General features: G+C 35.3%; 4 protein-coding genes across 6 annotated transcripts; 3 read left to right on the top strand and 1 right to left on the bottom strand.

Annotated features, from left to right (window-relative positions):
- The first annotated feature begins 45,235 nt into the window (after window positions 1-45,235).
- Window positions 45,236-48,053, top strand: LOC111782262 (actin). Of its 2 annotated transcripts, none has more exons than XM_023663101.2 (5): window positions 45,236-45,391; window positions 46,269-46,340; window positions 46,523-46,916; window positions 47,065-47,678; window positions 47,783-48,053. In XM_023663101.2, the coding sequence occupies exons 2-5, from the start codon at window positions 46,281-46,283 to the stop codon at window positions 47,846-47,848; spliced, it is 1,134 nt and encodes a 377-aa protein (XP_023518869.1). In that variant the 5' UTR covers window positions 45,236-45,391; window positions 46,269-46,280; the 3' UTR covers window positions 47,849-48,053. The 2 variants fall into 2 exon arrangements, with proteins under 2 accessions (XP_023518869.1, XP_086976253.1); XM_087120127.1 differs by lacking the exon at window positions 45,236-45,391 and adding an exon at window positions 45,436-45,563.
- Window positions 48,054-49,193: 1,140 nt separating this feature from the next.
- Window positions 49,194-52,786, top strand: ALG10 (DIE2/ALG10 family). Of its 2 annotated transcripts, XM_023663159.2 has the most exons (8): window positions 49,195-49,547; window positions 49,688-49,776; window positions 49,992-50,325; window positions 50,590-50,863; window positions 51,085-51,222; window positions 51,333-51,537; window positions 52,144-52,286; window positions 52,417-52,786. In XM_023663159.2, the coding sequence occupies exons 1-8, from the start codon at window positions 49,458-49,460 to the stop codon at window positions 52,674-52,676; spliced, it is 1,533 nt and encodes a 510-aa protein (XP_023518927.2). In that variant the 5' UTR covers window positions 49,195-49,457; the 3' UTR covers window positions 52,677-52,786. The 2 variants fall into 2 exon arrangements, with proteins under 2 accessions (XP_086976252.1, XP_023518927.2); XM_087120126.1 differs by lacking the exon at window positions 51,085-51,222 and having other exon boundaries at window positions 49,194-49,547.
- A 1,074-nt stretch (window positions 52,787-53,860) lies between these two features.
- Window positions 53,861-60,410, top strand: LOC111781578 (pectin acetylesterase 5). The gene is made up of 12 exons (XM_023662248.2): window positions 53,861-54,357; window positions 54,434-54,516; window positions 54,607-54,736; window positions 55,867-55,946; window positions 56,273-56,362; window positions 56,498-56,622; window positions 56,937-56,997; window positions 58,398-58,451; window positions 58,649-58,726; window positions 58,813-58,918; window positions 59,430-59,575; window positions 59,871-60,410. The coding sequence occupies exons 1-12, from the start codon at window positions 54,129-54,131 to the stop codon at window positions 59,976-59,978; spliced, it is 1,290 nt and encodes a 429-aa protein (XP_023518016.2). The 5' UTR covers window positions 53,861-54,128; the 3' UTR covers window positions 59,979-60,410.
- A 2,467-nt stretch (window positions 60,411-62,877) lies between these two features.
- LOC111781577 (putative protein phosphatase 2C 23) lies at window positions 62,878-65,732 on the bottom strand. The gene is made up of 4 exons (XM_023662247.2): window positions 63,887-65,732; window positions 63,669-63,782; window positions 63,261-63,525; window positions 62,878-63,146 (listed from the first exon to the last, which is right to left on the bottom strand). The coding sequence occupies exons 1-4, from the start codon at window positions 65,537-65,539 to the stop codon at window positions 63,031-63,033; spliced, it is 2,148 nt and encodes a 715-aa protein (XP_023518015.1). The 5' UTR covers window positions 65,540-65,732; the 3' UTR covers window positions 62,878-63,030.
- Window positions 65,733-72,089: the final 6,357 nt, after the last annotated feature.

Genomic DNA, 72,089 nt, shown 5'->3' with positions numbered 1-72,089 from the left:
CCAACTCTTGGTTGGAATCAATTCGTTAAGTTAGCTTTCTTGGTGAACGTTTGCAAGGATTCTAGAAGAACCTCTAGCTTTGCAAAATCCTGCATTGTTGGTGCTTATCAGTATAGATCCCGAATAAGGAAAGAAACCATTCAAACAAGACTCACCAAAAATTTTATAACCAAAACGACTCATAGAATACTGTTTATTATAAAAGTTGTGGTGGCAGATTACTTGTTATTACTAATAAGGATGTCATCAGACCTAAACTAACTGCCTGCAGCTCGGGGCCACTAGCATTAACTGTTATCTCAGTAAAAGGAAATTGATGCTCAAAGGCTGAGAGTACCAATGTTGAAACGTCGTTAGCTGTAACTAATCCAAAACCTTAAAAAATCGGGCTCTGTACCAGATCACATGGGTCTTTGGTGAACATGGGGTTCCCAATTGGAAGTTGATACTCGTTGCCTGGTATAACGCTATACCAGACAGAACAACCAAGACCAAAGATGGTCCCAACAAAGATACGAAAAAAATGATTGTTATAATGATTGATTACATCAATCACTTGACTAGGAAGAATTTCATTGAAAACTAATGACGGATGACCCAACACCGCAGTAGTTTGAAAATCTATGAAACCAACAAGTTATTTACTTTAAGAAGCAAACCTATCTAAGGTTAAAGGAGATAAGTAAAAATAATGGTCAAGATAATTCTCTTGATCTGGCAATCGATAATGAAATGCTAGTCGTTTGTTATACTCCAGGAATGAGGGTTCATGCAACATGTGAGGAATTTTGGGAATTTCACAAATTGGATTTTTAAACAAATAATTAGCAGTACTACAAACAAGACTTGTAATAGAACTTCGATAACTAGTAGAGCATGAACTGACTCATGGTTTGGTTTTCAAACCAATAGCGTTTCTTTGTCGAAGTTTTTATGAAATAAAGTTTTCACTCCTTCGATCATGGAACCAGTGATTTTCGGAACCTGACTGATCATCATTATCTTTGTCTTACTTAATTCCTTCATTTTGTGAAAAAATCATTTTATACTACTCTACCATGAGCGGTCTTTGTTCTAAAATTGTATCAACAAAGATACTCCAAAGACATACTGCAAGAGAACGAGCATAGATGAGAGGTCATCTTGGGATTTCCATTAAGTAATTTAATTTGAGTTGTGGAAAATCGTTACTTAATGTGTCACTATCCTAGTATAACTGATCAACTGTCACAAACTAAAATTTTCTTTCTACCCAAGGTTGGGTGGTTGGGTTTTACCCGACGGAAGACATGGGAAATCAGAGAACGAGGACGCAGAGCACAAGATGGAGACAAATATGATATGTGGGAATTTATATATAGACTAAAGAAATGAAATAAGGATTGATGGGGAGCGTTTATATATACTAATTTTTTTTTTCTATGTGTCAATATGGTTATACACTAAATTCTTGGGACATTATATTTAGTAGTATGGAAAATATATATCCACTAAAGAGGGAATATGGCAGGGGTACTTTTTTTCGCTGAATACTTGAGAGAGAGTGTAGGGGGGTCAATGCGTATAAGCTTGCGCTTGATTAACGTGGCTCATTTGACGACTCAGTACATGAATGTCATGAGTCTAATGGCATAGAATATAGAAACTTCTCCATGTAAGCTGGTTGTACAAAGTTTGTTTGTTCATACAGGCTGTGTAATTTAGGGATCTTTTATTTGCTTCGAAAGGTAGCCAGAGCCAGGCAGTTTTTCATTAAACAGGCAAGCATGAGAGTCTGAAACTGTGGAAAAGTAGTGTGGAAAACTAGTCAGAATTGTGCCTGCCATCCAATTTGTGACGCAGATGATCCGCCGAATCCATTGTTGACTTCATCATGATCGATTAGGTGAAATGCTTAAAGTTAGTTTGTTCTAATAAGCACATGCTTATAGTAGTCAGTATTGTGCCAGACATTAAATTCGGACTGCATGCCGAGATTACTCTACCACTCTATAAATTGAGGCTCAATAAGGTCACTTCATCAAATTAAAATCAAAGAAATTTAGTACTAGAAACGTATGGCTATGGATGCTGCAAACAGGTTTTCTGTAATTGATGCCGAAATGGTGCAGCTAAATAATGAAAGAAAAGAATGTCGTCGTAGGGTGCAAAACTTTCTTTTAAGGAGTTTGTGGGGAGGCTGCAAGCGCTTCGGAAAGAAAAGAACAATCGGTTCCACTCGGAAAGAAAAGAAGTGCCCATTCGCGCTTTCAGACCACGCATCGAGGATTTTGTGGGGAGACTACAAGCGCTTCGGGCAAAGCTGCAAGCCCTCATGGTGATATGAACCAAGAGATCATCAATCATACAATATACTTCAATGAAGATGTGAAGAAAATATTGTTAAAATTATCAAAAGATATTTCAATTCATGCCACACACTGAACAAGAATGAAGTTTCCTGTTATAAATTTTGGGTGGATTACAATTTAGAGTAATTTATAGTTATTGTATTTCATTAAAGTATTTTAAGATTTTTTAGTTACTTTAGGTTACATAATGGCTAATTATGGTCATTAAGTATGAATGTTACCCCTCCTGGAAGGCCTTTAATAGTTTCATTTTGAGACTATATAAAGCCATGTATGTTATATTTGTGAGTAGACTTGGAAAACATAGTAAAAGGAGCATTCATGCTTTCTTTAGTCAATGGCTAAGTTTATTTGCAATTCTATGTAGTTTAGGTTGCATGTAGAATCATTCAATCTCGACATGATCAATCTTGCTTGTGGAGTGATTCGAATCTCAAACAAGTGTTCTTGCATTGAGATATTTGATCAACAAGAATCATTCAAGCTAGACATGATCAATCTTGCTTGTGGAGTGATTCGAATCTCAAACAATGTTCTTGCCTTTGAGATATTCGATCAAGTAATCTGAATCTTACTCCCCTTGTAGTGATTTTCACATATCATTTGGTATTAGAGCTTCAGCCTCAAGATCGGATAGATGTTTTCTTTGCATTTTTTTTCTCAATTTGATTTTTATTTATTTTTATCTTTTTAGTTTTTAATCGACCCAGAGTTTAAAATTCAATCTTTGCTCTATTTAATATTTTGAGAAGTGAGAATGTGAGCTTCATTTTTGTAAATGAGTGCAAATAGAGTGACCTAAAATTTCTTGAGCGTATACACGTGAGAGTGTTGTGAGGTTCTTTGTATTTCCATAACTTACTTTTACTGCAAAGTTTCACAAATAGATTCGAGGACGAATCCTCTTGAAGAAGTGGAGAATGATATGAACCAAGAAACATCAATCATACAATATATTTCAATATAGATATGAAGAAAATGCGGTTGAAATTATCAAAAGATATTTAAATTCATGCCACATTGAAGAAGAATGAAGTTTCATTGTTATAAATTTTGGGTGGATTACAATTTGGAGTAATTTAGATTTATTTTATTTCATTAATATATTTTAAGACTTTTTATTTACTTTATGAATTTACATAATGATCAATTATGGCCATAAAGTATGAACGTTATCTCTCTTGAAATGCCTTTAATAGTTTCATTTTGAGACTATATAAAGCCATGTATGTTGTATTTGTAAGTGGACTTGTAAAGATATAGTAAAAAGAGCATTTGTGCTTTCTTTAGCCAATGGCTAAGTTTCTTTGCAATTCTATGTAGTTTAGGTTGCATTTAGAATCATTCAAGCTCGACATGATCAATCTTACTTATGGAGTGATTCGAATCTCAAACAAGTGTTCTTGCATTGAGATATTTGATCAACAAGAATCATTTAGGCTAGACATGATCGATCTTGCTTTCTTGCCTTGAGATATTCGATCAACAAGGTAATTCGAATCTTACTCCCCTTGTAATGATTTTCACTTATCAAGGTATTTTCGGTCTAGTCTAGAATCAGGACCAAACAAAGCTTCACCTTAATAACTACGTACAAGGTACCTGTGAAAGCTCTGACTGTGGTGGACGCATGCACTCGCAACCTTTTGCGAAACATGCCCCTTTCTTCTTTTTAGTTGAATCAGATTATCCGCTATGCTATATTAAGTTGAATTGTTTAAGATTCCGGATTAGGAACTACAGCCTTAGCCCGGGAGGAGACTGAAGATTTTGGATTTGAACAAGAAACTACGTCCCTGCTTTAGGAAGGGGCTTAGCCTTAGCTTCAAGATCTCAGTTTGCACCAACAAGGATTTCAATTCTCACCAGGAGCCGATTGCTCCCAAGGAGAAAGCGATGGAACAAGATAGTCGTTTATTTTTCTCTCCCGATCAGGTTTCGGTTAAGTAATCTGTCTATCCATCTAGTTAGGTTTCAACCAAAGTATGGTTGGGGTTCCGCAGTTGAGGATGAGGATTTTGGGGAAAAAGATTAACAGAATTCGGGTTCCATTTTGACTAATCCAATCCAAAATTGCAAAGTGAATAATCGATATAGAAAGAAGCCAAAAGCCTGCAACAGGGAGGAGTATACCATTGAGGCTGAGGGTTATTTACATACGAAAGGTTAAATTGCTGTAAATATTGGTTAACTATATGATCAATCGTCTTTCCTGTAAACAATTATGAGTTCCAGCTTGAGGACGAAGAAAAGAGATAGGATGAACATTTTCTTTTTTCTATCACCTTCAGTGCCTCTCTAACAACTATTCATCTGCAACTATCTCATCCAAATAGAGAACTGAATCTAAAGGCCCAAGAGTGATCTTTTAACGCTACTGCACATCCTTAAAAAGAGTCTCGTGTAAGGTAGATTTGGGTATAACAGGACTTGAACCTATACCCAATAGGTTAAAAGACCAATACTCTACCAACTGAGCTATACACCCAAAAAAAAGAAAATTAGGTGGGAGGATTGATGCAAAAAAGAAAAGAGGACGGCCCCTCTTATTCTCATCATATTAAAGGGGCGCGACTTTGTATGAGGCTCGTACTATAGAGCAAGCGAAGAAAACGTAAAGGTGCGCATTAACACTCCTGCAAGAAAACGGCCTCGTACTCTTATTTATTTCAAAATCAAGGAAAGCCTTTTCCCATATGAGGAAGATGCATTCAAGCACCCAACCTATACAAACAAGGGGCTTGGGTTCGAAAGCTGGCCTTACTCGACAAGCACCTTTATTAGTCAGGTTGCTTCTTTCTACTCATTGAAGATTCTATCCATAAAAGAAGGTCAACGGGGGATACTAAAGTGGCTCTCACTGACACCATCTACGATATGGTGAGGTCTTCTTTCTTTCCAGCCGCCATACGGTTCTGCCTTAAAGCCTTAAATCAGGGAAGGGAAGGGGAGGAGCTATTATCTGGGAAGGGGAGGAGCTATTATCTATGTAATTACGGTCTTTGTTGATCGTTGTTCCAGTCAACTCTCTTTTCTTTGTCAAATTCCATCTTACCAAAGAAGACTGACTTCTGACCAACCCGCGAAGGCTTGTGAAGTTGGACCAGGTACGAAGAATGAATCTATCTCTGTGTACGAAAGTTGCTGACCGGCGGCCGCTCAACTGTTCGAGCATTTTCCTTTCTCCTATTATTCGAGTGGGGTGGTTGGTTCCGATTCAACAAGGGTAAATACTTGGTCAAAGGTCCAGTATAGTAGGTAGTAGGCATTTTCGCTTTGGCTCCGGAGCGAGAATGAGAAATAGGCGATGCACCATCCTTGCTGCTACGTACGTTGACCTTGACTTGACAGATTCATCCAATTGAACCCACACTAAAAGGAGGGCTAAGAGCAAGATAACACCTATTTAAAAGCACATTCTAGAAGAACTTCCTAATATTAAGCCACACCAGAAGGATTGACTTTTTCTTTGTAGGGATCTGCTTCCGCTGCTTCCTCCATACCCATACTATGAACACTCTACCAATCTCTCGCATTTGATATCACATCAACTACTTGATACCTTGCTATTCTGAGTCGTGCCGTAACAAACCATACCGTGTAGGGTGGAGTCCTCTCTCATTGAAGAAGGAGATGATGGGCTCTTACTCAACTCCTAAAGATGTTCAAACATCCATTATTAGTGATACAGCTTCTACTCTGATAAGCAGCATGTGATCAGTAAATCGGTAAGAGGTAGTAGAATCGGCTCTATCAAGGAAGAGAAAGCTCTTATCTTTTGTTCGATTGACCTTTTTTGGGGTGGACTAGGACGATGTCGACAAAAGCCAAACTTACTCGATGTGAGGTTAGTAAAGTAAGGCTCATTTATCCATTTTCCAAGGCTGATGTCACTGATAGCTCTGGGTTCATTCTGATTGGCTACCAGAAGGATAAGAACTATGCTTTGACAAGCAGGCACCTCCGCCTTTCTTCTCCTATTCTCAAACCGCTGAAAGAGAAATCGAGGATCAAGAAAGATATAAAGGTCTCAACTCCACTACAAGAAGATTGGTTGCTCTCTACTTCCTCATTCTCATCCTCTTCTTCTTCCTATACCATTACTTTCGATATTGAGGTTGAACTCTGTTTTCCCGTGAAAATGAATCGAACTTGAAGATTGATCACAGTTGAGTCTAAGCCCAGCACTTCTTCATTTTACTAAGATATCCAGTCTCAAATTCCAAGATGTGGACTAGGAAATACTCCCTGAATCAAAAAAGAAGTTTGGGACCCATGCAGTGAATGATGGTAGGTCTGGTTATTCCGGATAGATTTCTGGTACGGCTATTGGCCTTGACGCTAAGTCATAGTCTTATCCCTTATTCTCTTTCTTCAAAACCAGGCCTGAAGGAAAGAATGAATCAAAAGATAACCGAGAAATAGGTAGCACTTGAGGTCCCTAAAGGAAGAAGGAAAGACAGAATCTTACTAGAAGGAAGAAGCAAGAGGGAAGCAAGTCGTCCTAAGACAATTCGCTCTTCAAGGCTTACTGAGAGGTTCGCTTCCAGTTGTTGTATCCGATGCTACTGACAGAGCATAAAGTAGAATGTTGGGTGATGATGGGACTAAGACTGCTATATCGTCTCCTAGAAGGCAAGAAGGCTAGAGGGCTAGTCCTTATAAGACATCACCTTCCCCATAGAAAGCTATTCGTGCTCTCCTATATCTTCACTATCTCCATTTCCATCATCTGCATCTCCTAGGATGGATAAGGCTTAGAGGAATACTGCTAGAAGGAATACGGCAGAAGGCTCTTCACTCTCCTCAGCCGTAAGTGGAACCGATCTACACATCAAGACTACTAATTTTCATATCCAGAGGAAGGGACATAGCCATGTTTTTGTCCAATAAGAGAGATTGCTAAACCCAGCGGATGTGACGAAATTTTTTCCTTGTGCGGTATCACTTTGTAAGAAGACGGAGCTCTCTCTGACACTGATGTAGATGGTGACTTAAACGTAGCTGGATTTTTGAATGAGATGGTTGTTGGCACTTAAACAAGAACTATTGGAGACAGAGCTGGTCTAGTAGCTGGGCAGGAGGATTTTTTAGCTTTGACGGATGTTAGGTGTCTGGTAAGTCAGACGAGATTCTAGGTTCACTTTTCTTTGTACCTTTCACATCCCACTTCCCTCCACAAGGGGAAGTGGATATTACGTCCAACCTTACTAGAAAGATAGATCCTGAAACTTCCAAGGCCAAGAAGGAAGACTTGGATGATCCGCTCAAACTCGTTTCAGTATTTGCCCATCCTTTAAAGGCCTGAGTGAGTATCCAAAGTAAGTAGAAGTAGATGTCAACTCTTTTGTTGAGGAGTTCGCCCCTCCATCTGTGGAAATTGGGGATGAGTCCAATCCTAGGGCATTAACCTTTCTGGAAAGCCAGTCTCTTTACATAACCTAAATAGGCTGTTTTTTCAAAGTAGCTGCAATTTCATCGGCTAGTTTAGAATCAGCTACGTTAGAATAGGCCACTAGGAGTACGAATTTGCTAACCGTTCAATTAACTAGTGTTCTATTGACAATTGAATGCGTATCAGCTGTGATTAAATCAGTAAGTGCAGCAATATGGGATTCTTAAAATAAGCGCAGCTAGTAAGTGTTTTATCCTATTAGTATGATATTAACATTACCAATCACAGCTTTTTTTCTTAACTACTCCTACAGAAATGCACAGTTCGGACTCCCTTTCCATTTTTCGGTACTTACCTAAAGAGAAACCTGCTACCAATGTTGATGACAAGTCTAACTTTTCCTTAGGCCGAGCAGCAGAGTCAGGCTGCGAGTAGAGAAGAGAACACTTACATAATAAAAAGACTAGATAATCAGATTGACGGCACCTGATGGCTTGGAAAAGACTGAGATTCTGACTTACGCCCTGGATTCATTCATATAATGCTTGTTTATGGCTTATTAGCCCCCCATCCCTACTTGACTAAGCTAAGGAACTACTGAAAATGGCACGAATAACAGACAGAAGTAAGAAAGAACGCTACTCATACGGGAAAATGAAAGCTACTAGGCCAACTTAGGCCTGTTGATGGCGGACGGAAGTATGGAGGTGCATTTGGATCAGAAGAATATACTGCTGAACCTAGTGACTGACTACTTTATGCAACTACTCGCTAGTTAGCCTTAAAATTAGCTCTCACTAACAAAGCCAGTGAAATCTCCATAAGCTTTGTGTTTCAGGGTATACCTCCGCCTTTTCTAAGGTGCCATTACTTGCCCACGGTTGTGATATGAAGATGTGAAGAAAATATTGTTGAAATTATCAAAAGATATTTCAATTCATGCCACATTGAAGAAGAATGAAATTTCATGTTATAAATTTTGGGTGGATTACAATTTAGAGTAATTTAGAGTTATTGTATTTCATTAATGTATTTTAAGACTTTTTATTTACTTTAGGTTACCATTACATAATGGTTAATTATGGCCATTAAGTATGAATGTTACAACTCTTGAAATGCCTTTAATAGTTTCATTTTGAGACTATATAAAGCCATGTATGTTACATTTGTGAGTAGACTTGGAAAACATAGTAAAATGAGCATTTATGTTTTCTTTAGTCAATGGCTAAGTTTATTTGCAATTCTATGTAGTTTAGGTTGCATGTAGAATCATTCAATCTCGACATGATCAATCTTGCTTGTGGAGTGATTCGAATCTCAAACAAGTGTTCTTGCGTTGAGATATTTGATCAACAAGAATCATTCAAGCTAGACATGATCGATCTTGCTTGTGGAGTGATTCGAATCTCAAACAATGTTCTTGCCTTGAGATATTCGATCAACAAGGTAATCCGAATCTTACTCCCCTTGTAGTGATTTCCACATATCATTTGGTATAAGAGCTAGGTTGTCTTAAACTTGTCTTATTGCTGCTTTGTCTTAGTGCTTTACTTCTTCAATCTTTGTATTAGTTCGAATGCAAGTATCTTCTCTTTCAATGGTAGAACGTCAGTTAAATGCCATAAGGGTAAATACCAGTTAAATGTCACAAGGGTAAATACTAGTCTTAGTTGTTTGAAATGCTTAACATCAACTAGTTGCTCGAGTGCCTTTATTGAGAGTGATTCTAGGAGCTTTAGCTCGAATACCAACATCATCTCTCTTGCAGACTTGAAAATCGAGAGAAAACAGATTAGTTAGAGCTAGCAGAGGCTAGAGCTGCATATGATCCATCGGTGGTAGAGCCAGATGCAGTAGTTCCTATGGTTTACCCTAAACAAGTAGTTTCAGCAATAGTAGACCCAACATTTAGAGAGTGATACCACCCGGCAAAGGGGGAAAGCTATAGGCATCAGCAGAAAGGCAAGCAAAGGTGTAGGTAGCAGATCTACCAGCATCATTATTGGTCAACTTCAAGTGCTTAATTAACTGCTCCATCAACAGAAACGACTGAAGCGGTTGCTGGAAGGTATGCAGCTTACTTAGATGCTACTGGTGGATCATATGTTCCCACCTATGTCTCTAGTGATGCTTCAACCTTCGTTTTTGCTGCTCCTGCTGGGTATAGAACTCATAAGGGTACTGATCTTGGATCTACTACTAGCCTTGCTCGCTTTGTTTATGCTCCTGTGGGGACTGACTTTTGAACTGACTCGACATCCGCTGAAGAAATTTCTCCCTAGGTGAATTCGGATACCAAGCAAGTATATCCCTGACTAATGGGAAGACCCCCTCTATGATCCAAAGAACCGGCACACTGACCCTATATCAATCACTGCACGCATTATCAATGGAATGATTATCTAACCTTGGTTTGTGAAGGCTTTCCCCCGGCTCTTCGATCCTAGTATACGAAAGGTCATGTCCATTCATTCCCGAGGTAGTCCTCCACCAAGCAAGAGGAATCTCTTTCTCTCAGCTTATCACCGCCTTAAAGCCTTAAATCAAGAAAGGTAAGGGACTGCTTTCCATTTATGCTTCCCTACGTGGAAAATGAATCAAACCAGTTTTTCGTTTTCTAGGCCCCTGCTGGTATTCTAAAAAAAATGTTATTGTTTATGCTCGTGATATGAACCAAGAGACAACAATCATACAATATGCTGAAGATGTGAAGACAATATTGTTGAAATTATCAAAAGATATTTCAATTCATGCCACATTGAAGAAGAATGAAGTTTCATGTTATAAATTTTGGGTGGATGACAATTTGAAGTAATTTAGAGTTATTGTATTTCATTAATGTATTTTAAGACTTTTTATTTACTTTAGGTTACAATTACATAATGATTAATTATGACCATTAAGTATGAATGTTACAACTCTTGCAATGCCTTTAATAGTTTCATTTTGAGACTATATAAAGCCACGTATGTTGTATTTTTAAGTAGACTTGGAAAATGTAGTAAAAAATATATATATTCATGCTTTCTTTAGTCAATGGCTAATTTCTTTGCAATTCTATGTAGTTTAGGTTGCATGCAACTCTTGCAATGCCTTTAATAGTTTCATTTTGAGACTATATAAAGCCACGTATGTTGTATTTTTAAGTAGACTTGGAAAATGTAGTAAAAAAAATATATATTCATGCTTTCTTTAGTCAATGGCTAATTTCTTTGCAATTCTATGTAGTTTAGGTTGCATGTAGAATCATTCAAGCTCGACATGATCAATCTTACTTGTGGAGTGATTCGAATCTCAAACAAGTATTCTTGCATTGAGATATTTGATCAACAAGAGTCATTCAAGCTAGACATGATCGATCTTGCTTGTGAAGTGATTCGAATCTCAAACAATGTTCTTGCCTTGAGCTTAACACATGCAAGTCGAATGTTAAGAGCTAGGTAGAAGGAAAACAGGCTCCTAGCTAAAGGTAGCTTGTCTCGCCTTTCAAAAGGGGTGGGAACAGTTGAGAACAAAGTGGCGAACAGGTGCGTAATGCGTGGGAATCTACCGAACAGTTCAGGCCAAATCTTGAATCAAGATAAAAAACACTGTTTGATGAATCTGCGTAGTATTAGGTCGTTGGTCAAGTAAAGGCAGACCAAGCCAATGATGCTTAGCTGGTCTTTTCGGATGAATAGCCACACTGGGACTAAGACACTGCCCGACTTCCCACAGGGGGCAGCAATGGGGAATCTTCGACAATGAGCGAAAGCCTGATCCAGCAATATCGCGTGAGTAAAGAAGGGCAGTGCCGCTTTTAAAGCTCTTTCGTCGAGTGCGGGATCATGACAGGACTTGAGGAAGAAGCCTCGGCTAACTTCGTGCCAGCAGCCGCAGTAAGACTGGGGGGCATGTGTTCTTCGTAATGACTAGGCGTAAAGGGCACGTAGGCAGTGAATCGGGTTGAAAGTGAAAGTTGCCAAAAACTAATGGAATGCTCTCGAAACCCATTCACTTGAATAGAATACCTGGTCTTTCTTGTGGAGCATTCCATCAATGATTGGGCCCTTCTCTGGTTGAACCTTGATTCTCTAATGATTTAAGCTATTTTCTTTTTCTTATCAAAGTCTCAGTCTCGTCAATCAACTAATACACTCGCGGAGTTCCTGTGGTATAGTAGTAGTGGTAGTTTAGACTCCGCCCCTCTCTCTTAAAGCTACGACATCCCACCGATCCTCGCATCGGCTAGTTGCCTTTGCTATCAAGGCATAGCATTCTATGGACTCTTTCACCACGTCCAGAAATGGTATATCAACACGTTTTCTCCTTACCCAACCAAAATCTGATGATGGCAATAACCGCGTTGGCTGTTAAAAGTCAACTAGTCTTCTCCCTACGCAGGTAACACCCTACTTGGATTACCATGGACTTCTAAGTAAGATATGTAATACATCCGACGTCACACCAGACGTCCGACTTTCACTTCCCTAGCTCCAGGGGCACCTTCTCACCCTTGACTCACCTCTTCAACATCTATAAAAAAGCCTACAGCTCATAACCTTTTTGGTCTGATTCGATAGCGCTCTTCTAGAGTCAAAGCCCCCTGACTTAAAAGCTTAAAAGGGTAGCTGTCGTAACTGATCCACCATCCCCGTGGATGCTATATTATCCGAACTCCTAGCATCAATGATCGTCTTTGCACAGGCCAATTCCGACATAGATTTGGAATACTGCCTTCCATCTCCTCATCCTTTTTGCTAACGTTGGCTCACATTGCCACAAATCTAACGACAGCGAAACTTTCTTCTCTCCTAAGCTTCAGAACCCCCGCTATGGTTCAGACTTGAACTTACCTTGAGAGCTTCCTTCTCGGGCTCTAGGATCCACAACGTTCACTCTTCCATCTTCAGCTGGTCTATCCCGCACTCTCTAATCAACATTCGTCCGTCTGAACATTGGGATGGGACAGTACGAGCAAAATGCCCCACTCCTCCACATTCATTACAATTTCTGGATCAACCCTGCTGAGCCTTTTCTTATCTCCTTTGCTGGAAGCTCTACAGGCCTCGCGCTCGAAACTGATGGCGTCTGTTCTCCTTGACGCCGTCCGTCCTGGTGCTCTCCCCCTAAAACAAGTTTGCAAAAAGGCGGACTTTGGCTAGTTAGAAAGCAAACCCACCTTAATTTGTGGCAACTTTCTACTCCTCTGAGCTATTCTTATTGTATCTAAAATGACTTCGAGCATCCTCACAACAGCTACCTGCTCTCTCCTTCTTCGGCACTTCCCAGTCCACAATAGACCTGATCTTCTCTTGATCCATCTGAATCACACCCTTGCTGATCCAATGGCCAAGAAATAGCACTTTCGTCTTTGCACCATTTCTGATAAGAATCACGGTGTTCCAAATGGACCTATTGTCAAGAAGATTAAAAAAATGTCGATTCAAAAATGTCAACAACAAAATTCGAACCTACGCGTAGAGAGCTCAATTGATTTTGAACCTATCGCATTAGCTACTCAAACACATCAAATGGTCAATTTGACTTATTCTTTTGTGGAGATTAAAGGGGATCGGGAATAAATTTCGTCCACAAACGTCTTTTGTCGAGAGAATATAAATACCCACAATATGTTATGTAAAATTTAGATTCGTTGATGAATGTAATTCAGATCTCAAATCGAGACGTTTCCCTAGAAATTCGAGCATCATATTTGTCATTTCTATGTTTCAAGCAATTCTTGTGGAAGAATTGCATCCGAGCCATTCAATCAAGCCTTGATCAAGTTCGATTGTGGAGTGACTCAATTTAGAACAAGGTTTCCAAATCTTGTTTTTAGATCATCGATCGCAAGAGGTAATCTAATTCTAGCCTTATCTCTTGGTTGATCCAAATTTCGTATAAGGAGGTGTTAATTACTTTGATTCAAGGGTTCTTGCTTCAACAAAAGCTTGGATCGTTGGGCTGAGGATTAGGGTTGCCTTATCAATTTGGTATCAGAGTGTAGGTTTACATCTTTGTGGCCGACTCTAGAATTGATTTTATCTTTAATTTCCGCTATTGTTTATCATTTCTTTAAATCTGTCCATTTATTTTCTTGCTGCCATTTCTACCGTTCTTCATTATCTTTCCACTTTGTTCTTATTGTCCACTTTGTTTTTATTGTCCTCTTAAAAATCATTTGCACGTTTATTTAAAGATCAAATAATTTTCAATTCTCATTTTTCCCTAAAGCATATAAATCTGGAATAGTTGTGTTCGATCTTCACCACCATTCTCTTTGGAATTCATTTTTTAAAGTGTGCAATTATATCCAAAAATATCTGTCCCTTATTTATTTGTTCATTTCTTGTTTTATTTTGTTGTTACTACATAATTACCTTGTCTTGATTGTCTTGAATAGCTCGCTATTATCAGAATTGCTTTATCCATATTACCTACCTTGATCAGAAATTAGTCACTTTCCCAAATAACCTACCTTTGTGTGTTAAACACGGTTGTTCCTGAGTGTAAAATTAGTGAGTTGAGTGTGTGAGGTCCTAAGCATATAAAACTACTGTTTGTACAATCATGAACCAAGACGAGAAAAATGGAGGGGAGATCAATGATCTAGTTGAAGAAGTCCAGAAGAATGAGGGGAAACTAGAAGATGGTATTCATTTGGCACTTATTACAAGAAGACTTCTTAAAACTCAAGTTATGGAGAATGATGTTGATGATCAAAGAGACAACCTATTTCACACGCGGTGTTTAGTCAAGGGGACTGCTTGTAGTCTTATCATTGATAGTAAAAGTTGCACCAATGTAGTAGAAGTTGCAAATTCCAACTCAAGATCATCCTAAACCTTACAAGCTCCAATGGCTCAATGATAGTGGAACAATGAAGGTAATTTCCCAAGCTTTAATATCTTTTACTTTAGGAAAATATAAAGATGAAGTTCTTTGTGATGTGTTACCAATGCATGTTGGAGACATATTGCTTGATCGACCATGGCAATTTGACAGGAGAGTTATGTATGATGGCTATTTGAATAGGTATTCTTTTGTAAAAGATGGTAGAAAAACCACTCTTGTACCTTTGAGTTCTGGAAATGTATTTGCTAATCAATTAAAGTTGGAGGAAAGAAAGAAAGAGTTTGAGGAAAAAGAGTTAAAAGAAAAACAAAAGTTGAGTGAAAAAATAGAGAAAAAAAAAAAAGAAGAATAAAAAAAGAGATGAAATTGAAGAAAAAATGAAGAGATAGTTATTTGGCTATAGTTGGAGAGGTGAGAAGGTTTTCACAAAAATCGATCTTTGTACTTATGTACAATGGAGGATTGTTGGTCTCTAACTATAACAACTTGGCTTTGCTTAGTGTTTTTCAATCTCTTTTACAGGAATTTGAAGACATGTTTCAAGATAAAGAAATACCTCCCATTAGAGGTACCGAACAAAATAGACTTCATTCCAAGGACTGTCATTCCTTAGAAGCTAGCTTATCGAGTCAATCCAACCGAGACAAAAGAAATTTAAAGGCAAGTGGAGGAGCTCATGGAGAAGGGCTATGTATCAGAAAGTTTGAGTCTATGTTCTATACGAGACTTATTGGTGTCAAAGAAAGATGAAACTTGGCGCATATGCATGGATAATAGAGTCATCAACAAAATCATGGTAAAGTATCGACATCCTATTCCTAGGCTAGACGATATGCTTGATTTATTGCCTGATTCGTGTTCATTTATAAAAATTATTTTGAAATCTGGATATCATCAAATTAGAATGCATGTAGGCGAAGAATGGAAAACAACTTTCAAAATTAAGTTTGGATTGTATGAATGGCTTGTTATGCCTTTTGGGTTAACTAATGCTCCTAGTACACCTATGCACTTAATATATAATGTTTTGGTAAAATATCTGAAAAAGCATGTTGTTTATATTGATGATATTATAATTTATTTGAAGATTTTGCTTGAACATGTGGAGCATGTTAAGTTAGTTTTGATCAGACATAGAAGGGAGAAATTTAATTTTAATAAGTGAAGCTTTTGCATGAAGAAAATGCGTGGCTTTATAGTTGGTAAAAACAGAGTAGTAGGAGATAAAAAGAAAGTTAAAGTCATCAGAGATTTGCTAACACCAAAAAGTGCAAGTAAAATCAGAAGTTTTTATGGGTTAGCTAGCTTCTATAAAAGATCTATAAACGATTTTAGTACCATAGCTGCACCATTGAATAACTTAATGAAAAATAATGTTGTTTTTAAATGGGGAGAAATGCAAGAGAAATGCATCCAATTTTCTTAGGAAGAAATTAAGCAAACCATTATTTGTTTTGGCTAGCTTTGATAAAACTATTGAAATTGAATGTGATGTAGGTGGTTTGGGCATAAGTATTGTTTTAATTCCAGATGGAAAGCACTTAATATATTTTAGTGAAAAACTTAATCTACCAACATTGAAATATATTATCTATGATAAAGAATTATTTGATTTAGTGCATCTATTGCATGTGTGGCAACACTACTTATTTCCTAGAGAATTTGTGATCAATTTTGATCATGAAAGCTTAAAGTACGTGAAGGGTAAAAGCAAACTGAATCGTAGACATGCAAAGTGGGTGGAATTTATTGAAATATTTTCATATGTCATCAAATATAAGCAAGGTAATGATAATATGGTAGCTAATGTGTTATCTAAAAGGTACAATCTCTTTAGTGCAAAAATTCTTGAACTTGAGCATATTGCCGAATTATATAGAGATGTCCAAGATTTCAGAACTATTTATGCATCTTGCAAAAAAAAGCTATGGATGATTATTATTTGTTTCACATGGTGGTGCCTTAATGGGACATCTCAGGATTAATACAATTTATAAGATGTTGCATAAACACTTCTTTTGGTCGAAGATAAAACACGATGTCCATAAGTTTTGTAGCAAATGTTTTAAACGCAAAGAAACTAAATATACACTCGTTTGAATGTACCTAACAAACCTTGGACTAATATATCTATGAAATTTGTTCTTGGTTGCATGCTGCTAATTCGTTTTTTTTTTTAAGTGGTTTATGGATTTAATACAATTTATGAAACAAAATTTTTCTAATATTTTTGTGAGTGAAGTAGACAAGAAAATGGGGAAGATGAAAAGAATCGCGGTGTTCCAAATGGACCTATTGTCAATTTTTTTAAGTGGTTTATGGATTTAATACACTTTATGAAACAAAAATTTTCTAATATTCTTGTGAGTGAAGCAGACAAGAAGAGGGGGAAGAGGATAAGAATCACGGTGATCCAAATCGATTTAATACTTTATGAAACAAAATTTTCTATTAATACTTTATGAAACAAAATTTTTCTAATATTTTTGTGAGTGAAGACAAGAAGAGGGGGAAGATGATAAGAATCACGGTAGAGAGCTCCAAATGGATTTAATACACTTTATGAAACAAAATTTTTCTAATATTTTTGTGAGTAAAGCAGACAAGAAGAGCGAAACATGATAAGAAGTAGTTTATGGATTTTTATGAAACAAAATTTTTCTAATATTTTTGTGAGTGAAGCAGAGACAAGAAGAGGGGGAAGAGGATAAGAATCACGGTAGAGAGTTCAGAACTCAAACCTATGCATAGAGAGCTCAATTAATTTTGATCTTGTTGCATTAGCCACTCAAGCACATCAACATTTATTAGAAAGAATTATTTTTAATTTCATAAATTATTTAAAAGTCAAATGATCAATTTGACTTATTCTTTTGTGGAGATTAAAGGGGATCGGGAATAAATCCCGTCCACAAACGTCTTTTGTCGGGAGACTATAAATACCCACAATATGTTATGTAAAATTCAGATTCGTGGATGAATGTAATTCAGATCTCAAATTGAAACGTTTTCCTTAGAAATCCGAGCATCATATTTGCCATTTCTAAGTTTCAATCAATTCTTGTGGTAGAATTGCACCCAAGCCATTCAATCAAGCCTTGATCAAGTTCCATTGTGGAGTGACTCAATTTAGAACAAGGTTTCCAAATCTTGCTTCTAAATCTTCAATCATAAGAGGTAATCTAATTCTAGCCTTATCTCTTGGTTGATCCACATTTCGTATAAGAATGTGTTAATTACTTCGATTCAAGGGTTCTTGCTTCAACAAAAGCTTGGATCGTTGGGCTGAGGATTAGGGTTGCCTTATCAGTTTCACGTACAACTTATTTCCTGCTACACTCATAACACTGTACTCAGGTTTTCAAACCTCCTGTGAGTGACTATAAACAATTACGTCATCAAGGTTTTCCACTACAAACTGGTCAAGGTAAGAGTTTGAGTTATCCATTGTTGTGGGGAACAAGACCATAATGAGGACGATATTCATTGATCAGTTACTCTTTGTGTACGTTATGGAGTCTCCACTCTATATTGAAAGCCCTTCCAAATAGCAAAAGCGTTTAAAGTCTTCAATTAGACGTTAGAGTTTGATTCTTTTTTTTTTTTTTTTTTTTTTTTTTTTTTTGACTTCTTTCTTTAAAAGAGGAATGCATGGAATGAAGAAAAGAAAGAGAGGAGGAAAGTAATTCACCAGTGGAGTTTGTCTCCTGAAAATGGTTTTCTTTCTCTCCTTAAGGTCTTTTTCTCAATTTTCTTTCATGGTATCCAAGCCATTAAGAGAACTAGGGTGCTGAAACAATAACTCAAAATCAGCTTGCTTAGAGAATCAAAGGGTTCCTGTCAGCTTTTTCTTTTTTTCTTTTATGTTTTTATCGAAATTCAATGGAAACTCTTTTGTGCCCTATACCCCAACAATTTCTTTGGTAGATCAATACATGAATTATATATACAATGAGGATCACAATCATTGATTTTGGGTACCAAGCTATCAACTCAATATATCTACAAAAAAGCGATGTAGTGATGCAATTTTGATATATAATCACTCCTATTTGTTTTTCTTTCTTATTAAAATGAATCTAATCCTATCTTTATATATCCTTTGAATTACTCAACTGTATCCTATGAATTTCATTTCGCACAGGAAACTATTCTAGGAGAAGTTCGAATCTGTTTCGTTCGGATGTTGATTGGTCTTGGTTTGAAACAATTTACGCATTACTGGTTCCCGGAAGAGTTAATATCTCCATTAGCTAAACCCTTTCTTACCCTGCCTTTGGACTCGTGTTTTGTTTGTACACAATCAACGGAGGCCTTCCCTACATATCTTGCAATGTCTTCAATAGCATGCTCTTACTTCGTCTTTCCTTTAATAAGTCATCAAATTTGGTGCTTTTTTATCCCCAGTTGCTATGGAGAACAAAGGACAAAATACAATCGATTCCTCTATTTAAGTGGTTCTCGCTTCTCCTTATTCCTGTTCCTAACTCTTCCCAATGTTTGGCCCTTTCCATGCTTCATGGGTGCAACATCAACAAATTTGCTCATTCTCAAGTTACGACCTAAGATCTATGACCATATTATGTTAACTGTTCGTATTTCGTTCATTCTATCGGTATGCTCTCAGGTACCTGTAACTGTGATCTGTTTTCCAGAACTCAGAAACCTTCACGAACAATCATCGTTTTTTTATGGTTTTTCCGCTTTTCACAACAGCTCTTTCTACACCTCCGGATATCTGGTGCCAAATTGTCACTCGTTTCCTTATTTCTTTGATAATTGAGTTGGCTATCTTTGTGGCATCGATTGTACAAGTTCGTGAAGAGGGCTGGCAAGTGGAATGAGGGAAAGCAGCTTGATCGACAAATAAAAAAGGGGGGAACCCCTAGAACCTGGCAAAGTCACTATCAATGAATTCTCGAGCAATTCTCAACCAACATATGCGATTCATTCCCGTAAATATTCTAACACACAAAGGACTCCTTACCTTAGGAACGGGATAAGTGAGACAGCCCCGACAAGCGCCGGTGAAGAATGCAAGCAAAGCAAGAGCTCGGGCATTATTATATTCCATCAAGAGAAAGGAGGCAGGCTGGTAGGAAGGCCAAGGGAGCGAACCAAAAAGCTCAACTTTGTGGAACAGACCAATCTTCCTTACCGCCCCCTCACTCTCTCTCTATAAAAAAAATTCTGTGGGAAGCGCGGAGAGCTAAGCCACTAATGTCACGGCGAAGGTTATACATCAGAAAGTTAGTGAAGCTAAGGTTTTGTATGTCTTTTTATATCCTTTCGATCAAGCAACAACTGATAAGGAAAGCCTGCATTCCCCTTTTCAATCATTAAAAAAAAATTAAAAAAAAAAAACAATGGGAGGAGAGAGAGAAGTTGAAGAAGTGCTTCTAGATCTCATGGAATAAGGTAGAATTTTGAACTCAACTTTACTGCTTTCATAGAAAAAAAGAATTGTGGAAATGAAATCCTAATTACGTTACCATAGGCCAGAATTGGATTTAGAAGAGCAAGAAAAAAGAAGCGTTGAGATTGAGCAAACTCAGGGAGGGAAATGAGTAACTTTGTAACTTAGTGCTTTTCGAGAAAGAAGAACATTCAAAATCAAATTCGATTCTATTTGCATTTTGGATTATATTATGAATACATTGTTTTGGAAATTGACATCTCAGAAACCATAGATACAACATCATGCTACAAGCTATTCGAGTCATCCACTCTGGCATAAATTGAGTGGAAATGGGACAAGTCTCATGAAAATGAAAGATTTCTTGCATTGTCCAAACTATAAGAAAAAGCTACGAATGTTTGTAATTCAGGATAATGCCTCGGGGAACCATTCTTTTATATACAATTTCAATGATGAAACAAGGATAATGCCTTGGGGAACCATTCTTTTATATACAATTTCAATGATGAAACAAGGGTTGAATATACTATTGCACCTTGGCAACCTTTGACAGCTAAGAATAGCTTTTCGGTCAAAATCGTAATTACTTTCCTATCAAAATCAATGGTGATTGGTTACCACTATCAAGTAGATTGAGTAAGAAGTTGGGCTAGCTGAATTCTGGAAAAAGGAGAGAATACAGAGCTTTAAACTTTCTGATGCATTAAACTCTATGCGTGTATATCAGAGACCTACGCTTCATTCTCGTTCTTTCTGTTATCTTTTGGTTTACCCTATGGGTCTATCTTACCCCCGTGCCACTTAATGAGCATCCATTTTCTTAGACAAGCCCAAACTTCAAATTCTTAAATCAAGTGATCTCAAATACATATCAGTCTAAAGTGTGCGCCACCCATCCTACTGTTAGTAGCCCTTGCCCATGCGGGGAGCCACTCAATAAAACTGTTAGGGAGATCTTACCCCTTAACACCTTTGATCCTCTCCAAATAAATCCAAAGCCAGTGTTTGATAAAAAAATATATTAGATCATGATAGGCACAATAATCCTAGTTCTTGCACTTACTAAGTCTGTTTCGCCACATGGTGTTTATATTGAATTATAGAAGAAACAAATGAAGAATCAACTAATGATAGATACATTTTTCTTACCTCAAACAAATAGATGTTACTCTATTAATAAAACAATGGATGATGATCAAAATTATTCTCTTTATAGTTTGATATTTAAACTCAATGATGTTAACTCTGTCTTTAAGCAAAATTATGGCGATGACTATGATCTCTCGGAAGTTGAGCTTCTTGGATTACAAAATTCACTTATATCAGGTAGATACAACTTTTTACCACTACGCTTAGTTATAGAATATAGAGATTCCCTCGGGTCGAATTCGACACCTACCTTTTCTGTTGGTCCCTCTAACACAGAGGACCATGTGGTTATTGATGCTGACAGTGCTATCTTAATTGATGAATTGGGTAGATCTTCCCATTTTTGTAAATCTTCTTTCTCTACATATAAAGAGAAAGGATTGGATTCTCAATCTCATTACCACTTAACAATCCAAGAGTGGAGGGGTGTGAAAACACTTCTTCGACTGAATTGCTCGAATTCTGCTATCACCTTCCCCAGATCTAGACTTTTTGAGAAAGTCAAAACTATTTTGAAGAATGAACAAGTTGTTGATTTGATCTAATGTTTTTGCAACTTGCCCATTGTTGATAATATGGACAGAGTTGACTCTCTTCGCAGTTGCTTTCCACCAATATTTTCATAGGAGAAATTATATTAAATATAATTTTAGGTGACATTGATTATGAAATGGAAAAACGATTGCCGAAACAGAACTATGCTTGCCTACAACATTCAATCTTTATCCCCATTTTTGGTAAAAATAATGATGGATCGTATAATACAGCTCTGGATGAGATTTTCAATCAATGCCATTTTATGGCCCCACCCATAGAACGTTCTTATAGGGGAGGTGAACCCATCCCATTCTCTGGGGGCCTCATTCACATTAATGAGGATGGCAGATTCTAATTCAAAGCGATTGCTAAAAAATATACTGATTTTATATGATGTGATTTTAGGTTGTAGGGTATTATTTATCAACGAAAGTTAGTGTTAAAGCTATACCAGCGGCATTGAGAAATGTTTTTCTTTAAGTCGGAGTTTGAGATTCTATTTGAGTTTCAGCGTGAGTGAATACATGCACCTTATGTCGGAGGACACGAAAACCCTCTCGGTATAGACTGATTTGATCTCGATGCTGTGATGAATAGAGTGTTCCGCCACGGTCTTCAGTACTCCTATTTCGGAGGAAAAGACCGTCTCTTTGGAGGTCGTCAGTATAATGCTCCCCCAAACGTACTCCTTACGGATGAACCGAGTTACCAAAAGTCGCGATATGAATAAAGGAAGTTTTTTGGGTCATCCTTTAGGTTCCAGAGGTGTAGGTTCAATTCCTGCTCGTGACAGTTTTCGAGCATTATACTCTTAACCAAGAAATCTTTTCTGATATGAACCAAGAGACATCAATCATACAATATATTTCAATGAAGATGCGAAGAAAATGTTGTTGAAATTATCAAAAGATATTTCAATTCATGTCACGTTGAAGAAGAATGAAATTTCATTGTTATAAATTTTGGGTGGATTATAATTTAGAGTAATTTAGAATTATTGTATTTCATTAATGTATTTTAAGACATTTTATTTACTTTAGGTTACATTTCCATCCTGGTTAATTATGACCATAAAGTATGAATATTACAACTCTTGGTATGTCTTGAATAATTTCATTTTGAGGCTATATAAAGCTATGTATGTTGTATTTGTAGGTAGACTTGAAAAATATAGTAAAAGAAGCACCTTTAGCCAATGCTAAGTTTCTTTACAATTCTATGTAGTTTATAGGTTGCACGTAGAATCATTAAAATTAGACATGATCGATCTTACTTGTGGAGTGATTCAAATTTCAAACAATGTTCTTGCCTTGAGATATTCGATCAACAAGGTAATCCGAATCTTACTCCCGTTGTAGTGATTTTCACTATCACTTTCTCTAGAGTAGAACACCTATCTGAAATTGATGGGCATTGAGATAAGCTTTTCCTCTTTCTTTTAGTTATCTTTCATTTTCTTTTGGGTGGATCATGATCATCTTGGTCTTTGAAGACATTCTTCATCAGTTATGTCTTTCTAGTAGCATTCTTCTCGTTAGTATTCGGTATTTTCTCGTCACATTCTCATCTTGGGTTTGTTACCTCTTTGAGATCTTCTACGGGTTTGTGAGTGAAACCTATTTTCTTCCTCATTTTATTCCACAGAAAAGCGAGAACTCAAAATTCTCCCCCAAAAAGTCTTGTTTGTGGCCTTCCTTCTCTTCTGGTTAATCCTAAGAGTCAGAGGCCTTTTCTTATTTGCGCAGTCATGGGCTCTTTGAGATCCTCCTAATGAGTCATGGATGTAACTATTATTTGATTCTGATGGCCAAAGATGTTCTCGCCTCCCCTGTTCGGGCTGGAGTTCCACTTTCACGGAAGAATCAACAGTTTTTTCAAAAGATTCCAAAGCACACACTCGAAAGTGCTTCGAATTGAAATTAGAAATTCATTGTTCGAGACCGGTTGAGAATTTGGAAAACAAAAAAGAAAGACTTCTTCCGACACGCAAGTGTGAGAAAAACTCAAATTCATCGTTACCAAAAAATCTACGGCGATTCTGAAAAACAAAGTTTCATTCAAGATTGCACAGAAGGTTGGGAAACCAAGAGAACGCTACGCCTTTTCTTGCTCGTTTTTTATCAAAAGCTTGTGATTTTGTTTTTGTCCCTTGTTTCGAGCAATGGCATTCTGCTTAGAAACTCTCCCGAACAAGAAGAGAAAGGGAAAGTCAATCGGCCAATTTCTTGGAAAGTTCTTTCAATCCAGGGAAGGTTGATTGACAAAAGAGATTAGGGATAGGTAAGATTTTCTCCATGATTAGAGAGATGAGACTCGAGCTGTTTTCATGCCAGCAAGGGAGTCGGGATAGATAGGACAGGATCACAGTGGCTCTTAGATGCCATGAGGAGGCCCCATATGGAAATGTTCGCCTGAGTCTGATTCAATTGCGGAATTACTTCATTATCTTTTTCCGCCACCTGGGATTCCTTTTTGGCCTCAGTATCCACCGTTGGGTTATCAGATCTCAGATGTGCACGGGTTTGAATACTTTTCCCCCACGGGTTATGCGTTGGGCCTCCCTCCTCATGTATGACAAAATTCCATACCATCATTGGTGCCGTATTGATCCAGCTCGTCGGAGTCCATCCACAAAGATGCGTGTAGGGAGGGGTTTGAGGTCTATAGGGTCCGAGCAACTAAGGCTTTCATCAAATGGTTTAAGGAAGTTGAGCAAACGTAAAGGATGAATCACTTGCAGGACATTCAAGGAGTAATGTTCGGGGGTTGGGATATTTTCATAAAAATCATCCCACCAGAGCATGTGAACTCGGGGTGGGGGCTCAACCTCGTCAGTCTCCCAGATTCCAATCATGTCTCTATCATCCGTTTCCCCCTTTTCTCCGGCTGGCGTGATAAGGAGGGAGGGATCTCAACTCGACAATGTCGGCTCGATCATGTTTATATTGGCAGGAGGAGGTACAGCATGAGTGGGTAGATAATTGATAGTTACATTGGGACGGTTTGCCCTTGGTGGCTCAATTTTCCCTAAATTAATAAGGTCTTGGATGTCATGTTTCAGCCTTAAACACCGAATCAGTCTTATGGTCATTTGTCAGATGGTATTTGCAGTAGGTATTGGCTTTGTACCCTCTATCAATTTCTTTTTCCTGGGCAAATGTCCGCTTGAAAAGGGAGTAAAATGAGCTGGTGGCGGAGATGGGGGAAGAGCCGTGAGTACACCATTCTTCTTCAGCTTTCCCAAAGCGAAGCTGAGAGTTATGTCGAACGAAGTTCAAGTCCTGGGTGTTTGTCTTTGGCTTTCCGACAAGACATTGACTTCGCTGTTCTTGCTTCTTCCTCCCAAGGCTATCTTCTTTCCTTTTTTTATCAACCTTTTTGACCTGTGATCCATGTGAGTCCCATTGTAGATATCATTTCAATACGAGTGGTTCAAATGATAAGCGCCTACAATGCTGGAATTTGCAAAGCTAGAGGTCCTTCTAGAATCCTTGCAAAACGTTCACAGAGAAAGCTAACTTAACGGATTGATTCCAACCAAGAACTGGTTAGAAGATGAATGACTCTTTGATCGAACTTGGAATCTATGATGGTAACTCTTAGATATCAAGAAAATTCACTACAGAATTAGCTTGATCAAAACTAATTCAATGAATCGGTTTAAACATCAAACCTAAAGCAAGGTTTGAAAAAGAATAACACCAAAAAGGTATCAAGAAAACACAAAGGTTTTGTTTGTATTCAACAATTCATGCCCAAACATGAATATTACATGCCTCTAAATAGACCCAAAAGTTAACCCTAACATAATAAAGTTCAACCACCAACTACAAATCACTAATAAATGCTATTAAATACAAATTGAAGAAAATAAGGTATTCATAAATTGTCTTAATTGGTAGTTCAACTACCAAAAACAAGTCTTTTAATTACTTTCCAATGTCAGCTACTTCATTATCTTCTTGATTTGATATGCCAATGCTATAAAGATTTTTGGGCTCAAAAGTCTTTATTTCAACTTGTACACTAGCTAGCTTTCGAAGATGCAATGTATAGGCCTCTTGAATTTTATTAACCTTGCTTCTTGTAATCGGTCCTTCGGGTACATGCAAAGGGTCAGTAGTTGAATTCATATCATCCTCCCCTTCTTTAAAAGGATTTGTCCTCAAATCAAGGTTTTCATTCCCTACATCAAATGGAGTTAAATCAGCCACATTAAAAGTTGAACTTACATTGTACTCACCTCTGAGATCTAGCTTGTATGCATTGTCATTGATCCGATCTAGTACCTTTCGTAGATGAACACAAACCCAATCACCTTGTTTAAAAATCAATTTCTTTCTTCCTTTGTTCTTGCGCGTGACTAGTTTTTTATTTTTGTTTTCAATTCTTTCTTTTATGTCTTTGTGAATTTTTTTATGTATTCGACTCTTGAAGAAGCTGCATCATTAGCAAACATATTAGGTGGCAAAGGCGATAAATCTAGAGAAGTTAAAGGATTAAATCCATACACAACCTCAAAAGGTGAACACTGAGTGGTGCTAAGTATTGCTCTATTGCATGCAAATTCCACAAAAGGTAGAGTCTCTTCCCAAGACTTTAGATTTTTAGAAATTAGTGACCTAAGTAAGGCTCCTAATGTTCTATTAACAACCTCAGTTTGTCCATCGGTTTGGGGGTGACATGTTGTAGAAAATAGAAGCTTAGTTCCCAACTTTCCCCACAAAACCTTCCAAAAATGGCTTAAAAATTTTACATCCCTGTCACTAACAATGGTTTTGGGAATACCATGCAATCTAACCACTTCCTTAAAGAATAGATTAGCTATGTTGGTAGCATCATCTGTTTTGTTACATGGAATGAAATGTGCCATTTTACTAAACCTATCAATCACCACAAAAATGCTATCATGGTGTCTTCTAGTCTTTGGTAATTCTAGAATAAAATCCATGCAAATGTCAACCCATGGTTCACTAGGAACATCTAAAGGTGTGTAAAGACCATGAATTTTTGCAGTAAGAGAAGAAAATAAAGCATACATTATTGACTACGCATCTGCAACCACATTATCCTTCCCCTTTTTGTAATGGATTACATAAGGAAATGTCTCAATGAATTCCACCCATTTAGCATGTCTCCTATTTAGCTTTGTTTGGCTTTTGAGGTGCTTCAAACTTTCATGATCCGTATGAATAACAAACTCTTTTGGCCACAAATAATGTTGCCAAACTTGCAAAGACCTCACAAGTGCATATTACTCTTTGTCATAAGTCGGATAGTTGAGTTGTGCTCCATTAAGCTTTTCACTAAAGAACATGATTGGCCTTTTTTCCTGCATTAAAACAGCTCCTATGCCTATCCCACTTGCATCACATTCAATTTCAAAAGATTTGTCAAGGTTAGGTAAAGCAAGACAAGGTGCATTGGTTAATTTATCTTTCACTTCATTGAATGCATTCTCTTGTTTTTCCTTCCATTCAAATTTCACATGCTTTTTAACAAGTTCGTTCAATGGTGATGCTATGCTACTGAAATCCTTAATGAATCTCCTATAGAAACTAGCCAAACCATGAAAAGATCTTACCTCGGTTGCATTTGTGGGTGTTGGTCATTCTCTAATAGCTTTTACCTTTTCTTCATCAACTTGTACTCCATTCTTTCCAACTAAGAACCTTAGGAAGTTGACTTGGTCTAGACAAAAACAGCACTTTTTGAAGTTGGCATAAAAAGCTTCTTTTCTCTAAGTTTAAACAAAATTTTCTTAACCTGCAAAATATGATCATTCAAGCTTTTTGAGTAAACAAGGATATCATCAACGTATACAACAACAAATTTTCCAATATAGTCTCTCAAAACATGATTCATTAGCCTCATAAAAGTACTTGGTGCATTTGTAAGGCCAAACGACATAACGAGCCACTCATAAAGCCCAAACTTTGTTTTGAAAGCCGTTTTCCACTCATCTCCCACATTCATTCGAATTTGATAATAACCACTTTTAAGATCTATTTTTGAAAACAGATTAGCACCATATAATTCATCCAACATGTCATCCAATCTAGGAAAAGATACTTTACCATTATCTTGTTGATGGCTCGACAATCAACACACATCCTCCACGTGCCATCTTTTTTGGGTACCAAAATCACAGGAACCGAACAAGGACTCATGCTTTCTCTAAGATATCTTTTATCCATGAGTTCTTCTACTTGTCTCTGAATCTCCTTAGTCTCGGTGAGATTAATCCTATAGGCAGCCATATTTGAAAGAGTTGCCCCAAGTACGAAGTCAATTTGGTGTTCAATCCCTCTTAGAGGGGGTAACCCCGTACATGCATCTTCATGTGGAAATATGTCATTGAATTCCAGCAAAATAGACTTAAAAGCACTTGGTAAAGCATCATCAGTTTTTGGTTCTATTGCTAAACACATTCCTTTGCACATAAGTACAAATTTTGGTTCTTGGGCTAACATATTCCTCATTTCTCCCTTTCTTACAACCAAACTCACATTTTCTCTCTTGTCCTCAAAATCACTTTTTTTTTTCTTTCTTGGTTTTCACTCATCATTTGCCCCTCACTTTTCTCCTTTTTTTTTTTCACTCTTATCTCTCTGTTTTAACTTAGTTTCTTCTCTCCATGGTTGTTCTTCATATTCTTTTCTTTTCTTCCCTAATTTCAATTGGTCACAATGTACTTCATACGGAGACAACGGAAGTAAAGTAAATTTTTTCCCACACAAAGTAAAAGTATACTTGTTCGTCAAACCATCAAATCTTACCTTTCTATCATATTGCCAAGGTCGGTCGAACAAGATGTCTCCCGCATGCATTGGTACGACATCACAAAGGACTTCATCTTTATATCTTCCAAGAGTAAAAGAAATAAGAGCTTGAGAGTTCACTTTAATTTCTTCATTGTTTGTCAACCATTGAAGTTTGTACGGTTTTGGATGTGGATGGACAGAAAGTTGAAGTCTTTTTACAAGGAAGCTGCTTACCCATTTATGCAACTTCCACTATCAATCACCAAGCTGCATGGGTTTCCTTTGATCAAACATCTTGTGTGGAACAAGTTTTCCCTTTGATCTTCAAATTTCTCTTCCTTGATTTGAACATTGAGTACCTTTCTTGTGATCAATCTTGCTTGTGAAGTGATTCGAATCTCAATCAAGTGTTCTTGTCTTGAGATATTTGATCAACAAGAATCATTGAAGCTAGACATGATCAATCTTGCTTCTGGAGTGATTTGAATCTCAAACAATATTCTTGCCTTGAGATATTCGATTAAAAAGGTAATCTGAATCTTACTACCCTTGTAGTGATTCCTTATCTTATCATTTGGTATCAGAGCTTCAGGCTCAAGATCGGATATATGTTTCCTTTGCGTTTCTTCTCAATTTGATTTTTATTTATTTTCATCTTTTTAGTTTTTAATCGACCCAGAGTTCAAAAATTCAATATTTGCTCTATTTAAAATTTTGAGAGGTGAGAATGAGAGCTTCATTTGTGTAAATGAGTGTAAAAAGAGTGGCCTAAAATTCCTAGAGTGTATAGTCGTGAGAGAGTGTTGTGAGGTCCTTCGTATTTCCATAACTTATTTTTTGCAGCAAAGTTTCATAAATAGATTCGAGGACGAATCCTCTTGAAGAAGTGTAGAATGATATGAACCAAGAGACATCAATCATACAATATGCTTCAATGAAGATGTGAAGAAAATATTGTTGAAATTATCAAAAGATATTTCAATTCATGCCACATTGAAGAAGAATGAAGTTTCATGTTATAAATTTTGGGTGGATTACAATTTAGAGTAATTTAGAGTTATTGTATTTCATTAATGTATTTTAAGACTCTTAATTTACTTTAGGTTACAATTACATAATGGTTAATTATGACCATTAAGTATGAATGTTACAACTCTTGGAATGCCTTTAGTAGTTTCATTTTGAGCCTATATAAAGCCATGTATGTTGTATTTGTAGGGAGACTTGGAAAAATTATTAAAGAAGCATTTGTGCTCTTTTTTAGCCAATGGCTAAGTTTCTTTGCAATTCTATGTAGTTTAGGTTGCATGTAGAATGATTCAAGCTCGACATGATCAATCTTGCTTGTGGAGTGATTCGAATCTCAAACAATGTTCTTGCCTTGAGATATTCGATCAACAAGGTAATCCGAATCTTCATTGAAGCATATTGTATGATTGATGTCTCTTGGTTCATATCATGTTAGTTCGTGATGTGTACCTTTTTTAATGCTCTTTTTCTTCCTTCAATTGGTCTTCAATTTTGAGAGCATAATGATACATGTCTTCCAGATATGGTGGTGGATTTCTGTCAACAAGATGAGCAATTTCTCGATTCAAACCTCCAAAGAATCTAGACATGGTATCTTCTTCTTCTTCTCTAACATTTGCTCTTTCCATCATAGTCTCCATCTCTTGATAATATTCTGCCACACTTTTTGTTCCTTGCCTCAAACCTTGCAATTTAGTTTTCAAATTTCTTTCATAGTGTTTAGGAACATACCTTTTTCTCATGGCTTCTTTAAGTTCTTCCCAAGTCTCTATTGGATCCTCCTCTCTTCTTCTTCTCTCGGATTTGAGATGTTGGAACCAATCACCGGCATGATTGGTAAATTCGGCAATAGCAAGTCTCATCTTCTTATTTTCACTATAGGTGTTGCAATCAAACTATGTTCTATCTTTCTTTCCCATTGCAAGTATGCCTCAGAATCTGTCGTTCCACAAAATGGTGGGATTTTGAGTTTAACTCCCTCATCTCTATCTTCATGTACTCTTTCCATCCTTCTAGGTTGCATAATAGTTGCATGGTTATTTCTTCCTCTCCATCTTCCTTCAACTTGTCTTTCTTGTACTACTATACCTTCATCTTCTTGTTATGTTCGTTCTTGTCTTTGTTGTTGCACCCTTCTTTCTTGTCTATCTTCCATCATCATTTCCATCATACCTTGAATTGCTTGAAGAATGGTTGTGTTAAGATGTAATACCCGAATTTTTAGATAAATAAATTAAAAAATAAAAATAACAACATATGGGCAAAAGGGTCATTTTGCCCCTACTCTTATCCAAGGGGTCTAGTTGTTTGGGCTCCAAGAAGAAAGAGAGAGAAAAGAAAAGAAAAAAAGAGAGAGAATGGAGAAAGGAGAAAAAGTTAGGGTTCGGGAGAGAGGAAGAACAGAGATGACAAATCGCCATTGGAGATCGAATCCAAGGTAAGAAACCTCGAAGCAATACTTCTCTCAGTGCTGGAAAAGGAGTTCGGGTGGTGGAATCCACTCATTCCGGCAAGAAAATCCGAGAACAAACAGAGTAAGGTTCCGAACTTCTTATTTCGATTTTATCTAGATGTGAGGAGTTTCATGAGCGTTAGATCTGGAGTTTCTGAGGTATGTGACTAAAATAAGATTCTCACAGGTTTCTTGAAGTTCTTGGACGAGAATCGGACGAAAATCAGAGTTTAGTCTGACTTCGGGTAGAGCAATCGAAAATAGAAAATGTGAGTTTTTCTGTATATTTGGACGGCCTTAACTCATCCTGTGTTCAAGAAAAAAATAAAGAAAAAATATATTGTAGAAGTAGAATATGAGATCTACAATTTGCGTGTAGGAACTTTGTTGATATGGATTACGGATTGAAAGATAAGAAAATCGGAAGAAAATAGATCGAAAATGCCAAAAACTCACGTTTCTGGAAAATTTGGAAAAACGCAGGAGGAGAGAGAGGAGGCCTTGCCGCCACGCGTCGGCCGGCGTATGGAGGAGCGCGGCAGGACCGACGAGTGACGTGTGGCGACTGCAGGTTGGGGAGGCGTGCCCCACTGGCTAGTTGACACGCGTCAGGGCACGGATTCGGGTCAACCCGAGTCCGATCCGGCGCTCCGCACGCGACCTGGGAACACCGAACCGAACCGGCCGCTGGCCCGCGACTGCACGGGAAGCCGCGCGTGGACACGCGCGCGTAGAAAGCCGCGCGTAAAACACCCTCCAGGGCTCGTGTAGGCGCGTGGTTGATCTTTTTCCCTCCGTTCGACCTCCGTTTGCTTGTTTTTCGCACCGATTTCAACTCTGATCCTATTTTTATGTGAATTAGGACCTATCAAGGAAATTCCATAATTTTTGGAACCTTTTCCAGCAAATAATTCAGCTTGGGAAGGCACGCGTCAACCATGTAAGTAGCCATTTGGATTCCCACGGCAGTACTTGTAGGAACCGCTAGGAACAAGCATGCATGCTACCACCTATGAAATTAGCTAGCCGGACTTAGCGTGTTATTATAGAAACTGCGAATATAAGATGATTATGGAAAGCTAGATACAAAATGTGTATTAAATCTGTTTTGGTTGAGACTCTGATAATGTATGTATGCACGAGGAGGTTGGAAAACTTGTGAAATCTGCGCTCCGGGTAAAGATGGACGTTATCTTCCCGTTGAGCATGTTTGATAATTTTGCATGAACTGCTGCGTGTAAACTCTATTGTATGATGATTGCTTATATTATCTTTCTTGATGAATAGGAAGAAATTATGAGCTTAGATTAGGACGCTTATGGCTAAGTAGGCTAGACGAGACCCTAGATTGGGGGACCTCTAGAATACCGTGCAATTAGACCCGCGAAATGATTACCGGTGAAACCAGAACCCAGAATTCTAAACCCGATAGGTTTGTGACACCAGGCACGAGAATCCTAGAGAAACACGAATCTAAGTCTAAGGCACCAAGTTCCACCCTAGAAAGAATAATAGGTCACCACAATAACTGTAGGTAGCCCGTTAGAGTTGAGCAGTGAAGATAGTGTCATCAGAACCTCCACTTCCCTCTCTCCTCCGATACCATACCCTCGAGACAGAGCTCCAGTACGGTGATCGTTGAGCTTTGCAGATCCGGATAGGGAAGTGTGACAGGTGCCCAAACCTAGTGGTGATAGCTAAGGGGTCTTCTGAACAGGACTCCTGGGCCGTAGAAACCCGTCCCTGAGCGGGGGATGTGGAGCCACTTAGGATGACTCAGTAGCTGACCGGCACATAGGGGGTCGCACCCCGTTTTGTGGATGTATGGTCCCGTGTGAGGGTCGTCAGTTAACCTCCACGGATGATGTTCAGAGAGAGAGTCACATATTCAGATCCAGCCATACGATCCCCTCAGATTTGCTTATGAGGTCGCGCCTCACCTCAGGATACTGATCATTTCACTGCATAAGATGGGCAAGCCTTTTATGATACAGAAAGGAAAGTTGTAGCTTAGATCACTCTCCTTAGAAACCCGAAAAAGATCGTGGTTACCTACCAAGATAAGGATGCGAAAAGAGCCTACAAGTAGGCTGCTTACTGAGTATATTTTTATACTCACCCCCTTCTCCCCTTTTTTTTCAGGTACCAGTCGATACGGGGAGGTGTTCGAGAGCTGTGCGGTCACAGAGGGGTGTCGTTCCGGAGCGTCAGTCCTTGGTCGGTCTTTTAGAGTCCTTTGTTCGTTTTCATATTTAGAGTCTTTTGTATTTTTCTTCATAATTGTATTTTCCATTTGAAATATTTGATTTTAATTTTGTATTTCATTTTTACATTTGCAATTTCCTTTGTAATATTTTCGAAACAAATCTTCTTTCTCTTTTGTTTTAATTGAATGGTATTTTTATCCTTTTACTTTGCTTTTCTTTTCTTTTATTTTCTTTTTGTTTGTTTTCGATTTCGTCCTTTTAGTCACGAGTTCGATTCTTCGAAGCCTCGAAAATCGGGTCGTGACATAAGATCTGGTACTGGTGGTACTCTTTCTCCATTATGTGACATTTTGTTATCAAGGGACCTCTCCACACTTCTCACAAAAATTTCACTCAGGGACACTCGTGTTTAACACTCAAAGGTAGCCTTTTGGTACTAGGTCAAAAATCTAAAGGCGGGCTTTTTTTTTTTTGGTGCAATCTTGCTTTAAGCTTGATTATAACCAATTCAACGATCAATTCTAACAAGCTAAGACTAGTATCTCAAGGATCAAGAGCTTGAAAATAAATGATAAGAACTGAATATTTTTTTTTTTTCTCAAAACTGATTTTTTTTTTCTACTTATTCTTCTTTCTTTTTTTTTTTTTTCGATAATCTGATAGAAAAAAAAAATGATAGAAAAAAAAATAACAATAAAGATGTTTCACCTCTAGAGCGGTCAAAGAACGTCGACCAAATACTCTGATACCAAATGATAAGCGCCTACATTGCTGGAATTTGCAAAGCTAGAGGTCTTTTTAAAATCCTTGCAAAACGTTCATAGAGAAAGCTAACTTAACAGATTGATTCCAACCAAGAGCTGGTTAGAAGATGAATGACTCTTAGATTGAACTTGGAATCTATGATGGTCACTCTTAGATACCAAGACAATTCACTCCAGAATTAGCTTGATCAAAACTAATTCAATGAATCGGTTTAAACATCAAACCTAAAGCAAGGTTTGAAAAAGAATAACACCAAAAAGGTATCAAAAAAACACAAAGATTTTGTTCGTATTCAACAATTCATACTCAAACATGAATATTACATGTCTTTAAATAGGCCCAAAAGATAACCCTAACATAATAAATTTCAACCACCAACTACAAATGCTATTAAATACAAATTGAAGAAAATAATACATTCATAAAAACTACTAATAAATGCTATTAAATACAAATGGAAGAAAATAATATATTCATAAATTGTCTTAATTGGTAGTTCAACTACCAAATAAAAGTCTTCTAATCACTTTCTAATGTCAGTCACTCCATTATTTACTTGATTTGATACTTGAATCTTTTTGTATTACTTCTTGTAATTGCTCGTTCGAGTACATGGAAGTGATCAGTTTTTGGATTCATATCAGAGGGGGTTCACAGAGGAAATGCAAGACGATAGAGGAGTTCGCTCCGCCGCGTAAGATCCTCGAACCTAGCACGACCACCATCTGCGGCCTATTTTTGTTCTCTTCGGCGCCCAGGAAGGTGGATCAAAGAAAGGTAGTTTGCTTCTCTCCTGGACAGATGGCGGCTTATATAGTGGTCGGCCTGTTGAATTTTATGTCCTAAAACTCATAGTTTGTAAATAAAAACATATACTATTTTCAATATAGTTATTATTGATGTTTATACAGCAAAGATTGTTATTGAATAAAGTGAATTTTACGATCATTAATATAAATCCAATAAACTAAGAACACTCTGGCTATAGTATGATTACTTGAACTATATGTAGAGACATAAGAGTGGATCAAGTTCAAGTATATAGTCAAAATGATCAATAGTACAGGGATAAGGCTGAGTACCTTATTCTGGGGACACTATGGATGCGGCCCACTTTTATATATGATAGAAACAATGTGATCACAAAATTGTCATGTGGAGACGTGTGAGTGGGGGCATCCTATGCAATGAGTATTGCATAAGATCGAATCATGAAGAAAATCACTCTCACTTTATAATGCTGTTTACTATTGAGACTGATTTTTTCATTCGATGACCTAGGTAACTCGATCTTAATCCTGAGCTAACTATGAACTCTTGTTTATTCGGAATTATTCTTAGATTTGCATGGGTGAGAGTGGCCCGAGTTCGCCGACTCAATAAGCCTCCCATTTCAGGGGTAAGATTGGGTGAATAGCTGGGGACATAGGGTGTAAGATGGAATTCGCTCCTACCCGCTTTCAGGGATAGTAGAGAGATTGTTCCCTTAAGTACTGACTCTAGGTCTTGAACAAGGGGCCCCACCCTCTCATTGGCCCGAGAGGGATTCGGTTTGGTGGTTAGACCACAAACCAATTGTTCATGAGAGGATCGGTGGGACTAAAGGAACAAAAAGTAACTTTAGGGGTAAAACGGTAAATTGACCCAACTCTAGTTACAAACAACCTATGAAGGATCGATTTACTAATCATGATTATATCAAATGGACAGAAATATATCTATAGTGAGGAGAGTGCAACTACTAGGCTATAGTGGAGTGTCCTAGTAGTTAACGAATGTTGGTTAACAAGGTTAATGAGTTTAGCCGATTAATCTCGGATCGTTGGAGCCCATGATCTGTAGGTCCATTAGGTCCCCCTGCTAGCTCATATTGGACTAAACCTTAGAACAGTGTGACGAGTGAGTTCGAAGTGTTCGAATTCAAATTAGGGAATATACGCTAAATAAATATATACGATATATTTAACTGCATTTTGTTTTAATTATGAATTAAACAAAAAGAGAAAATGGGAGATAATTAAATAAGATTTAAATATTTTAATTATGAATAGGGATTCATAATCAATACGTGTCGGAATTAATTGGGATTGGCATTTGATTTAATGTTAAGTATTAATTAAATTGTTTAATTAATCATTTAATATTATTTTGATTTGAAATTAATTATTTAAATTAATTGTTAAATTAAAATAAATAAAGTCAAAATGTTGACTCACTTAATGGAAAAATTCATGTTTGAGTTAGTGGAATATTGAGGGTCAATATATGGTTTAACCAAACTTGCATGTTTGCTACATAATTCCACAAATTTGAATGGAATTTTGAGTGTCAAAATTTGGTAATCTCAAATTCGCATGAACATGCAAATATGACTCTATAAGGTACATAGAAATTCTTTTTTAAAAAACTTTGAAAAAATCTCTCAAAACTCTCTCTTTACATATACTAAATTCCTATCAAGTTTCATCACTAATTGGATTTCACAATCCCGTTCTAAGGCCGGAGAATAGTAGGGAAGACACTAGTGGTAGTTCGAAACCGGTTCGTGAGGAAAAAGAAATTTGAACTACAAAAGGTTCGTATTCAAACTCATTGAATTTTAATGCTTTGAACATGCTAGATAATTTACTATAATTGATGTACTTAGAGTGCCTAAGATCCAAATTGCTTCCGCACGTGTTATAGTAACACCATCACACATATCACTGCGCTTGATTGGCGGAGTTTTAGGCGGCAAGAGACTGATGGGCTTGTTGGAGGTGCTGAGCATAACGAATTGAAATCAGAGACAAATCAAGGTAGCTTGCCTGCCAAAGCCGATAGGCAGAAGCCGAAGGATGGAGAGTGTAAAGTCAATCGTGCACCTGTCGTGTGACCCGTTGGTCCTAAGCAATGTCTTGCGCAAAGTGACCCACCTAGAAAAGCTCGCATTTATGTTAGGGGGGCACTAAAATGGAACTTCGATCGGATGCGGGTATCTAATCCTGCCGCTGAGATGTCAAGCAGATTCCTAGATGTTGACGAATGGCCAGCCACCTTTTACATTAGAAGAGCAAAAGGCCCGGGACATAGCTGGATGAACCAATGTGAATGAGTGTAAGCTTCGTGACCCGAACACGATTGGTGCTGACCACACTAGGGGCAACCGTAGTAGCAAGAGAGGCCAGGCGGTGACAATTGAGAGCTTGTCCCTTAGCATTCCTAGTCACATGAGAAGAGAGGTCAAATGGCAAGGTCATACGCCCGTTTGGCTCCTCGCAGAGTATAGCTCACATCCAAACATCTGATTGGGGAACGGGGCAACGCCCATGAAGCTCTAGCAGAAAGGGAGCGATTCAAGCTGCTTAGTTAAATAGGGAAGGCGAAGAAGAATATTTATTTCTCATCCCCACCCGGGACAATTGCATATACGAAACTCAATCTCCACTAATTTTTTATGGAAAATCTCTACGAATCGATAAATTTCACTAGAAAATAAAAAGAAACGGGGCAAAGACGTCATTCTCGCACCACCTTCCAATAGACATATTTATTAATCGACTGTCCATTGCTTTCTGGTCCAATAGCTCTACTTAAACGATTTAAATCACCCATGGGATCATAGAAGTTTTTTTTTTTTTTGTCAATGAAAATTTTTTCTTTAGATTTTAGAAATGATGAGATTCATTTTAATTCATAACATAAATATTACTTTAGTTTGAATAGAAATATTAAAATAAATTAAATATGAACCATTTTAGCTCTTTTTAAATTATATAATAGATCTTAAAGAGATAAATTATATAATAAATCCATCACTATTATATTAATGACTATATACGTAAAAACATTGTTACATGCAATATTATAAAAACTACTTTTATAATTTCCCGAAAATTAAAAATATCTAATCTCTAATGGGCGTGTAAGAAAATGTTCTCCAATCATTTCACCAACCAACGGATTGTGGGCTGCGGACAATGGCCCTTCAAAGGGTCTTTAGACTGGGCTTGTAATGTACGGTATTCTCAAATATTTTCTCTAAAATATAAATTTTGAGTGTCATGTAACATCAAACCTACTATCACCAAATATTATTTTTTTTTAACTTACCATTTCGAACTTCCCCACTAGTGAGAGGTTTCTATACAAGAAATGTTTCCTTCCCTTCTTTTAATTAGTCTTTTAATCATTACAACCTTTTTTTTATTAAAAACAAATCCCTTTTATAACTTAAATGGACAATCCCTTTCTAAATTAATCAATTGTGGAAACTAAAATATCAAACATATTGGTTATAATATTATGACTGTATTATAATATGTTTTTTTTAAATAATAATAAAAAAAAAGCCACCTCAATGGGGAGATCTCTCTTTGATTCTTTAAGAGAGAGAGAGAGTTTTTTTTTTCTGAAATAAAAAGAGAGAAAGATCCAGTCATGCAATAAAGAATGAATCAATTATTATTTTATTATATAGTAATGTGATTAAATGATTAGTAAAGGTTAAAAAAAAAAAAAAAAAAAACTAAAAATAATTTACACAGCCTTAGCCTTCTCCTCTAAAATATAATTGGTTGCACTAAAATCTATGTCATCAAATTCCAACCCAACATACTTCCCCAATCTCTTTTAACTACAACCTTTAATTAATTTGTTTTTCCAATATTCTCTATAAATAATCGAATTTCTCAAAGCCCCTATAAAATCATTAAACTAACACGTTTCAACATTGAGTAAATTAAATTAATGTATTATACTGTACGGTTATTGAACTGAAAAAATGGTAAGAGATGGATTCAAAAGTGCACAAAATTGTGAGTTGTGAGAAAGGTTTTGGGCTTTCAAACGTATAAATAAAGTATTAAGAGATCGAAATCTAGGATCACATAATTCACCAATAGAACCTATATATATGGAGTATCCAAATTGTTACTTTTGAGGAACAAAAAGGCGTCCTTAACTAGGCACAAACCTCCAAACAAATAAAATAAAACGTGGAACTTCGCATTTATCATACCTTTTGTTCGTTGCTGGTGTACTTTTCGTCGTCGTTTCGGATCTTCGGATCGTGAAGAAATCTCAGAATAAAATTATTAATTAACTAATAATCAAGAGAAACTAACATGATTTCGTTTCACCGCCATGATCATCCTTTTCCGAACTTACTGTCTTCTGGTGCAGCAAATCGGAGTCGAAACTGGACGAGAAATTCGACTCTACGATTTAATCGGAAATGTTATTCTCGTTCACGTGATCATAATTTCATTTTACCGCCATGATCGTCCTTCCGAGGTTTCTTGTTCTTGTGTTGCAGAAAATCGGAGCCGAAACTAGACGAGAAGATCGAATCAACGATTTCGTCTGAGATATACACTCTGAAACCTCTACGAACGCCGGAAACTCTCGGCGACGTTCTCGACAACGAGATCGGTTTCGGTCTTCTAGGCGCCGGCGGACAGTGTTCCACCAACGGAATCTTATAATCCGAAGAGGTCGGCGTTCTGAAACCGTCCTCGTCGTCCACAGCGGAGATCAACAACGACTCTTCTGGAGCGGAGGAATCGCAGCGTTGTTGAGATTCCGATGCGAGAGGACGATTTTCTACAGCGAAAATGAACTCGATCTGGTCCGCATCCTCCAATTTGACGCGGAATGATTCTGGTGTGAGGGAGATTTCTCGAAATTGTGAGGCCATGATGACGACGATCAAGTTGCAGAGAGAGAGAGAGAGAGAGAAATGGAGGTTGATTCGTTTGTTGTGAGCTTCGTAGCTTAGGAAATGGGGCAGTGATTTTGTCAGAGAGGAGAGAAGAAGAGAAAGCTATGGAAAACGGTTTCAACTGAAGAGAGATGAACAAGAGAGGGAGTTTTAATGTGCATCGGATCCGTCGCCTACCCCCCTCTCTACATGCTCCTTCGCACGTGCGAATATTGCATGTGGGATGTGGAATATTATATTTTGTTCTTTTTAATATTATTATTATTTCTAGAGTATTTATTTTGCATCTAAAAAATTCTTTTTTTCACTATTGATATCCACACGTTGGAAATGAATAATATCTTAAAAATAAATTACATTTTTAAGTGCCATAATTGATTTAATTAAATAAAAACTTGTTTTCAACCCCTTTTAATTATAAATATATACTTAAATTAAACTTAATTTGGATTAAATTTATAATTTTAAAAGTTGATGCACTCATTTGTAATTTATTTTAATAATAATCTTCTTTTTTTTTTTTTTTTTTTGTAATTATCTCGAAAATATGATAATTATAAATATATTTTAATGTCTTTAATAATTACATAATTAATTTATTTTTTTGGGTTTTTACTAATTTGGAAATATTGTTTGGATTACTATATTTGTAGTATTTATATGAGGTTGCCATTTTTTAAATCCTTAGCTAAGCTTTACAGATTAGGATTTTGCTTATTAAAATCATTTTTATTTCCCTTTTTGTTTATTTATTGAATCCAATTAATATCTCAAAAACCTGTATATTCAAAATTAAGTTTAAGGAATAAAATTTTAATTTAATTATTATTATTATTAAAAATATATAGCAACCTATTATTTTCATATAAAGAAAATAATTTAGACTTTTATTTTTCATATATAAATTTAAATGGTAAATCACATTAAATAGTTCCCTCTGCGAATATAAAATAATAAAAAAATATTTAATATCATAATTTTTGTTTTAATTTCGTCTTCAAATTTGAGTTATCTTTCTTGATATTAAATAGAATTATTTGAAATAAATAAAAATATTTGTAAATGCTAGATTATTTTTAAATAATTTATTCCGTAAGAAATTGAACTTATTGTAAAATAAAAAATGACCCACTATTCGTTTGGCTTAACCTAAACAGAAGTAACATGTGCCTTGAGTATTTAAAGAAATATTCAATAAGTTACTCACGGTTGGGATTAAATGCAAACACATACAATTTAGCCTGTTTTTCTATGGTGGCTATCTTAACGGGCAGTTTGGATGTGTAACTAATTTTTTACACACGGCTTACACGCGCGATATGGATTTGCCAGTCTATTTGCACACCTCCTGGGTCTCTTTTCTTGTCGGGCGAGCATTCTCTGATAGCTCACGATGTCGGACACCTATTAGAAGTAGCGGCCGTCACGAATCAAACATAATGATCGTTCTCCTGCCTAATAGTGTACATATCCGACCACCATGAAGGAATAGAGGTATCCTCCAATGCATGAGCACACAATAATGCAGAGATCTCTATACTTTTCCGTTTTAATTATCCTGAATACAACCCTGCTAACATTTCGTACATATCATATAGTTTTTTATATCATTTTTCATATCGTTTATCATATCATTTATCAAATCTTTCATGCATACGCCGAAGTTGTATTTCATACTAGTTCGTCGTTTTGCATGTCAATCATATCATATCATTTAAATTATATAAATATATCATATCATAACGATCCATGCTTCCAGACATAACAATTTTCATCGTATACATATCATACCATAACATATCGTATCACAATATATCATGTTATAAACATGTCAATTTAACACATATCTCGTACCATAACATATATCATATCATATCACAACATATATATATCTGTCATTTACAAGTCGTATAAAAATCATATCATTTCATAAACACTTCGTAATCATATCGTTTCCATATGCATATCCTAGCCATATCGTTTCCTAAATTTGTCATAGTCATATCGTCCTTATACATCTCATAGTCGTATCATTTCATGAACATATCTCAGTCATATCGTTTCCTAACGTATTTTAAATCTTATTGTCTTATCAATCTATCATAATCCTATCCTTTTTTATCCACAACTTAACCATATCGTTTCATCAATCGGTCGTGATCATATCATTTCCTATCCGTAACTTATCTCCTAAAAAAGAAAGAAAAAAAAAGGGGAAATTAAAGGAAAATAGAAAGTAAAAGATCCCTATAAAGTAAAACCATTAAGGAGACAAACAAAATATGACTTTGATGTGTTTTAATTAATTGGTAATAGGAGGTCATGTACGGAAAAAGAGAGAAAAAAGTTAAATTAAAAAAAAAAAAAAAAAGGAAAAAAAAAAGTGTTGGATATGTTGATTTGGTGGAAGTGATCCATATGATTTTATGATGCTCCCACCTCATCCAACCATCATGTCCCACTTGTCACAATTATCACCCCACCACGCATGCATGCATACATACATATATACATACATAATCAAAATAGTTTAAGTTTACAACTGACAATCGTCAATCAACAAAAACACGATACATAAAGAATGGAAAGACTCGGGATTCATAACGCTCTTATCCAACCAACCCATCTACTATCACCTGCAAAAGATAAGTATTAAGAATAAATCGTTCACCAAATAGTTTATTTGTACGCTTTGAATCATAAACGTTCGTAAGCAATCATAAATTAGATATCAAATCATATATAAGCCTAGCGTGAGGGTTATGCATATCGTTACTTACCTTCCTTTGTTGTCGCCGACTCTTTCTGAAGTTTGTTAGTTTTCTTGAACTCACTTCATCTGAACTCAGTGAATGACTCTCCTTAGAGGTTTCTACACTGTCTAACCTGTAACTATCATGAGAAGGTAACAAATACGAATATAATAAAAAAAGATTTTATTTTCTATTTGATTTGAAAAAGGTAATTTTCAACATATTTTGATATTATGGGACCAAATTAAAAAGAAGTGAAAGTTAAGTGAATGATTCAAAATATTGCTTTACCGAGGCAAGGCAGCTCAAATTTGTTTTTTTTTTTTTTTTTTCTTTTTATTACTATAATAACAAAAAAGAGCATAATAATTAAATTAATGTTTAAATAAAACTTTGATCAATTTCTTAAAGAGTACAAGGTGGTCAGTCACCCTCGTGCTTAACCCACTTTTTCTTTCCACCACTCTTATTTTATTTTATTTTATTGTTTTGGAAGCCTAATTTCTATGTTTGATTGATTTCAACCGACATTTTCGTCATCTAAAAATTTTAAATAATTATGTTAAATTGAATATAGTTTAATTGACATCAAAAATAAATAATGAATTAAGTAGAAAGAAAAAGAGTATATCGAATTCGATTGTAGTTGCCCCATAGCTAACTCATGGGTCATAATTGGCCGACCCATAAGTTGGCTAAGGTTCAATCGGGTCAACCCACATGTGGGATGGTCAAAGCCCGATTAGACTGACTCACATAGCTTGTAAGCCAACCAAAACTCACATGTTGGACCATTGAGAACTAATTCAATATATATGCTCAAATAATTGTATGGGATTGAACCAATTAATGTGATGATGAGTATATGATTATACTTTCATTATCTAATTTTTTTTAAGCTCGATATTGACTTGAATATCATAGTGCGAGTAGCTTAGTGTCGTAATCGACAATACGATTGTGCTCCCAAGAAGGTATTGAGGACAATGACTAGATTAAGTGAGAGAGTGTCAGAACCTCACTAATCACTAATAGAAATAGATTGTGACCCCACAAGTTATGACAGACATGGGGCGACCCAATCCAACCATATTTGGGCCAAGATTGAAAAGTAAAAATTTACATTTTATTTTATTTTTTTTGTAGTTAGAATACCCAATTTAATATTTTTACCTTTTATCCCTACAAAGTTAAAAGCCAACTAGAGACTTAGATGAGATCATACTAGAGTAATTTTACGGGATTCAATAATCACACGTTTTAATTAGGAAAGAGGAATAATATATAAGCAAAAGGGCATTATTTGCCAAACATATTTAAAATTACTTATTTTTATTCTTTAAATTCTTTTCTAAGTACAATATTTACTTGAACGTCATAATGTAGGTAGTTTAATGTTACAATCGCACTCTTGTGGCAGCGAGACAACGATTGTGTGGTCATGCAACCATAGACAACACGTCCTAAACAAACATGACTAAAACATCCGACATATAGCCATAGATAACATGTCTTGGACAAACATAATTATGACACTTAATACAATACTAAGGACCAAATTTAATTCGCCTTTTACAAATTTATTTATTATTATTATTATTACCATTTGGGTTACAATAAAAGCCCATTTGATACTTTTACCTTTTATCTCAACAAAGTTAGCAACCACCTCCATTATCTCACCTTCTAAGGAAAGCCATACTCAAAACCTTTAACCGTAGTTTTTTTTTTTTTTTTTTTTTTTTTTTTTTTTTTTTTAAATTTAAATATATTGAGTAGGGTATAAAATAAGGAAAGTAATTTATTATCCTATTAAACTCAATTTTTATTTTTAACTCAAAAATTGAAAAGTAAAAACAATGGATAAATCTATATGCGTAAATTATTTTTTTTTAAAAAAATTGACATTTCTCCAAATTTGATCTTATTTTTTAATTTTAATAGACCAATTTATTTATAGGTTTTCATGTCAGTCTTTTTTTTATATATAATTATCAATATAATCCTTATTTTAAATTTTTTTGAATTCTATATTTGTTATTTTTAAATATTAAAATTAATTAACGATAAATTTAAAAGAAAGAAATTTATTAGAATAATAAAAAATTTAATATAATTTCTTAAAATTGGGGGAAAATTAAAAATTTTCCTCTTTTAAGCCTAATCTAATTCTTCCTAAATATAAAAAAATTAGGGAGAAAGACAAAACTTCTAAATTTCTCGAACTTTATAAATTTTTACGATAAACTTTAGATATATGTTGTAATTCTTACCCTATATTAAATTTTGTTGGAAAGATTATTAAATAAATTATTATCATATACATTTAATTAATTATTAAATATAAAAACGAAAAAAAATTAGATTTAAAAAAAAATCAAATTTTTGTTGAAATTTTCGTTTATTTAGTAAGGTTATTCGAGAGTTAATTAGTACATAAATCAGATTTTTATTTTATTTATTGTTAAAATTATTAAGCAAAAATTAAATGGACAAATTTGGCGTAAATTTAGATTTCTCTTGCATAAAGAGTACTAACTATTTAATTATATATATTAAATCGAAAGAAAAAAACAAGAAATTAGATATTATTTAAAATAATTATTCAATTCTCATTTTTATTTAAATAAAATGTAGGTGGAGGGCACTTCAGTCCTAGAGAGAGAATGACAGCTGGATCCACCTGAGGCCCAGATCAAAGTGACGCGTCATGTGGGCCGTAGATTTAGTGCTTAGTTATATCTGAATTCTAGTCTAGACCAGGGAACGGTCAGAATGTGACCGAATTTGAGGTGCATTTAAGTCGCATTTCATTTCGGGCGGAACTTCATTTCCCATTTTTATTTTTATTTTTATTTTTAATTCATTTTCTTTGACTTCGTCTTTTTGTATCGTCCGTTTTCCGTTTTGTTTTTTGTATCCCCGATTTTTGAAATAAACTGAGGTCCACCCCTCGGGAGGCGGGTAGCTGCTAGCTAAACGAATTAGCTTCGATCCAAAGCGCTTTCGATTTCAAGGGTTTCGAAAAACGGTAATCCTAAATTTCCACTCGAATTGTTTCATTAATCTTTGCTTCTACGTTCTCATTTTCATGTACTGATTTCGATTCTCGAATTTCAGTTTAAACGATCCGCATTTCCACCCCTGTTCCATGGTTTACTGTACATTGGCGTGGCTCTTTGAATGTTCTAGCGTTAGATTTGGTTGTTTGATTGTTTTTTATTAGGATTCTTGTTTCGTTGGCTCTACTGAACGGATTTTGATTGGAGCTAGATTCAGTGCTTGAATCTTGCGGAGTTTTCTATTTTCTCTTTGATCTTTGTTAATTATAATTTGATTTCCGAAGAACTGAAAAGAATTTTTCGAGTAATGCTTCAGTAGCTTAACGATTAGTTTCTTAGAACTTAATCATTGTAGTATTTTATTTACTTGGACTTTCTTAAATCAGAGTGTGCGTTTTGAAAAGACTATGCAGTATCGATCGGGCCATGGTCTGGCTTATTATGTACGAAGCAGAGGATAAACATTGACTATTTTACTTATGACTAAATCTTTTTATGAATATCAGAAAATGTCATTTTATATCCTTGCCTTACTGTAATTGTGTATGTCTATTCTAATCTCAAGTTTCATACGATGCAGCTTTCAACTTTATGAGATATGTTATATGTCAAGGATCTTAGCTGTATTTTGCAATTCCGACCATTTAAGTTTTGGTTGTTGTATACGGCAGATCATGATTCATGAATTTGAAGCCAAATATTTTCCTTAGAATATTAGATTCAGGAACATAGCATATTGTTTTCTTCCTATCTCTAAAAGAAGCATTCCTTATTTCCTTGCACGTTTTCTTTAGATCTCACATGTTTCTTTCCTTTTCTTCAATGAATTCTGATATTCTATTGCAGATAATATAAGAGATGGCCGAGAACGAGGACATTCAGCCTCTCGTCTGCGATAATGGAACAGGAATGGTTAAGGTGATTGAATTGTACCTGTAGTTGAGGATTAAATTGTATGAAAATTTGTAGTCCTGTAAATTTTTAAATATAATACTTGTAAATCAATTGGTTAAAATTGCATTGTGAACGTCTATTTATGATCTTGATCCTTTGCAACAGAAGAAAACAACTTAAGTTGTAATTTTCCTGCTGTTTATCAGGCTGGGTTTGCTGGGGATGATGCTCCAAGGGCCGTCTTCCCTAGCATTGTTGGTCGCCCCCGCCATACAGGTGTTATGGTTGGAATGGGACAGAAAGATGCTTATGTTGGGGATGAGGCTCAGTCCAAGCGTGGTATTTTGACTCTCAAATACCCTATTGAGCACGGAATTGTTAGCAACTGGGATGACATGGAGAAGATTTGGCATCACACCTTCTACAATGAACTTCGTGTCGCTCCCGAAGAACATCCAATTCTCCTCACTGAGGCACCACTCAATCCCAAAGCTAATCGTGAGAAGATGACCCAGATTATGTTTGAGACCTTCAATGCACCAGCTATGTATGTAGCCATTCAAGCTGTTCTTTCCCTTTACGCCAGTGGTCGTACAACCGGTAAGCTTTCTCATTAGTGTTTAAAAATAAAACATGTGCATTTACCCTCTGAAAAGTTACTTCAATTCTTTTTGCTGATGAAAAGTAGGTGAATCAGAGATTTATGTTTATTGAGGCTGCCTCGTGAAGTTATTTTGCTTTGGTGTAGGTATTGTGCTTGATTCTGGAGATGGTGTCAGTCACACAGTCCCCATCTACGAGGGATATGCACTTCCACATGCTATCCTACGTCTTGATCTTGCTGGCCGTGACCTGACTGATGCCCTCATGAAAATTTTAACTGAGCGTGGTTATTCATTCACCACCTCAGCAGAGCGTGAAATTGTGAGAGATATGAAGGAAAAGTTGGCGTACATTGCCCTTGACTATGAGCAAGAATTGGAAACCTCAAAGACCAGCTCTTCAGTTGAGAAGAGTTACGAGTTACCTGATGGTCAGGTGATCACCATCGGCAACGAGCGTTTCCGATGCCCAGAAGTGCTTTTCCAGCCATCCATGATCGGTATGGAAGCTGCTGGTATTCATGAAACCACATACAATTCCATCATGAAATGTGATGTTGACATCAGGAAAGATTTGTATGGAAACATTGTGCTCAGTGGTGGTTCAACCATGTTCCCCGGCATTGCTGATAGAATGAGCAAGGAGATCTCTGCGTTGGCCCCGAGCAGCATGAAGATTAAGGTGGTTGCACCGCCTGAAAGGAAGTACAGTGTGTGGATTGGAGGTTCCATCTTGGCATCCTTGAGCACTTTCCAGCAGGTGAGTTTATTATATTCAAACGGTTTTCCTTCTTATCACAGAGCACTCGCTATATGCTTAGCTCTAGAGCCCTCTTACTTGATATTTGGCTTACTTGTATGCAGATGTGGATTGCCAAGGCTGAGTATGATGAGTCTGGTCCTTCAATTGTCCACAGGAAGTGCTTCTAATCACAAGCAAACACGTGTCAATTTCGGTTCGGTACGATTTTACATGAGAATGAAATTGCTGCTTGAATTTCCATTCGTTCAACCCTGAATTTCCAATTTTGATTTCTTTTTGTACCTTCTCTTATCATAATGTATGGTCAACCTTTAATGGAAGGAGTGATAGCTGGTCTTTTTGTTAATCATTCAGTTATCATTTGTAAGCCTTTTGGTACTGAGTCAATTATGTCTCGTTTCATTCCTTCTTATATTGTGATCGGTGAGGAAATTTGAATAATTATCCCACTTTCAAACATGTTTAATGCATTTGGTTGGTTGCATAGAATGTGTTTGGGCTCAGTTTGCTGATCGATGCCGAGAGGATCCATGAAATTTATTGATTTTTAATTGGGTCAGGTCGGTTCGGATTGAAATTGGGGAGTACTTTTGGGATTTAGTAGTAGTGTTCTATTAGGTTAAATTACAAGGCTATTTACTAAATTTTTTTAGTTTGTATCTTCGGTTTAAATAGATCTTTAAATGGTCTTTTATATCAAACTTTATATCAAATACGTCAATGAATTTTAAAAAAAAAGTTTAGTAAGATCTTAACATTTCAATTTTGTTGTAAGTTCTTAAATTTTGTATATAAGACACGATAACTTATAGAAATCTTTAAATATGTCTAAACTTTAGATACCTTGGAAGACTTTTTCTAATATTAAAATGATCCATTAATGACAATTTTTTTAGGTTTAAAAAATTTATAATAGTATTAGAAAGAAAATTCTATCAACCTTATAAATACAGGTAACAATCTAAATTGAAAATATGACATGGAGTTAAATCATAAACTAAGCCATATAAATTAAATTAGTTTACATCATTTAAAAATATGGAACCAAAAGTCCAAAAACTAATGTTTATTTAATTAAAGTTTAATGATAATATTTTGGTCTTTTATTTTAATTTTATACAAAATAAAAATAAAAATAAATAAATAAACTTGTAAATACTGTTCTTAATTAAGCTTTAAAAAACTAAATATATATATATATATATATATATATATATATATATATATATATATATTTGTATTTAAAATTTACATAAGAATTCAAATATTTTATTAAAAAAGAAAAAATCAATTAAAAGACATAAAAAAATTATACGGGTCTTAGTTCTTGAATTTTAATACGTTTTTATTAATTTTTCATATTTTAAATTCTTTAACAATTTAATCTTTACCCTAAAGGGAATCAAATTAAATATTGAAGAGTTTTTGTAAAATTAAATCGTTAAAAATTGAAAGTTGAAAAATCACAATATTTTACGAATAACTAAATTGTTCGTTAATTTGATCAAAATTTAAGAACCAAATGTTCAATCTCAAGGAGATGGAGGTGGGTTGGGTATTAGTGGCGGTATCATGATCCTGCCATATGCTTCCCGCGTAAACGAAGCGCGCATAACAATCCCAAATCCAAATTGGGTCTTCTCTCTTGAGCAGATCATGAACCCTAGCCGCCGATGACTTGATTGAGATTCTTAATTGTTTCCATTTTGTTGCCCTAATTCAGAAATATACAATTTGTTCATCGTGCTCAGAATCTGAATCTGGGACTGAGAAACAATGGGCAGAATCGTTGTAGCCGCTATCGTGAGTTTGTGGGTGGTTCCGATCTCCATCCTCGTCAACCGCATTGTTCCCGATCCTTATATGGTACGTAAGATATAATTTCTAAATGTTTTCGTCATATTCATTTCGATTTTCTTTAAAATTTGAGTTGTTCCTTCACAATTGCATTTTCTTAGTACAATTAGTTGAGAAACTAACGATAATGATCCTGAATGATGCTCAAGGACGAGATATTTCATATACCTCAAGCTCAGAAATACTGCAGTGGGAACTTCAGAAGTTGGGATCCCATGATTACAACTCCTCCTGGACTGTATGTTTGTAGTTCTATTCTTTAATTCCAAGAGTTTCTGCTTCAATTTTGGATTCTAGCCAATAGCTCAATTTTCCCATTTTCCTGCGAGGAAAAATTAGTATCTCTGTCTCTTATCATGGTAGTATAACTAGGGTTTCTTGACAGAACTTTGTTGTAATCATGATACCTGTTTTCGCAAGATTGTTAATACATGGAATCCAAAACTTTTGCAGGTACTATCTTTCACTCGCCCATGTTGCTTCTCTGTTTCCAGCCACTATCTTTACTCAAGCAGCACCATCATTTTCTGAAGCCTGTTCCGTTCGGATTCTCCGTTCAACCAATGGGATTTTGGCAGTTTTGTGCAGTGTTCTTGTGTATGAGATAATCTCCCATTTAAGGCCAAATCTTGATGATAAGAAGGCAACAACTTATGCTGTGATTTTGTCACTTTACCCACTCCATTGGTTCTTCACTTTTCTTTATTACACTGATGTTGCATCACTTACAGCAGTCCTTGCTATGTACTTAGCATGCTTGAAGAAGAATTACTGGTCGAGTGCACTGGTAAAGAGCTTTCTAGTACTCTTCCATATAGTATCTTAAGTTCTCTTGCCATATGAAATTGATTAAACGAGAACGAAGTCGGATAAAAAAAGAAAGAAATCCCTTTATTCTGCAGTTTATTGTGATTTATTCTAATTCATAAAATGAAATATTTGCTATTTTCTGTCAAAAAGTGTTAAAAAATTGCATTTTTTGTTGAAATTTCTCAGTTCATTTCTGCAATCTTTTATCCTTCTGATAACTTAGTTTCATCCCTTCATACAGTTTGGTATCTTTGCAGTTGTCATTCGACAAACAAATATTATATGGATGCTTTTTGTAGCATGCTCTGCCGTTATTGATACTACTCTGACTTGCCACGATGATAATATACAAATGCATGAGAATGATGTAATGGTGGAGGAAAGTAATCCTTTGAATGCTAAAGGAAGTCCCATTTCTAGAGCAAACTTGCGAAAGAGAAAGTTTAATTCCACAAAGGATGCTGGCAAACAATTTCGACATAGCACAAGATCTTCATCGATAGACCAGAAATCAGGTATTATTTCACAGTTTTTAATCTGTTTCCATTAAAATTTGAGTCGCAAAGTCGTTTTATGGTATGGTTCATTTGCAGAAATCGCTAGCTGAAGTTTCTTTTTTGTCACAAATATATATTTTAAATGGCAACTCTCACTTTTTTTGTTCTTTTGCCCCTCAAGTTTCTTTCATATTTCTGTTCATCATTCCTATGTATCTCTTTGGGGCATTCTGTTTCAGGTTTAATGGATGAGATCAGGGCCATGATATTGACCATTTGGCGTATGAAATTTAAGCTTTTGGTTTCATTTTGCCCCTTTGTAATTGTGCTTACGGCGTTTGTTGCTTTTGTTCGTTGGAACGGAAGTATCGTTCTTGGTAATTATCATTGTGACGCCCTACTTTTATTTGCATCGAGTATCACTGATTATTTATTGTAATTTCTTTTCAGAAATAAACTGATTGTCATTACATTTCTCAAAACGCAGGTGCAAAGGAAGCGCATGCAGTCTCTCTACATTTTGCACAGATTATGTATTTTGGTCTTTTTTCTGCTCTAGTTATGGCTCCAACGCATTGTAATCCAAGTCAAGTCATAGATGTGTTTCACTCACTCTGGAAAGGCAGACCTCTTAGTTTCTTGCAAGTTTTCATTGCTCTTCTTGCTGGCTTCATCTTCGTACACTATTTCAGGTTAGTTCGGGTTCCGAAACGAGTTAGCATATCATTGGAGAGATTAGATTTCTCATATTGCATGGTACAATATCTGAAACAATTAAGCAAATAACCATAATTACTTCAATAAAAGGGGTACTGCCTTCTGCCCCCAAGGGTGACCCTGTTGGATAAGGCATGCGGTCTCTAAGTAACACATACCTAGTGATTGCATGCTCTAACAAGAAAAACCCTTGATGTTTCTGAAGTTTAGGCATTGGGAGGGGCACGGCTTGTAAAAGGAGATGAGTACTGCTTTTTGTTCTTGAATTGATGAACAATAAGTTATCACTTGTCAGCCATCTAATGTCTTGATGGTTCTTTAAGATCCCATTTAAACATTTTCATAACTTTTTGCTTCTTTTTCCCTACAATATGACAATTGCATGCTTTATTTTCTATTTGATTCACTAGTGGCCCAAGCCCATCGTTAGCAGATATTGTCTTCTTTGGACTTTCCCTTTCGGCCTTCCCCTCAAAGTTTTTAAAACGCGTTTGCTAGGGAGAGGTTTCCACACCCTTATAAAGAATATTTCGTTCTCTTCCCCAACCGACGTGGAATCTCACATATTTAGTGTGTTGCAGCATCGCTCACCCGTATCTTCTAGCTGACAATCGGCATTATCCCTTCTACCTCTGGCGTAAAGTTATCAATGCGCATTGGTCGTCGAAGTATCTTCTCGTTCCAGCATATATTTATTCATGGTTTTCCATCTTCAACATATTAGGTAAGTGGCTTAGTTTCTTCTAGTCTCTAGCAATGCCATGAATCCTGTAAACACCTCTCATAGACAAAGATTCCAATAACATAATAACTCTATTGTACCTGTTTGTCCTGACTGAATTTTCTTCTGGTAGGGAAATCCAAGAGGAAAATATGGGTAGTGGCATATTTCTTAGCCACTGCTGCGGTTCTTGTTCCTGCTCCATTAATTGAATTCAGATACTTCACAACTCCATTTTTCTTCTTGATACTCAATTCTCAGATGAATGGTAGACTAAATTGGCTTCTGATTGCACTTGTTTACATAGCTTTGGATGCCTTCACAATGATCATGTTCCTGTTTCGACCATTTCACTGGGAAAATGAAACTGGAAAGCAGAGGTTCCTATGGTAGTAGTAGATTAAACAGTTCAAAATGGCAGAAGGAGTAGTACTGACTTGTAATCTTACCATTTCATAATTGTTACTGTTTGTTTTATAAGAAAATTAGAGTTTAAATCTTAAGACATTTCTCCTCCTCCTTCCTTTACTTGATAATTGTTTGTACATTTATTTTGCAGGATTATATCATGGAAATATGTAACTCATCCAGCTGATTCAGAGTACTCATCTTGAATTTGAATTTCTTCTCTGAACTTTTTTTAATAAGTAAATTACAACTTTAGGCGTAAATTCTTATCAAACATATTTTTAAATTTTGAAAAGTGTTTGATAGGTCTCTCGAGTTCCAGAAGAGTTGAGTGAGTTTTTTAACTTTGAAATTTGTGCTTGACAAGTCTGTGAACTCTCAAAGTGTCTAATAAGTCTCCTTGGTTTTCTGGATTTTGTCGGGTAAATTTTTAAGCTTTCAATTGTGTGTTTAATAGGTTTATCTCATTTTAAAATTTTAAAAATTCATGAATCTATTGGATATAAAATTGTAATGTCTCTTATTCAACACAAATTTCTTCATTACAAAGTTTAACACTAATGACTCGGAATTTAATTTTTATTGCATACTTTGAGTAATATTTTTATAACTATAGTTACAAAAACAAATCAAAACCTATTTTTAATTTATTTGACCAATTTCTTGATTTTTAATTTTTATTTATATTTTTTATAAAAATACTTTTATGTACTCCATAGATTCTAAAATGATATGTTTTTACTTGAATGTAACTTCATCCGAGTTTAGTTTTTATTTAATCCCTACATTCAAAATTTTGCATATTTATTCTCGAGTTTTTATGAAACTATTAATTTTATTAAAAAAGAAAAAAAGAAATGTAGTCATTTCAAATGGTTGCAAATAAAATTATGGTTAAGAGGCAAAATTACCTATCGAAACCAATTCAAACTATTATGTATATAACTTTAAAAAATGGCTATTATTTGCCATTTATTATGGAAGTCAAGTATTTTATTTCATATTACTATTGCTTTACTTATAGTTATTTATTTTTTTTAAAAATTATGGTGATACTATAAGACACGATTAATTTAAGAAAAAAAAGTATATATCTATTAATATATAATTTATATACTATTTGTTAATGATGTTAAAATAGAAAACGAAAATTATTAACAATCACTGACAGCTTTTTGTGTTCGTCGTGAACAAAAATTGCGCGCGTTATTTCGCCGGAAAAAGGAAGGGAAAAAAAGAACTTTCTGCTATACAAATTAATAACATAAAATCATCGAATTCAGGTATGTCAATTCCTGGCCAGTGCGACTACGTTCATCAAATTCGTTGCCAGTGCCGCCGTTGGTTAATTTTACACACTTAATTTCATCCGTTTTCCATGTGTTCGAGTACAATTTGCTGCTCGGATTCTTAATTGTCGTGCCCATTCCACCTCCAATGGCGATCTCTGGGTTTCGAGCTCTTCTAAGATGGAGCAAATGGTCGAAGAAAGAGTGGGCGATTGCAGTCATCTCTGTCGCTTTCATCGTTTCTGTTTTTTCTTTCCTCTCCGACTCTTGGCATGCTGAAGACGCTGGCATCAACCACACTTTCGATCTCAATCCCGCCAATGACCCTGATTTGGTTGACCTATCTCTGCTACAGAATGCCAAAGCAAAAGGCGCTCGTACGCTTTTCAATTTCTCTTCTCTATCTTCTTGGATTTGTTTTTCATGCTTACTTTTAGGTTTCGATATCTGCAGTATGTCTTGATGGGAGTTTGCCTGGATACCATTTTCAGAAGGGGTTCGGATCTGGTAATAGGAACTGGGTGCTTCACATTGAGGTTAATGTTCATTTACTTGATTAGGAGGCTGAATTTCCGTTTTTTCTTTTAGTGTTGACTTTGGGTCTAATTTGTTTGTGGGAGTATTAGGGTGGAGGTTGGTGCAATTCGGTCTCGTCCTGTTCTTCGCGTAAAATGACCCCGTTAGGTTCGTCAGCCTACATGGATCGCCGTGTTCGTTTCTCTGGAATTTTAAGTAGTGATGCATCCAAAAATCCTGGTACATTTCGTCCATTACTAGTTTCTGTTGCCTGTAGTACTCTATTGATCAGTTTATCTGACCTTGTTTTTATTCCGTTTACTCGAATATCACTAAACTTGAGTCTAAACATCATGTTGCTTCGTTGAAACATATTGATTCAATGATTTCTTATGTATATGTTATTGTCATACTCATCTTAATTGATTATGTCAAAACCATTATTATTGTTTTTCTTTTTAAAATTTTGAAAATAGAACGTTATTGTTATTAGTTAGCTTGTACTGAGCGTACCAGTTGGAGGTGGTGAACTTTAGAAGGGCACAAATTATCTGAAAATACTGAAGATCCACATAATAGCTTTAGAAGCTTAGACCACAGCACTTTGGCTTTTTTTTTTTATTTAAACCACCAACCAGGATTGTGAGATCCCACATTGGTTGGAGAAGGGAACGAAGCATTCTTTATAAGGGTGTGGAAACCTCTCTCTAGCAGACACGTTTTAAAAATCTTGAGGGGAATCTCGAAAGGAACAGCCCAAAGAGGACAATATCTACTAGCGGTGGGTTTGAGTTGCTACAAATGTATAAGAGCTAGACACCAGGCGGTGTGTTAGTGAGGACGTTGGGCCCTGAAGGGGTGGATTGTGAGACGTTTTAAAAACCTTGAGGGGAACCCGAAAGAGGACAATATTTGCTAGCGGTGTGCTTAGGTTGTTAGAATGGAAGGGGGGTGGATTGTGAGACGTTTTACAAACTTTGAGGGAAAACCCGAAAGGGAAAGCCCAAAAAGAGGACAATATCTGCCAGCGGTGGGCTTAAGTTGTTGCAATAGAAAGGTGTGGATTGTGAGTCATTTTAAAAACCTTGAGGGGAAATCCGAAAGGAAAAGTCCAAAGAGGATAATATCTGCTAGCAGTGAGCTTGAGTTGTTACAATGGTGCACTGTCAAATGACAGCGTTGAAGATGGATTTGTCATCACTGTTGTAGCTTGAAAACATTTTTATCTTTTATTTTTTATTTTGAAGTTATCATTCTCTTTGAAGATGGTGAAAATGTTGTGCACTGTGTGCGTGTAATAATCTCCGGTTGGCACTTGTAGTATTTGATAATATGTTACTAATTTTTAGTTTGATTCAATCTGTCTTCAGATTTCTATAATTGGAACAAGATCAAGATACGTTACTGTGATGGAGCATCGTTTGCAAGCCATCCTGAGGGTGAAACAAAGGTACAACATTTTTCAAGTACTTTACCTGGTCATTTGTCTTTTCATAAGCATTCAAAAATTTGCACTGGAATAAACTTGCTTAAGATAAGTCGTAGTGTATTTGGTTCGATGCAAATATGTCTTACTAGCAAGTCAGGAACCAAATTTTGTGCATTTCTAAATACGTCAACCATTTTCTTATTAATCTTTGTTTCCTTCATCATATGGACTTTTATCTAACAAGAAAGTAATAATAGTTCACGTTTTCCAATAACTTTGTAAAACTTCAACCTTGAAATTTGCTTTTGTGGATTCAATAACTATATTCATGTTTGTCCTTGCAATAGAATGGGAATAGACTTTATTTCAGAGGACAGCTCATCTGGGAAGCGCTTATGGATGAACTCTTATCGGTTGGCTTGTCAAACGCAAGGCAGGTGGGCATGTGGTGATGAAATTTACAATGTCTTCCTCTGAGATCTACATCCACAACATCTGGTTAATGATATATTCTCTGCATCTTAAAATGGGCCGTTTTATATGTCCACCAACTTGACATCTATCCACTCCAGGCTCTTCTCTCAGGGTGCTCTGCTGGGGGATTGGCTACCCTTATACATTGTGATGACTTCAGAGAGCTTTTGCCGAAGGATGCAACTGTCAAGTGTCTAGCTGATGCTGGATTTTTCCTTGACGAGTATGATTCTCTCTTAACATACTACTCTGCACGTGAATAATCTTTTAGTTTTCCTCACATATTTCTGCCGTAGCCTTTAGGAACTATTTTGGGGTTCATATCAGCACCTTCATTTTTATGTGCTATGTTGTGAGAAGCACAATTATTAGAAAATTGGAGAGTATATCTTGATACTTTATCATTCTTGTATGAATGCCGATCTGTCATGCTTATCTTAATTTTGCGACTACTGTTTCTTTCTTTGTCATTGCTTAATTATTTCAAATTACAAAAAGTTGTGCCGATTGGTATCCATTTTTTCTCCTCCATTTCAGGAAAGATGTTTGGGGAAATCATACTATGAGATCTTTCTATCACGATGTTTTCAACCTTCAGGTCTTACTCTGGCCCTCATTTGTTCATTTATAAAGCTAGTGATTAGATGGTACAAAACATTGTGAATTTCTTTGAAACGAACCCCACAAATTTATTCGGGTATTCCTATTTTATAGTTTGTAGACAATGGATGAGTTTTTCTCTGAATTCTTCTTTGACTCTTTGAATAAGGCACCCAAATGGTAAAGGTAGATTTTATACTAGCAGGCTGTCTAATAACAGTTGCAGTTTGCAGCTAATAACTAATACTAACTAAATCCAAATAGAACTATCAACTAACCAACCACGTCTGTACATCAACTATACTGAGGGCATATCACGTGACCAGTTGGATCCATAGCTTAATCCTACCATATTACTAGCTTGATTTAGGATGACATCATGCATGCCATTTCGTCAGTCTATTAGAGTTGGCTACAATCACTTGTATTACGTTCCTTAAGGTTAAACTTAGATGCCTCCAAATTTACTGGAGCCATAGCCACTTGGTTCATATACTAGGTTACGATTGTGTGGTACACAGAATTTACTCTCTTTAGAAGATTTATTTGGTTGATATTTAGTTTTATATAAATAGCGTTTGTTTGAAATATATCCATTATTTTAATAATGGTAGAATTTAGTATAGTGAGAAAGAAAATCCAACATGAGCATAGTTTATTGGTTAATGTTTCTTTATTTCTTCTAAGAGGTTGTAGGTTCGAAACCTCATTTTCCATGTGGTGTACTATTCTAAAAAAATATGACATAGAAGAACATGTTACTTGGTGAATTCTGCATTTGATCAATAGAATTATATTTCTTATGATTGGTTAGAAAATTTAATGAATGAGCGAGGGCATTATTGTTAAATGCCCTCTCTCATAGATAAACCTAGCTAGACGCATGGACCATGTAAATGCTTAAACCAAGTTACATTGTATGATCTTCAGGCGTGTATTTTTTATATTGTTTTTACTAAGTTTAACCATGAAATTGAAATGGTTGATTTGAATACACCAGCTGAATCAAATGCATCAAATTAATATTACTGATGCACGTAGATGATTAGAAACTTAATCATATAGAAAAATTTATATCATTTATGAACCTGGTGTATGAACCTTCTCAAAAGAATTAAATTAAGATTTACCGAATGTATTCAGATTTATATTTAAAAAATCGAGCTTTCTTATCATCATTCATTCATCTCAATGGAAGTTCGCTCGTCATAAAAATATATAAGAAAATCTAATCAACAAATACACCTGTAAATTTAATGCTTTATCTCCTGTGATAAATTCTAGGTCATTAATTTAACATACATATGTATTTTATTTTCTACTAAAATAAATATGAAAATTGATGAATTTCGGCTTACTCTAAATGTTTGTACTTTTTACCTGTCATTGTGCCTTCAGAACACTGCTAAAAGCTTACCCAAGGATTGTACAGCAACAGAGGAGCCATCTAAGGTAGGATTTGTTTTACTGATGCTGAAACCTTTCAATGGGATCATTCTCAACTAATCTTGGCTCACTATTAGACAATGGTATTAGAGTAACCACCAGATACAACAATATTGATTCTAGAGTAATGAAGTTGAAGGCTCTTTCTTGATATGTAATGTTAGCCTCCAGCCTTAATCATTTGTTTTGAGTTGCAATGACAGTGTCTCTTTCCTCAAGAAATTATCAAACATATCAGCACCCCGTTGTTTCTTGTCAACCCAGCTTATGATTTTTGGCAGGTAATTATTTCTTACGATACCCCAACTCCACTCTAATATCTAATTTTGTTGTATATAATTTCTGATATCGAGTGCATGGCTATTAGATACAAAATGTCTTGGTACCAAATCCATTACATCCTGCTGGCGCTTGGGAGAAATGTAGGCTTAATATTCATAAATGTGATCATGCTCAGCTTGAAATTCTTCAAGGTATCATATTTGCCACTCTTGAATCTGTGACTCTTATGTTTTTTGCGCCCACTTCAAGATAAAGGTAGGATTTCAATGATCTTTGTTAATAATTACATAGAATTTCAGTGATCTTCGTTAACAAATACATTCTTGTGATAGCATTTGCGATCCAAAATTACTGTGGATTATATTCCTTCCTCATTGTGAGAAGTGAGAACCCTTCTCGATAAGTCAGCATTTGCATAGCTAAGATCCATAGGAATTATTCACATACAATAGATGAATCTCTGAGTTATCTTTACACATACTCCACAGAATAAGGCCTGTTAGATTTAGTTTATCCTTCATAATTCTCTCTTTAGGTATGGTTTTCTTGTTAGAAAGGTTATAAAGAAGCGGCACTTGAGGAACAACTGTGTAGTTTTCTGATTGTTCTTATTGGGAAATGTAATTCTGGAAATGTCTTGAATTTTTAAAAAAATTATCTGGAATTCAGGATCGAAAAACAATTTTGTTTATTTTTGTTCAGGGTTCCGAGACTCTTTGCTGAAGGCACTGAAGGACTTCAAGCACAGCAAGGAAGGAGGGCTTTTCATAAATTCTTGCTTCATCCATTGCCAAACATGGATGTCTGAGACATGGCATTCCCCCAATTCTCCAAGGATAAATAAGAAGGTAAGTAAAGTTTGTTTTTTTGAATTGCATAACTGAACGTATGAAGTATTAGGTTGTTGTTCCCATTGTATGTTTATATTTTGTGATTGCTGATTCCATTTGAGAATATGCTTCTTAAACATTCTTAGTAAGGAATTAAAAGGGAGATTTGATCTTGCCACAAATTTTTATTATTGACAAGAACTCAATGAAATGTTTGTCGTTGTGCTTGTGAGAACTAATGTGTAGATGTCATAAAAGTGTGCCAGATAAATCTCTATCCTTCTGTATAAACTGATTGTGCCCTTGCATACAGACTATAGCAGAGGCCGTTGGTGATTGGTACTTCAAACGAAATTCAGTGAAGTTAATTGACTGCCCTTTTCCATGCAATCCTACCTGTATTCATATGGATTTCAGCTGAGTTTAATGGATATTGGAATTAGGCAGCCTTTTCTGTTGTCACTCATTTGCAATGTCTTTGCTTGGGGAAAACATCTTTATCCATGTCGAAGGCTGGTCTCCAGAAGCAGAAACAGAGGTATTATACATGATAATTTTCATAGGGAAGATTTTAGTTCGCTGTTTCTGAAAGCTAAAAACCATGTCTATAAAAGCATAGGACTCTTGGTTTTTCTGGGGTTCTAATGCTTACTTCATCCTTGCCTTTTCTTTAGATCATTGATCGCTTCCAACAAGGTACTTTTTTATTTGTTTTAGAATCTTTAGATTACAGTCCTCTAGTGTTCTTTATTTCTTTGCTTTTTTAGTTGATAGGTTCTCTCCTCCACGTTTTGTACATTATCTTAAAAGTTTTTTCGCACCACCAAATATGAATATTGTAACTTGATAACTAGACCTGGATTATCATTTCTTTGTAGCCCTTGATTTTATTAGATTCTTACGTGCTTTGAGTCAGCCATAAATGCAAGTGGGTTTTGAATTCCTGATTATTTTGAAAACGAATTTGCTTCCACTATCCTTTATTTTATATTATGGCCTCGGCTTTTGTTTTTGTATCACTTATTTTCTTTCGGTGGGATTCAAATTGGAAATCCACCTACAACATTATCATTTTGCATCGGAGGTAAAAGTCAAAAGAAATGTGCTGGTCCTCCTTTCCATGGATTATGATAGTAACAGACACCATCATAGACAGGCTTCATATACGATCTGATGTTCTCCATGCCATTCTTCCCCTGTTCAAGCGGATGAGTGTGTCTTGGTTGACAAATTCATCTGACGTCAATTCTCATTATTGACTGGAATTTTCGGACCATTCACCAGTCAATATTTGAACTGCATCATCTCCAGTATAAACTGGAAATTCGGATAGAGATGATCCAGTTTTCCCTAGCTCTCTTGTACCTCAAGGCAATCTTTTTAACCATTGAATGATCGAAAATATGATCAGAGACTCAGAGTTGTTCATTCCCTCCCTGTATGTATGCTTAGATCATTTTCAACATCATAGAAATCAATCAATTATTGCCAGTTGAATTCAACAGTAGGATTTCAAGCCTTCAAACTGGCTAAGACCCTTCAAACTTCATTAGAATGCGTAGTGGGGTGGGGGAGAAAGTAAAGTGGTGTGTTTATCTCCCCATTTTTAATCAGCCAATCCAGCTTCAACATTATGTTCTGAGATGAAGCCAGCTCAAAAGTCGAAAACTCAGTTATTCTTTCAATATTGTATACAATATTCCAGAGCCAAAACCCAGCCCATGATATATTGTCTGCTTAGACCTTAGTAGTTAGAATGAGATTATCTGGTTGTGGGAATAGCTAGAGCTGTTCAAATGAATTTGGACAACGTCACATTAAGATTACCAAAAAAATTTAGAATATTAAGATACGACTTAAGTTATCTTAATTATCTGAAATTTTGGAATCAGATTCATCCAATTTCTTGAACTATGATATTCTTTTTGGGTGATTGGGAAGATAGAATTTCAAGCATCTTTATAGAATTGCCTAAGCCTGGCCTACCACTGTATTCTCTCTACAGCATTTGGCGGGCGGCACTTACACTTGTCTCCCTACTTTTTCCGATTGCACATACATAAATACATGCATGCATGCATGCATACATGATTGTATTTGGGGAAGAATCTGATCTCTATTCGCTTTTTCAAATTTCAAATACAATTTGAAAATTCAAAAGCTCTTCAATTTAGTTGACTATTTGCGTTGGTTTGGAAAAATATTTGGTCCAAGCGTTCGAAGTAGGTTTTGTTATTGAAACCTTTTTCTTGTTTTCCTATAGTGATTTCTAAATTATATTACCTAAATAATATATAAATATCTAGGTCAATGATCTGGGGATTGTAAATTAATTTCTTTTTATGTTGTAACAAATAAATTTGCAATTTTAATGAATTAGGTTTTGATCTGGATTGATTGATTGATTGGTTTTCTTTTTCTTTTTCTTTTTTCCCTCTTTTAAGTTATTGGTTTAGATTAACCTATGATTAGTGTAGGTGTTTGCTTAGCCCGGATTATAATTTAATTGTTTGTTTGCATTGACTATTACTACATCCACAATGATTTTGTGTATAATTGAAATCTTTTATTAATTGTTATATGTTCATCCGTGACAATGTTTAAAATGATCTTATTTCAAGGGATAATCCAAATTCATTTATTATGCCTACATCAGTCTGTAAAATAGCTTAAATATACTTTAGGCTATTTTACTAATAATTAAATTGTGTGGTAACCATTTCATTATGGCATACTCAACCCACCAAACCAACAACTCATCTCGTGCTGGATGCTTTTTCTGGTCTGACCAAGATTTCCATTTCCAAGAATATTTAAAAGGAAAACCTAACACAATATAGGTTTTTCTCTGTTCACAACCAAGTTTAGGAAAAGGGGATTTAGAGGAGAGAGAAAGAGAAAGGCAGATTACTTTTGTCCTTTCTTTTGTTTGAATGGGTTATCGAATTTTGTCCACAGGTCCAATTCCACCCAAGGATTTCTTCTTCTGACCGATCAAAACAAGGTCAAACTCAAAATAAGTTCCCTTTTTTCAAGTTCAGATTTTGAAGGAACCCTTTTTTTGAAGCATTTTTAGAAGTTCTTGAGTGTAAAGGTTAACGATTAGGCATTTCTTCCAGTTTGTATATTGTTTTTTTACCTAATTATTTGTTTTGGGTAGGTAGGAGGGAAGTCAAGACTTCTAGAGAAGAAACTTCTTCTGAAGTCTGCAAAACAAAATTGTTGAAAATTTCCAAACAATTCTGCTTTGGAATGTATTGGTATTGTATGCAAGTTGCAACACACACACACACGCATAATTGGGGTGAAGACAGGAAACGGAACAACTTCGACGCTCTCTCTGTTAAAGGTTGAACAAGAGAGAGTGATTTGATTGCATGTGTAATGAGAATAAGGAAGAATAAATGAAATAAATGGCAGGATTAATTGCCCAACCTTCTGTTATCTTGATTTCTATAGGCTAGTATCTCTATTTACATCAATGAATGCCAGATTCTCCCTTCGAATGAAATGATGATTACCGAAACGTCGTCGTGGTACTTCCGCCGCTCCCCTTGTGGGATGTCGAGCAGCTCATGGAAGTCCATTCCTGCAAGTTTTCCAAATCAGATTACTAATGTTCACACTCCAACACTCCAACACTCCCACTTATATCTGTTAGTTCTTTTTATCTTCCTATAATGTTGACAGATGAGGAGCTTACCGTATTTTTTCGCTGCTCGGAACAGTACTTCTTCAATTAGATGTTGAGCAGGATCTCCTTCAGGAAAAGCAGCAATGAAGGACTCTACTTGAGAAACAGCTTCTTCGTTGGTGAAGTACTGGTAGAGTCCATCAGAGGATAGTATCAAGAATCTGTCTGTTGGGCTGAGTTTGTAATGGCAGAGTGTTGGATCACAGGTGATGTAAGGTGAATTTCCCACATAGTCTATTCTGAACATCTCTAGCAGTGCATCATTCCACTTTGGCTGCAAAACACAGCCGATCAGATCAAACTCAAATTGTATGCAACATTCTATTCTGAATTGAATCGACCATTTGCCTTCTAGTTTAGTTTTTAGTTGAATCTCTTACATTCTAGCTGACTCAAAGGATTAGAGATGTAGAATACCTGTTTGAGAAAGCCAGCTCCAAAAGCCCGAGTAATTTTCAAATAACCTTTCACCCTGTCGTTCATAATTGCTGAAGCATCGTTGGGATGAGCCTTCTTGATCCTCTGGACTTCCTGATATTCAAGTTTTCTCTCATAAGTTCTTGTGACCACAAAGAAAATGGACATGAAAAATGCAGTCTTGTATGGGAAATGAGTGATATAGACAAGAACATTACCTCCTCTGTGTAGGTGCTGTGGTCCATTGTAAGCTGATGGGAAGCTAAGGTTGTTAATCTTTCAAACTCCACACCATTAGAGGATTCAAATACTCGTAGTGTTCCTTCATTGATTCTCTCCAAGTCTCTGTATTGCTTTCCAATCCCGAAATCCGGTTCGAGCTGCTGCGCTACAATAGCACGGCTGTCTCCGACATTCATCAAGTACACATCTTCTCCTCTCATCAACATGACCAAAACACAAGAACCCATAAGAGCTAGCTCAGGGTTTCTTGTAACCATCTTGTCTGCATTTTGTAGATATGCTTCCTCTGTTTTTCTCAATGCTTGAGACAGAGCATTTAACACTTCAGAATGATTGATTGCTGTTGATTCATCCCATATTTGGTGATGATGATCTAATTGTTTATTGTTCATCTTCCCGTCGAATTCTAATCTTTCCCTTTCCCATTCACATTTCCATGTCTTGGGATTCTGATCAGCCCTCTTCATCAGCTGGCTCGTCCTGTAGTTTGTATTATAAACTCTCTCTCTTTTCCTCATCGATTCAGCTTCCAAATTCACCATCTTGTTTCCCGCAGGGAAATTCTCTGTAGATTGATGATTTTTCAGGTGGGTTGTTCCATCTTCTTCCTCAATTGAAGCAGAGTTTGATGAGTTCATGGAAGACGAAGTTGCAGTAGAATCAAACTTATCATTCCAAATTAAACCCTTGAGTTCTTTTAGAACGGCAGCATAGAGATTAGCGAGTAAGTAATCAGGAGCATCAGGGCCGTTGAATCCGTCGTAAATTCCGACGAAAACCCAACCATTGTCCTCGGAAATCACCACGTGAACTCTGTCCTCACCGGCCTTCCCCTGTGCCCACTGTACGCTCTGACCGCCGAGAAAGTAATCGCCGTCGTCTTCCGGCGCCAAGCTCGCATGGCTGCTCAAATGGACACTGCTTTGAGTCTGAGTAGCTGCAGCATTTTCGTTGTGTTTGTACGATTCCGATTCTCTCACTCTCGAACTCACAGCCTTCTGGTTTCGAGAAATGGTTTTGGATATGGCTTTCTTCAGAATCCGAATGAGACTTCTTCTTTTCGATTTGGGTTGTCTATCTCCAACGCCGCTGTGAGAGAAGCTCCGCCGTAATTTCTCGGGTCCAACGCCGCTCTTTTCAATCGGGCCAGAACAAACCCCACGATCAATAGGACCCGATTCGTTCCGGCTGGCCAAGGGTCCAGATAAAAACCCTCTCTCAATCGGACCCGAATAAGGGAATCCGCCGGAATTTCCCGACACCGAGTGGCGAGGCACCGGCTGCAACGGCACGGAGGCGAAGGAATTCGAGCAATCAAAAGCAGCAGCCCGATCAAACGTGGTGCTGTAAGGATAGAGATCAACAAGAGAAGTGGAGAGCGGCGTTGAGACGTTGGCGCTTACAGAAGCGCCGGAAATCGACCGAAAAATGGTGGTTGCCGGAGAGATATACTCGTCGGAGAAATCTTTAGAAGAGGAGATAGTATGTGGGTCGGGTGGGAGATAATAGAAGGAGTGGCCGAAACCGCCATCATGAGGGTCGACAATAATGTCGGCGGGATCATACCGGCGGGAGATATCGCCGTCGCCGGCGAAACAGCGGCCAATTTTCCCAATTCGATTTCCCATATGAAAAAAGAAAAAAAAAAAAAAGAAAGAAAAGAAAAAGAAGGAAGAGTTCAAACAAAGAGAATTTTATCTTTTCTCTACTGTTTGATTTGATTGATCATAGCATAATACTCTCTCTGAGTGTGAGTGCGCGTGAAAGAGAAAGAAGATAGCTCACAAATTTTTTTATGAGAGAGAAAGGAGTTGACTTTCTGAAATGGGCTTTGTTTGTTTGTTGCTTTTCTAATCTCCTTTTCTCTCTCTCTCTCTCTAAAAACTGCTTAGTGCTTTTATTATTATTATCATTATTATTATTTTTTGTATTTATTAGGCCGTTGACCCTGCGTTAAATAAAAAAGCAAACAAGGTGGAGAATTTTAGAATTTTTAATTAAATAAATGGTTTATTATTTTTTTTCTCTATTTTTTCCTTCTTTAAAAAAAAAATATTTTTTTTTTATTAATTTAACTTCTTGTACGTTCTTGGTAAAACCCAAATGTCAAATGCTTGAAATCTCCTAATAAATAATTAAGTAATAAACCAAATATAAAATTTAATTATTTTAAAATTTAAATGAAATAAATAAATCCTTTTGCCTTTTCAAACATATCTTTCTTTCTGATAAATCGGCTGGCCAACACAATGAACGTGGGGAGATGATAGTTCTTCTTCACCCAATCAGCGCTTGCCACGTCAATTTATTCATTTTTTTAAACGTTTGATTTGAATTATCTTTTGGAAATGGAAAATGAAATCTTCCAAGTTTTTTTTTTCCAAGAAAAATCTCCCTAATTTTTTTTGACTTTTTCCGTAATTGACAAGTTGGTATATAAAAGACTTAAAAAGGGCAAGAGTGTAAATAAATTATTTCTTAGACCAAAATTAAATTCGATTTTGTCGAATTAGTGTTTTTACACGTGTTTAAAATTATAGTTGTATCAATTAAAACTTTTAACCGTTTTAAGTGAATTAATTTAAATTCTCAATTTGAAAATTGTTCATGCATCTGTTCCTACCGCACATGTGTAGAGCGTTTAGACTTTCCGTTTAAACGTTATAAATTATTTGAGTTTAATTAATATAATTTTTAATTTTTAAATAAAATTTGGTCAAAGGTACAAATTCTAGGGTTCCCGAAATCCATACGGTAATTAAGTAATCGTTTCCTTCAAATATCCGTTTCCAATTTTCAATCACGATATAATTATTAGTTTATAGTTCTTTTTATTTTTTGTTTGAATTTTAGTTCCATTTTATTTGGTGATTTTAATTTTTCACATCGAAAAAGAAAGCTTCTCTCTTTGTATTTATATATTTATAGAGAGAGAATAGGGTAAAACTTGTAAAATCATTTCTAATAATTATTTAAGCAACATATTTTTTTTAATTGCAATATAACAAACATGATTATATTAACTATTAATATGCTATTTTTTTACTGCTCCAAAGTTTATTAAAAAAAATTAAAATTATTCCAAAAGTTTTTTTTTTTTTTTACTTTTTAACTTCCCATGATCATTTAAGAAATTATAATAAATACACTCTACGTTATTAAATTTTTTTAAATGCTTATAGAAAACATTTTTGTTTAAAATACTTTTTTTTTTTTTTTTAAGAAACGTCATACGGTTTTTAATGGATTATTTTGAGGCCCACAAACCAAGAAACATTTAGAGAAGTTGAGATAAGTCAACCCGTAACTTTAGATGAGCTGACCCTTGTGCATCGCCCGAGGCTAAGGAGGCTGGCCCACATAGGTTGTTTGGATTGTATAGGAGTAAACCTATGTGGATCGAGTGACGCTATAGTGTCGACCCACGTGGATTGCTCGAGCCAAGAACAAAGCAACCTAGATTTGATCGGGCGAGGCTTAGGAAGACAAGCCCATATGGTCATCTAGGCAAGGACGAGTTGACTCATGTGGGATGGGCGAGTCTATGGAGACTAACCCACGTGAGTTAGCCACGGCCTAACCTAAGTCAATCCATGTGGGTCGGCCAAGGCCAACAAGACTAACCCATGTGAGTTGACCGAGCTAAGGATGAGCCGACTCATTTGGGTCAGACAAGACTACAGAGACCAACCCAAATGGGTTGCCCAAGGCCAAGGTCTAACTCGAGTTGACCAGTGTGGGGCGACTAAGGCCTAACTCGAGCCAATCTATGTGGATTGATTGGGTCGAGGTTAAGCTGAGCAGTGAAGGTTAGCCAAAACTAAAAACTACAAAGTTAGAGTACAGCAATGACAACTCTTTCAACATAATAAATATTTCTAAAATACTAGCAAGATTTTAGTCATTCATTACAATGACGATTTCTAAATCACTCTATATGTACAACGAGTCAGTAAAATTGTGGGTACATAAAATAAATATTCACATATAGCTGTATAAACTTATTGTCAACTTGATTTCTAACTTGAACATCAAAGTACGGGAGATTAGCATACCTTATCATTTATCTCTTTTGTCTCGCAGACATATTTCAATTCTCGATGATACAAATTCAACATTCAAATGGTGTACTTATTGATAGCAGTTATCTATAAATATAATTATATTAATCTTCCATTTCGGAGTAATTGTTGCCCGTAAAATTACTAGCTAAGTTCAAGAGAATAGGCAAGGAACCTAGGTTTATTGAGTCAACTAAGGTTCGGTAGACACGACTCCAAAGAGACATGAGACTTAATATGAAAATGGTCTACAGGAGGACAACTCGGCTACCAGACCGATCCTAAGAGAGGAATTTACTCGACCTTGACCATAAGGCAGACTTTGAAGGGGCCGACTCAATTTTGAACCTAAAGGGAACGACTAGGCCATGGAGGGCCAACTCGATTTTAAGGCTGCCTCCACAAAGTCGGGTAGGCCATGATATATGAGATTTGATTTAAAATCTTTTAGAAAATGATTTTAAAAATGATTTTTATTCGAAGAGGTATGTTAGACGAACACGACTCTCCACAATGGTATGATATTGTCCACTTTGAGCATAAGCTCTCATGGCTTTGCTTTGGGCTTCCCCAAAAGGCCTCATACCAATGGAGTTAGTATTCCTCACTTATAAACCCATGATCATTCCCTAAATTAGTCGATGTGGGACTTCCATCATTGATTCAAGCACTGTAATAGAATCTCAACTTTCAATATTAAATAATTTTGTATTTAATAGATCTCCGTAGTGAAAATTATAAAAAAAATAAAAAATAAAAAATAGATTTAATTCTCGTCTAACTTTGTAGTTAGTAAGTTGATGAATTTTAAAATAAGTCTAAATTTAAAAATTTTGACACATTTTTTAAACCTCTAACATTAATTATTAAATTTATAATTTAAAGTTTAAAATACTAAAAAGAAAATGGTAAAATAGAAGCCTAAAATGAAAAAATAATTAAAATTTTGGACCAAACAATAATATTTAAAATTTTCATAAAATTGTTATTTTCAAAGAATAAATTAAAGGAACTGTCATTTTAGTTGGAATAAATATTGGGAGAGAAGCATCAAGAACATAAAGGAAAAAAATTGACACGTGTCACTATCCCAGGAGTCTGTGCACTGTTTCTAACGACTTTCTAAAATTGGAAATTTATTTTCTCAAAATAAAAGGTTGAGAAAATATCTTTTCGTCCATCAGTTTTTAATATAATTTTTATTTGCTCTTTAAACCTAATATATTATAATTTATATATATATATATATATATATATATATATATATATATATATCAATTTAAAGTTACAAAATGTTACATTTTTATAATTAAAATTTTCTCAAGATTTTATATTAATTAATTCTCACTAATTTTTCATTATTATTAAAATTAATTAAAAAAATTATATGATAATATTTAAATTAGACTATAAATAAGCCTTAATAATAAAAACTCAATAGTAAAAGTAAGTATTAGTAGGAAAAATGTAACAATTTGAAACTAAAATTAATTAAATTTAAATAACATTTTCAAACCTAAAAATAAAACAAAAATTATACAATTTTGAGACCAAAAAAAAAAAAATACATTTTAAAATAAAAAGTAGATAAAGTTGATGGTTCACTAAAACTCTAATGATTCATTAAATGGAATAGGCTTTATACTTTTCATTATTAAAAATTAAAAATTAAAAATTAAAAATTAAAAATTAAAAGTAGTAGCCTTTTCAACTTTTTACATGTATACCTTTTCTAAAAGGGTATTAAATTCAAATTAATATAGATCCCTATAAATTTAAAATTTTTAAAATTATTATATATAAATTTAAATTTTTATATTTTATAGAATAAATTACAATTTTAATTATAAAAAATAAATAGTGGGTATAGAATATTATATATATATATATATAAATCCACATAAATATTTCTCTTTCAATCTTTGTTCAAGTGGATTCACCATATACTTTTTCAATATAAAATGCATTAATTGTATTAAATTTAAATGATTGAGAGCAAAAATATGGATATTTAATTTATGTCCACTATATGAATATTTTTAATTATATTATTTTTAAATTTTGCGTATATTTTTTTAATCATATAAATATTGATGGTCCAACATTTGGAATTAAATAATTATATAGAAAATATATTTGTATACTACATTTTTTTAGTTATATTTTTGTTAAACGCTAGCAGGAAAAAGTTAATAATATTTTAAAATACTAAAAATTAACTTAGTCCTATGGATGGTCAATATTTTCGATTTTAACCTCAAAAAAGGGGCCTGCTTTAAATTGGAAATATGTCGCTGTGGCCCATTAGCAAATTATGGGCCTACATTTTATGTATTATTGGGCTTATGTATATGGGCCATTGGATAGTAAGCCTATGGGCCCAACTTTGTATACATCGCACGTTGGAGTATACATGTTGAAAGATTATTTCATGTTGTAATAAATAAAATAAGGGAGTAATCTTTCCTTTTCCTTTTCTATATATATATATATTTTTAATTTTGTTAGCAATTACTTAAATATAAAATTTTTATCATTTAATTTTTTACCGTAATTTCCTAAAACTGAAATCGGGATAAAAGTAAATGAAGATCTAATATATACTTGTAGCACATTGATGTGATTTCCTAAAAATGAAATTAAGATAAAAGAAAAGGAAGATCTAAAAATAATAATTTTTAAATTTTATTTATTTATTTATTATTTTTGTTGGACTATTCCAATTTGCAGGAGAAGATGTCACGATCATACTTGTTTAGGACATATTGCTGCATGTTCATCTTGAACTCTTTTTTTACTTTCTCAAAATGTTTTCCAAAACATTTTACTAAATTTTCTCGAACTTTATTTTCTAAGATTGTTTTTCTAAAAATGGAGTAATGGTTGGGAGATAGGTACTTTGTGCTACTGCTATTTAAATTAAGTTAATCGACTTAATTAAATGCTAAGAGTTAGTATTACGCGAAGTATAGTTGCCTCATATCATATAGTTTGGCATGAGTCAAAAAAGAACTCACTCTAAAAGTCAAATGAAAATAGGGCTCACATCCACATGAGTGGACGACTTTCGTTGTGGACCCATCATAATATCCAACCATTATTTGCTAAATTATACTTTTTAGAAAGAATAATTTAATTTTTCCAATAAAAAAAGAAAATAGTGGTCTAATTTCAAAAATTATCAATTATTTTATTCTATATTAAAATAATTGGTCTAGTACCCATCATGTCAATGGTTAAAAAATGAGAAATAGAATTGAGATCAAAGGTATATTCTCGTTCATATTCATAAATATGATACAAGTAACCAGTAATACTTATAAATAAGAAAAATATAAACTAATTAAATATTGAGAATAAAATAAAATATACTATTAATCAAATCATAAAAGATGGAATATTAAGATATAATATCTAAGATATATTCTATAACTAATATATTTTTTAAATATTATATTAATTTTAATTTTTTTATTAGGAAAACGGTTAGTATTTTGTTTCAACAAAACTTATAATGGTGTTTCAAAAACAACCTAAAACTTTAAAACTTTTTCGTTAATACCCTACTTTTTTTAGTTAACAATTACCTTTACCGCTAGTACTATTTTAAAAAGATCCATATCATTTTAAAAGTAGCATTAACACCCCTTACCTTTACAAAAAAAAAAAAATTAAAAAGAATTTTTAATGTCAATATAGGAAAGAAAATGGTTATTTCTAAACTTTTTAATATTACTTTGAAAGTATTTTTGAAACGTGGTACTAGTTTTAAATATATTTTTAAATTTTTTTAAAAAAGTTTAAAAGTGTTTTTTATTTTACAAATATATATATATATATATATATATATATATTTTAAAAAATATTTTGAAATAAAATATTAGCAGAAATATTTAAAAATAAAAAATAAATAAGAGTATTGATTATGCTATATATATATATTATATTATATTTTTAAAAAAAACTTGAAATATTTGAAAATTGGAGTATTTAGTGCCGTCCATAGTGGAGAACAGAGGATTCTGAAGGCAAAGGCCAATTTTCCATAACTATGGAATGTTTCACTTTCGAATACTTCATTTTCTTCTTATGCTTTTTCCTCAATCCAATCTTTTTT

Source organism: Cucurbita pepo, chromosome 19, assembly GCF_057944985.1.
Source record: "Cucurbita pepo subsp. pepo isolate OVF chromosome 19, ASM5794498v1, whole genome shotgun sequence".
In the NCBI taxonomy this organism is placed as follows: domain Eukaryota; kingdom Viridiplantae; phylum Streptophyta; class Magnoliopsida; order Cucurbitales; family Cucurbitaceae; genus Cucurbita; species Cucurbita pepo.
The sequence above is the reverse complement of the archived record's forward strand: the minus strand, read 5'-3'. Positions and strand labels throughout refer to the sequence as shown.

Bases quoted from the DNA above. Each gene is read 5' to 3' on its own strand.
- LOC111781578 (XM_023662248.2), top strand. From the start codon at position 54,129: ATGGCGATCTCTGGGTTTCGAGCTCTTCTAAGATGGAGCAAATGGTCG. The intron at 56,363-56,497 runs GTGGGCATGTGG...TATCCACTCCAG, and splicing joins GCTTGTCAAACGCAAGGCAG to GCTCTTCTCTCAGGGTGCTC. The intron at 58,919-59,429 runs GTATCATATTTG...ATTTTTGTTCAG, and splicing joins TCAGCTTGAAATTCTTCAAG to GGTTCCGAGACTCTTTGCTG.
- ALG10 (XM_023663159.2), top strand. From the start codon at position 49,458: ATGGGCAGAATCGTTGTAGCCGCTATCGTGAGTTTGTGGGTGGTTCCG. The intron at 49,548-49,687 runs GTACGTAAGATA...ATGATGCTCAAG, and splicing joins TTGTTCCCGATCCTTATATG to GACGAGATATTTCATATACC. The intron at 50,326-50,589 runs GTAAAGAGCTTT...CCCTTCATACAG, and splicing joins ATTACTGGTCGAGTGCACTG to TTTGGTATCTTTGCAGTTGT.
- LOC111782262 (XM_023663101.2), top strand. From the start codon at position 46,281: ATGGCCGAGAACGAGGACATTCAGCCTCTCGTCTGCGATAATGGAACA. The intron at 46,341-46,522 runs GTGATTGAATTG...GCTGTTTATCAG, and splicing joins ATGGAACAGGAATGGTTAAG to GCTGGGTTTGCTGGGGATGA. The intron at 47,679-47,782 runs GTGAGTTTATTA...ACTTGTATGCAG, and splicing joins CCTTGAGCACTTTCCAGCAG to ATGTGGATTGCCAAGGCTGA.
- LOC111781577 (XM_023662247.2), bottom strand. From the start codon at position 65,539: ATGGGAAATCGAATTGGGAAAATTGGCCGCTGTTTCGCCGGCGACGGC. The intron at 63,783-63,886 runs GTAATGTTCTTG...CTTGAATATCAG, and splicing joins ACAGCACCTACACAGAGGAG to GAAGTCCAGAGGATCAAGAA. The intron at 63,147-63,260 runs GTAAGCTCCTCA...GAAAACTTGCAG, and splicing joins CCGAGCAGCGAAAAAATACG to GAATGGACTTCCATGAGCTG.